General features: G+C 48.7%; 2 protein-coding genes across 3 annotated transcripts in view; one reads left to right on the plus strand and one right to left on the minus strand.

The window, feature by feature from the left end:
• The first annotated feature begins 11,330 nt into the window (after positions 1-11,330).
• On the plus strand, positions 11,331-46,178 carry CASQ2 (calsequestrin 2). The gene is made up of 12 exons (XM_014957213.1): positions 11,331-11,756; positions 24,704-24,788; positions 26,288-26,388; positions 28,569-28,680; positions 30,041-30,114; positions 31,035-31,165; positions 35,799-35,844; positions 38,251-38,305; positions 39,011-39,111; positions 39,460-39,534; positions 42,974-43,153; positions 44,270-46,178. The coding sequence occupies exons 1-12, from the start codon at positions 11,523-11,525 to the stop codon at positions 44,294-44,296; spliced, it is 1,221 nt and encodes a 406-aa protein (XP_014812699.1). The 5' UTR covers positions 11,331-11,522; the 3' UTR covers positions 44,297-46,178.
• Positions 46,179-54,809: 8,631 nt separating this feature from the next.
• VANGL1 (VANGL planar cell polarity protein 1) overlaps positions 54,810-71,144 on the minus strand; it is a 38,166-nt gene continuing 21,831 nt past the window's right edge. The window contains exons 4-8 of one of the 2 annotated variants that reach the window (XM_014957255.1): positions 68,234-68,367; positions 64,723-64,855; positions 62,477-62,711; positions 60,945-61,217; positions 54,810-55,687 (exon numbers count right to left, since the gene is read on the minus strand). In XM_014957255.1, the coding sequence (XP_014812741.1) occupies positions 60,957-61,217; positions 62,477-62,711; positions 64,723-64,855; positions 68,234-68,367 (763 nt within the window). In that variant the 3' untranslated portion in view covers positions 54,810-55,687; positions 60,945-60,956. Of the gene's footprint in view, positions 60,671-60,944; positions 61,218-62,476; positions 62,712-64,722; positions 64,856-68,233; positions 68,368-71,144 lie in introns of both variants that reach the window. The other variant, XM_014957257.1, reaches the window with a different exon arrangement.

Below are 71,144 nucleotides of genomic sequence, written 5' to 3' on the forward strand. Positions count from 1 at the left end.
CCCATTATATATTGCACTGTGTCATTTGACAAGCTCGATCTAGCTAAATCTTGAAGGACCTTCAAGAGTTGGGCTCTGATCCAGGAAAACGGTGACCCACATGCTTAACTTCTAGTGCAAGGGGTGGACCTAATGGGATGCAAAATTAAGCACAGGCCCAAGTGTTTTCCCTGGGTTCAGGGCTGCACAGGCTAACACTTCAGAGAAGGTCAACATCTCGCAGCACGTCAGCATCAGAGGGGAGACGAACAGAGTGCTGCTTCCTAATTTTACGTGTGCTAATAAATTCCCCACCTGTGTCCAGTAATTTACGGGGGGAAAAAAAAAGCCAACCTACTGTCACCGGGTAGCTATAGATAGCAGCTGGTCATCGTGCTTGGTTCACTAGAGTTCAATAAGCAAAGTGTCTCAGGGGCCTGAGGGCTGTGGGCAGGTTGGCACGTTCCTGCACCCTCTCTCTGGGTTCTGGGCTCGCCAGGTTTCCTTCACAATGTTCCCCATGGATGGGGGGAGTTTAGGGCCTGATACCCAAGCAAGCGATCTCCCAGCTCTCATCTGAGACACGGATTAAGTGCAGAAAGGAAATTTTGGATAAAAATAAAAATAATGCAATTTAAAATGTCAAAATAAATATTTCCCCTGTTTTATCTGAACCGTTCTGTAAAACGAAAACGTAATTGCAAAGTCCTTTATGTTACAGGATCTGCGCTTTCTGCCCCTTGAGAATTTTAGCTGGGTATTTTTCAATTAGCATTTCAATTAATGTCATTGAGGGTCTGCCTGAGATGATTCTTAGGTAGTCTTCCTCTTTTTGGCATGTACAGTTATTTGGGTTCACGCTGTCAGTGTAAATGATGCTGTTCAGCCCCATATTTCTGTGTATGTTCACAACATACGGAAGTTTCTCATCTTCACAAGACGAGCCTTAAGTATCTAATTGCCTCTTTAAACCCTGAAAATCTGCTGTTTGCAAATGAAATAGTGATCCAGAAATGACTGCAGCCTGAAATTGGTCTTTAAAAGGGCATTGTGTTCATAAATCTGCAGGCTTTAACTCAGACAAAATAGTAATACAAGTAGTCCATAAAATGTCACTTTATGCCAAGGCGGGTGTTTGTATCTTTGTCAAAACATCCCAGATAGCATAAGGAAAGCTTCATAATCCTCCTGGAAATCTTTGCCTCTGTACTAGATTGAAATGGAAAGAGAGGAAGAGAGGAAGAGAGGAAGAGAGGAAGAGAGGAAGAGAGGAAGAGAGGAAGAGAGGAAGAGAGGAAGAGAGGAAGAGAGGAAGAGAGGAAGAGAGGAAGAGAGGAAGAGAGGAAGAGAGGAAGAGAGGAAGAGAGGAAGAAAGAGAGAAAGAGAGAGAGAGAGAGAAAGAGAGAAAGAAAAGAAGGAAGGAAGGAAGGAAGAAAGGAAGAAATAAAGAGAGAAAGGAAGAAAGGAAGAAAGAAAGAGAGAAAGAAAGAAAGAAAGAAAGAGAGAGAGAAAGAGAGAAAGAAACACAACCCCACATAGGAAAAAAAAAAGACAATAAAAAGGTATGACCAAGGAAGAATGGTTACATTTACTAATTTAAAGCTACCTTTGTGTCCAGCTACTGGCTGGTAAGAACTGAGCACAAACTGCTGTGCTGGATCATTTTGGCTCCTCTTTTCACACATGACATTTGCCTAACTGCACTAACTAACAGTAACTCCAGCTCAAATTACTCTGTCCCTGCCCTGCGTATCCACACCTGCTAATCTGGGGAGCTTTGTAGGAGCTTAGTTGCAGCCTTCAGCGTGCGGGTGCCACACACAGCCCTGATGTGCAGCTCCCAAGAGGCAGAAGAGCTGAATTTGCAGGGCTGGGTCCTGACACTGCGCACGTGCTGTGAGAGAGAAGAGGACGAAGAATCACAGAACGGTCGGAGTTGGACGGGAACTTCAGAGATCATTTAGTCCAAACCCCCTGCCAAAGCAGGTTCACCTAGAGCCAGCAGGACAGGAATGCATCTAGGAGGGTTCTGAATATCTCCAGAGAAGGAGACATCACATAGTAATATAAGTAGTCCATGAAATGTCACTTTATGCCAGAGACATCACAGCCTCTCTGGGCAGCCTGTTCCAGTTCTCTGTCACCCTCTAAGTAAAAAAAGTTTCTCCTCATGTTGAGACGAATGTGAGGGCGATCTGGCTGCAACATCTGTCACCTCACTGATGGCCAGTGTTGATTCACCTGATCTGGCTGGCTTAGAGGCTGTCCCCTTCCTCTCTCACAGCTCCATGTGCGTCCCTCCCGAAGACACGCACTTGGTCGAAGAGGGGACCTTCCCCGATAGAGATGTACCATTCATCGGTCAAGGACACAGGGTAACTGCACTTCCCTGCTTAACAGGAGCCAGCAGTGTGCCCAGGTGGCCAAGAAGGCCAACAGCACACAGGAATAGTGTACCCAGCAGGAGTACATAAGTGATCACGCCTCTATACTCAACACTGGTGAGGCCTCACCTCGAGTACTGCATCCAGCTCTGGGCCCCTCACTACAAGAAGGACATTGAGCTGCTGGAGTGTGTCCAGATGAGATCTACCAAGCTGGTGAGGGGTCTAAAGAGCAAGTCATATGAGGGGAGGCTGAGGGACCGGGCATGTTTAGTTTGGAAGAGTCTGAGGGGGCCCTTCACTAGGGCCACAGCACTCTGTAAGAGACCTGTTGAGAGCAAAGTCACAGGTTGCTCTCCCTGTTAAACCATGAGGACTCTCTGAACATCAGCCACAGGCTGGCATCTGGTGGTCTAATCTTCTCTTTGGTGCAACTCCACTTGGAGTGTACTATGTTGTAGAGCTGGCAGCTGAACAGTTGAGTCCAAAGTCATCTTGAACTTAGAGGAGAAGGGTCCAAGTCAAATCCAGTGCAGGAGCCATGCCCTAGTTTTTGAGATCCTCCTTACCAGCAGTGCCAACTAAAATGCACCTGAAGAAGAAAATTCCGTGCCCCCCACCCAGGGCACCTCCAGGTCCCATCTGCTGGGAGGTGGGAAGCCCCTTGGCACGCCGGGGTGGAAAGAGGAGCACACTCTGTGGAATGACTCCTTGTGCCTGTGGGAGAGCTGACCTCTGCAAGCTGGCACGCTGCAGTGGAGGCAAGCCTTATAAATACGAGCGAAGCTAGCAGCCCTTTATGGAAGCCATGGCCCAGGCTCAGCCCCGGGGTGCTGCCAGGTGGAGCTTAGATAGAAACGTTAGGTTTAGAAAGAAAAGCAAAGCTGGCCCCGAGCTTGCAGAGACATAGCTACTGCCTCTCCTCCAGCAAAGTGCTGGCTGCGGGTTTTCGGGGTGTGTTGGGCTATTTTTTGTGTGTGTGTCCCAGGAAGCTGTTGATGGTGTCTCTTCCTCCTAGCAGGGCTCCTCTGAGCATTCAACCTCACGAGGTGAATCCTCAGCCTCCACTTCCCAACCTCCCACCATGAGACTCAGAAGTGCCTTGTCCCAGGATGAGGAAACTCTTCAGCAGCGCAGGCCAGTGTCTCTTCAAGCACAGGTAACAATTTCTAAGCAGAGGTGCAAAAAGATTAAAAAGGAGCTGTGAGATGTTTCCTCTGGCCAAAAATCTGCTGGCCACCTTTAATAGCTGGTGGCTGCCCATTTTCAGTAAGGCAGAGACATGCTTCTTCCCACCATCAGCAGTTTTTGGCCATCCCTAATGAGTGAGGCGAGGTCTCCCCCTCTATGCTAACTACCACCATATCATCATACAGTTTGTGATTTTCAGGTCCTTCCTTGTCTCTTGTTGGTAGGATTCATGCCATTACTCAAGCGTTGACAGCTCACACTTTCAAACAGAAAAGCTTTAATAGAGAAGTTTTTCCCCCTTGAGGTAAAGGCTTGAGCACCCAGAAATTGCCATGCTGGGGAAAAACATCACAAGCAAGACACTTCTTGGATCTCCTGGTTTCTAGCCTGACTTAACGATCTGAGGGAAGGGGATACCTGAGTCATTACTTCTGAATGCTGTGTAACTGTATCCCAGCTACATAACAATATCTAGGGGGGGTTTGCTGCCAGTAGGGCTTGTTCACGGAGAAGAATTTGAATTAAAAAAAATTGCCTGACATTAAAGAAAAAGCATGCATGAAAGACTGCCTGTAAGACATTGGTAATGCCTAGAAAGCTATTAACTGTAGAAATGCACATGCCTGGCGGGTGCCACCAGACATTCTAAAAAGATTCAAGGCCGTCACAGACTGTACAAAGTCCTGTTAGAGAAGAGGGAGGTCAGAATGGAGCAGAAATTCAAGAGCAGCAAATCCTTTCTGTCCCCACACAAAATGAAGGAGCATGCTAAGCTTGTCCAACTCATCACCCGAAAGGAATGAGGTTCCTGGTGGCACAGTGAGCTCACCCCAGCACATCTCAGCCCTGCCAGCTGCACCCCGGCAGGAGTCACGGTCCGGGCAGGGGAGGGGGAAGGTTTTGAGGGGCAGCGAAGGAGGACGGGAGCGAAGGAGAGCTGAGCTCCAGTGCAACAGGTGTAAATCTGCTGGGCACAGCTCCTTCAGCAGCAGCCGGCGCCATGCCGCTAAATTAAACACCCCTCCAATCATCAAGATGTTATTAAATATGCTGATGCTCTCATGGCTAGGAGAAACCCGAGGTGCAAGTGCCACCCCAGACCCGGCCACCCCAACCCTGCCTGGTGCAGGATCCTCGGTTTAGAACCTGGCTCCAGAGGTCCGGGTGGTTAATGCGTGCACCAGCAGAGACGTGGACATTTGCTTGGACATACCGATCATGGCCAAAGCTAGGTAGGAGTCTAGTGATCCCACTTCCTCCAAGGAAAAGGCAGGGGACTGATGGAAATGGCCAGACTGGGCTGTATGTGCCCCAAGGGTTTCCAGAAGGGAACGAACCATGTCAGAGCGCATAGTTTATTTCTTTTACTTTACTATTAGTAATTATATAATTACTGTATTATTAGTAATTACTGAGGTCCCTGGGCCAGAGCTCAGCCTGCACCCATTCACACCCCAGCTCTTGGGGGCCCAGCTTTGGGCCATGCTTTCACACAGATCAGGGCTTGGCTCTGGATCCCCGTGTTTTCATGGAGATGTCCCAGAGCTCAGCTCTCAGCATCTCTCATGGGAACATACCTGGCCAGGTCTCTGAACTAGCTCTGCTGAAAACACTGCCAGCAGCAGTTGTGTTCCCTTCTTGAGCTCTCCAACATGCCAAAATCTTCAGCAGCCCAGACCTGTCCCAGGCTCCCTGCTTGCCTAAAGCTCTAACCTCCATCAGTCGAGTGTCTAACCACCCTACAACCCCATACTGTCCCCGGGCACCACTGACACGGAGGGATTTTTCCAAAGCTCCAATGGGAAGCCTGTGGAGTGGAAAACTTGAACGTCCAACTCTTACCCACAGCCACCTCCTGTCCCTCCTGAAGCATCTGTCCACCCTGTCTCGGGGGCAACTGCTCTCACTCATCCCTTGTGACATCACAGCACAGGAAGGTGACACAGAACGGGGCAGGGTCCCAGTGAAATGCCGTGGCATTTGGCCTAGGGGAGAGTTTTCCAGCATGTGGCACTGGAGATTTTCCGAAGAAAGGTGACTTGGAGGTATCTGGGAACAAAAGTACCTCCCATCAGTCAGCTTAAAATTGTTACGCAGGGATCTGGACTGACACCAGAATGATTTTAGGAGTTTGCACACCAAGAAAAAGGACAGACCCCTCCTTGCTCCCAGGTCCTGCTGAAGTGAAGGTGGCCAGGAGGCCATTGCAGGCAGCACATGGTTGGGTCTCTGCTTGGGTTGCATTGAGTGTGTGATCAGCAGAGCTCTGGGGCACCTCTATAGCACGGCTCATTGTGATTACTGGCAAGGCAAAGATTTTACTAACCAGGCTATGATTAAGTTACATCTCCCCATTTTCAGGCTAGGTAGAGTGAGAAGGCCAGGATAATTGCTCAAAAGTCTCTTCCAAACACTAATTATTTGACTAAACAAGGCTGCCTGCCTGTGGCTCCAAAAAGATATTGTCTGTCAGACCCAAACAGAGCTCCCCTGTGCCTGGCCACGCAGAGGCAACATCCTGCCCAAAACTGTGGGCATTGGCTCCTGTCAGAGTCCCAGTGAATAAATCTGAGGTTGGCTTCTTTAGGCAGGGTGCTAGTTACTCCATCCTCAGAAAGAGGAGTTTTTCCAGATGAAAGTGCAGAGGGCGGTGGGACACCTGAATGTAGCCCTGCACGCTTACCAAATACAAGTGGGACTTGCATCTTATGAAATGGTCTTTCTTGGAACATTTTTAGATTAGTTTGTTTTTTTGGTTTGGGGTGGTTTTTTTTTTAACCATCTCTCTGCCCTCTCATTAGTAGGAGTCAGGCCTCTTCTGACATGTCTAACGTGATGCAGGTAGAGCCAGGTGCACAGCTCTCTCCCCCAGCTAGGATTCATAGAATGCCAATTTTAAGCTCTTCTTTCTTTGAAACTGTCTCCTGTATGAGCAACAGGAACAATGGAGAAAATCCCCCCCATCCCAGTGCTACCTGCAGGAATGTCCTCCTGGGGGTCCCCTCCACCCTTTCCAGGGTGGGTTGCATGTGGATAAGTCGTACCCTGCCCCACAGGCTGGTGGAGCTCCCAGCCCAGCTGGAATGGGTAGGGAGGTCACTGTCTCTCTGTCCTGCTGCAGGCTACCTGCGGCCTTTTCCAGTCTGCCTGATGGATCCCCCAGCCACCACAGCAGGTTGCCTTCAGATGTCCCCTGTTAGACATCTGCATGAAGAAGCAGCCTTGTCTGCTTACAGCATTTCTCCTTATGCTTCTTGTTTTCACTTTATTGCTTTCCTTCCCAGTCATTTCCATCCATGCCAATGGGCCCAGTTCCATTTGGCCCCGAGAGAAATTTGAGTTAAATCCTGTCTTGCAGCACAGAGATTATAAACCCATTGGGTCCCAACTCTTCTGGGACAGTTCTGGTTCTGACCTTCTAAACTACTTTCTGACCTGTATAAGACACAGATGCCAGACCAGGTCCCAAAGACAGAGAGGTGCAATGATCCCCATATGGTGGCACAGAAAAACTTCACTCTGGGGGACACGATGTCTTAAAAAAAACAAGACTTTTTTGAAATGTCAATGAGCAGAGACTCTATATGGCTCAGACTGAGTCAGGATTTCTGAGTCTTCTCGTTGTCCTTCCCTTTACAGCTTCTATATAATTTTGTATAAGTGCTTTTTTCTGTTCTGTGTTTTATTTTCCTCATCAAAAATAGCAGAAATGTCAGAAAACAGGAGGTTTTATAACATCTTCTTGTCACACAGCAGGTCTCAGGACACCTCAGTCAAAACACACAAAGATCTCTGGAAGGAAAAAAAGGGAGGTAGTGAAAATGAGATAACTTCTCTGCCTCGTCAGTCACTGACATGACTGCATTAGAGTACAGGCAACGTAAAGCACCATGAAGGACTTGTCACCTTTCAGGGCTGAAGAGAAGGGAGAGAGAACTAGGTTTTCTTGCACTGCAGAGCTTTCCTTGAGATGATAGTGATCCTCTTAGTCTCTTCAGAAAGGTTTAGTGCATCTCTAAGGCTTCCACCCTAACGACAGCGGTGCACTCAAAGTGACCTTGCTTGGCTAGCTGGGGGCAAAAACGTATTTTCTGAATGCTCCTATCTTGCAAAACATACAAGGTTTTAGAAGCTTGAAAGGAGATTAGCTAAAGCAGAACCTTAAATCCTGAAGCTCTGGAAAAAAGGCTCACTGAAGCATTTGGATCAGCAGTGGCTGGGGACCTCTTTTCCTTCATGAGCTAGAAAGGACAATGAAGGTGAGAATGGCAGCATGGAATGCAGCTGCAGGAGCCAGGAGGGAAGAGCAGCAAGTGGATATCCCTAATTTCTAATACAAGTAGGAAAAAAAAATCAACAAGAAGGAGATATTTATTTATCCTACATCCCCACCCTGTGTTTCTGCAGGCCTGACATGAAGGGCTGATACTGTACTGTTTTGAGGACTTTTGTTGTGTTTCTGTCACTGCCTATCCTCACAAAATACAAAGAAACAAAATAAAATCCAACTTTAATGCATGTCAGAGGAGGTTTTGCAACCTAATTCCCTGGAGCCAGGATTTTGCTCAATTAATATACCCCAAAGAGCCTAGAATAGTAGATAAACAGCAAGCTTTTCCTTTAATTCTCTCTTTGCCTGAATTTTTGGGGCCAATGTTGAAGGTTGTTTGAACAATGTGTGGGCACCTGCCCAGGTGAATGGACATTAAGCCCTATCAGCTCATTTCTCAGAGAGCTTTCAGGTGGATGGTAGGGTGGGTCACCAGAGAAGAGCATCGTACTTATTTCTAGAGGCAGGGCGGTTAAGGAGTCAGAGTCAGGAGGTTGAGTCTTGCAGTCATTGCATATCAGAGACTAACAAATGTCAGCTTTTCCAGGTAATGAGCTGAAGGGCAAATGTCCCGGGACACAGGGCTGACCATTTAATTCCCTCGAGTGGCACTGGCCAGAGAAACAGATGTGTGGCAACCACAGGCAGATAAATTGGATCAGGAAAACCTTGGACTATGCAGAAAGATAGCACAAAGTATTTGTAGCAAGCCTGTAAATCCAAGATTTCACAGAAAAGCTCTTTGTATCCCTCATCCTCCCCTCTTATGGGGAATTGTTATTGCTCCTACCCTATAGGGGAGGACCTGGCACACAGAGAAACCTTTTGGCAGTGTCCTGTAGAAAGAGGCCTTCAACAAAACTCAGGTTCCCCAAATCCATGAGATCTACACACTGACTTTTTCTTGGCAGCAAGCCTGCCCCAAAATGTCCACTGTATTTATCACTAACAGTCCCACTGAGATTTTGAGTGGAGAAACAAAGAAGTGGACTCTCCAGGGACTGTGATATCCAGTCAGGGTCTGCTGGAGGAATTCTCTTCAGAGCAGAGGTAAAGCTCAACAGTCACAGTCCTTGCTTCTCGTGCCATGGGCAGATAAAATAGATGTGTCTGGGGCTAACAAGGAAACATTTTGTGAATAAAAAGCCTTTTTGTTCCTTTTTTTTTTGACAGTGAAAAGAGGAGAAAATGAAAATTGGATTGTGTCTATTTTTAGGCAGATTTAAAAGTTATTCAGACTAGAGAGAAAGTGCCTCAAAAATAGCTTGAGCAATATGAAAGTGGGGCAATTGCTGAAGATCTGCAAGACTAAAAAGAGGGCAGGAGCCTGGGAAGCCAATTTTGAAGCAACTGTGAACGTTTCATTTTTACAGCCCTGTCTGATGTGCGGCTGCTTTAAAACACAGTCTGATGCCAGCAGAAGCTTACTCCTGCACCCCATATCCATGGGTGCCCTTCAAAGGCAACCAGCCAGCCTGGTGTATGCCTGGTCATCCCACAAGCTCAGCTGTTATTTGACAGCCTAAACATTCAATGAAAGCCTAGTCAGCCCAGCCATTGCCACCCACCGTGACACAAGTCTTGCATGTCCCACTAAAAGCAATCAGACGTGTTCAGGTTTGTCACATTTCCCTCTAGAAATGACCACCCTCAAAGGGTGCCTCCCTAGGAAGTGTATTTCTGAGGTTGCCTTGCTCTGGCTTCTACCCACATTCCTCAGGCTTCATCTTCAAGTTGCAGGCAAACACTGAACTTTTGAAAAAGCATGAGCAGAAATTAAGAGGAGGCTTTGGAAATAAGACAGTTTTGGAAACTGTTGCCCACGGAGTTTCAGTCAGTATGTCATGGGCTGTTCTGGTTGGAAGTGAAAGCTGAGGGGATGTGCACTCCTAAGTCACCCAAGAGATGGGTGTAATCTGCCCAGGGAAGTGGCTGAGTCACGATCCCTGCAGGTATTTAAAAGACATGTAGATATGGTGCTTAGGGACATGGTTTAGTGGTTGACTTGACAGTGATAAGTTTACAATTGGACCTGATGATCTTAAAAGTCTTTCCCAAACTAAAATATTCTATGATTCTGTAATTTTTAAGTAATGCTCACCTTTCACTCCAAATATTGAAATCCAGCCACACAGTTAAATGGGAACAGCTGTTTGGGGTGAGAGTTGCATGCACCAAGAAGGGACATCATCCCCGGTGTGGATGGAGCAAGGCTGGGATGGAGCAACACGCAAGGAGGAGGGCCTGATAAGGCCACTTGTCTACACGTCACTTTGGCAGGGGGCAGAGACCCGTGCCCCCTGATAAGTTCTTCTCTGCCAGCCCCTCGGTGTGCCTTCCCCAGCAGATCCACGTCAGCCCCAGTGGTGGCACATGGCCAGCTGGCCTGCCTCCACCGGCCTGTCGCTGCCAGTCATGGGGCAGCAGTGACACCCCAGTCAGAGGAGGGGAAGAGGTGGAAGATGGTGCCACCGAGCTGTTCTCCCCCAGCAGCGTGGTGTGGGAGGCACAGCCGGCACTCAGCCCCCGGTCACCATTCCCAGGAAATGAAGAGGAAGGAATATGTGGGACAGCTTGCTGGGAAATGCAACAGGGTTATCTGAAAAACCCCATTGGTCCCATCCACTGGGAGGCCAGCAGCGATGGTGGCATCTGTCCCTCATCTTGGGGAGAACCTTGCCTCCTGCCCCAAGTCACCAGCCTGGACATACGCCTCCTGCCCTTCATCCCTCTTAGTATGACAAGGTTTTAACCACTTGCCTGCAATGTATGGGGCTTGGTAACTGCTGTGGGCATGGGAGGCAGCAATGTAAGCTGCTCTCTGCTTTGGGATTGTGGGTCTAAGGGCCATCAATTTTCCTGGTACCCCATAAGCAGAGAAGGTGCTTCAGGAAAGAGTTCGAATGTCAGCCAGCAGCTCTGGAGTGTGCCCCAGGCAGGAGGAGGAGGGAGTCCCACGAGCCCTCACCTCTTTTGTTGCTGAGGAAATGGGACTTTTCCTCTAGCGATGCAGATGAGGCTCTGAAACCGTTTAATCCAAGATCTGTTATCCAAAGCCTAATCACTGTGATGCCCAAGGGGTTACGAAGGAGATACCCTTATTAAAAAATGCAGTGAATACCTTCTATTTTTGTTAAGCCCTAGTAGGACAGGCCGTGCCTTGGTTCTCTGCACAAGTGAAGTTTGTCCCTTCGCAAACCCTGCCTGCGTATTCCCAGCATCGACATCTTCCACTCCCTCCCTCTTGCTCGCTCCCTCTCTCTCAGATGATGCAGAGTGCCAGCAAGGCCCTCAATGGTGTCATATCTGTCCTTTTTATTCATTGCAGGGTTTATTTTTAGCCTGAAACAACTGCTTCCTAAAAATGGAGTTCCTAATGACACGGGAGCTGGACACAGCTATGTAAGGTATCCAGGGCTTGGCCTGACAGCTTCTCCTGTCTGTCTCTTTGTTGTGAGCCCAGGACAGCAGTTTGCTGCTCCCCACAAGCCTTGCAGAGTTTGGGCTGATCACTAGAAAGGCAGCAGAAAGAGAAACTCAGTTCAAACTTCACCTGGAGCCTTTGGTCTCCCCCTCTTCCTAAATTCAGAAGGAGGGGGACAATTACCCATCCTCCGCTGCACTCCAAGGACTCCCCTATGAAGGCGACTTGCTGGATCCTGGCAGGTTTTTACCTGCTTTTCTGCTGCAAGGCAGAAGAGGGACTGAACTTCCCCACTTACGATGGGAAAGACCGAGTGATTGACCTGAATGAGAAGAACTACAAGCAGGCCCTGAAGAAGTATGATATGCTCTGCCTCCTCTTCCATGAGCCCGTAAGCTCTGACAAGGTCTCCCAGAAGCAGTTCCAGATGACAGAGATGGTCTTGGAGGTAAGCACCACTGCATGTCCTAGCCAGGGTCAATACCACAGCATTGCTTGGAGCCGTGGAGAGAAGCCATGGGACAGGACAGTCAAAGGGTCTTGTGCAGGGGAGGGTTGAGTACCCAAAAGTTTAGGCTTGTTTACTTGGATTTGAGTTAGCCCCTGAATTCTGCAAAGCCCAGGAAAAAAGCCTCTATTGTGCTATTCTGAGTTGTTTTGCTGAGAAATAGTCTTTCTGGATTGCATATCAAAAACCCAGACAATAGTGAGTAACCTTGCAAATATCAGCAACGTGAACTCAGCCCAGCTGAGCGTTCCCAAATCTCAGCACAGACCTGAGTCTGTAGCTTGAAATTTTTAGATCCTTTCTCATTCTGTGCAAGCCAGTATCCCCCTTGCATTCTGGATTTGGTCCAATTTTCTGTCCCACTAGGAGTAATCAGCCAAGAAGCCTTACCAAACTGTGCTGCAAACGGGTGTCCTAGCTCCCCATCTCAAAAGCCCCTCACTGATGCAGCATTAAATCCCTTTTTGCTTTTCTGACTCTCGGTTGCCTGCTTGGAACCAGTCTGTAGCCGCTTGTTAATGCAACCGTTCACTTCTATGCTGGGGAAAAAAAAAAAAAGTGTTGTTAATTCTTTGGTGAAAGAATGATTAATTAATCCTCAGTAAAATAATTTGCGGTAAAAAATTGTAAAGCAGATTCATAGCATTCTTTCTTGTAGTGTAGCTGTGATGTAGGGAATCATACAGCTGCAAGCCTGGACTGTTAGGTGCTTGTTTCCTACCAGGGGCTTAGAAATATTCCCTCTTAAATAAAAGACACATTTGGAAAGAAAGTGAGAATTACAGAAGAAACACATAAGCTTTATTTATCAGATCCAGAGAGAAAATTCACTGCACCCCTAGGAATAAAGCAAATGTGAATTAGAAAATATACTTGCTGAGAGCTAGGACCTGGGAAAGTCCAATGTCAAGTTCAAAATCTACTGACCTCCTCAGCAAGTCTGACCAGAAAGATTCAAAAACTAACCAGATTTTACTCGCTTGCCAGGAAACAGTTACTTGTTCCAGGTGAGCAATAAAATAAAATTTGGCAAAGAAAACAAAAAAAAAATTGAAACTCCAGTCGAAATGTTTATGGTTGGGAGTTTAATTGCATTGTTATTTAATAGGATAGCTATTTCGTGCCCAATAGATGGCAAGAGGTTGCTAAATATGTATTTATAGAAACCTGACAGAAGCAGGTATCTGATGTGTACTATCAGTTTTAGTCCCCATGTCACCTATACCCATGTTAGCAATCAGCTGTATCACGGGTGCAATGGCTACAACACAATCGGGCTGAAAGCTTTTATTTTGCAGGCAGTGAGTACATTAGCTTAGGGCTCTGGTGATTTGGCTTCCGACTGTCTCTCTGCCATGGACTTCTTATGTGACCTTGGGCAAGAGATTGAGGATTATATCACCAGGAGACTTCACATAATTGTAGTGCTCGGGTCCACTAATGCTCGGCTACCAGCTAACCATACCACACAGCGAGCAGCACTTGTGGCTTTGACCTCAGAATTTCCCAAGCACTTGCAATGCTGATTCAGGGCATGTCTCAAAGTTTCACAGTCCTCCTCTGGACTGGGAACTGCAGCAGCAGCAATCTGACAGCCTGAGCATAAGAGCAACCTGCAGAACGAACACTCCTTTGCCTCTGTCACCCAAGGGAATCAGACAGGGAGAGGGTCTCAGAGGGCAGCAGAGAAGATAGGATAGGATGTGTCTTATCCTGCGTAGGGCACAGCCCAGAAAGGTGCTGGCGCTCCCAATCTCTGTGCTAACTCAACCATGGGAGCACTCGTGAAAGGAGTGAGCAAGCCAGGTTGTGATCTGCTCCCTCTTGTGACAGCATTCACCTCCCTCACCTCAAACCATAATGTGCTGCGTCATGGAGGTCACCCAGTCTCCCCTGCCAGAGCTCACCCAGCTGTGGGAATTCACCACATGCTCTCCAGGACAGGGAGAGGGAAAGAAGCACCTTCAGTGGCTCCGTGGGTGAGGTGTGGAGCCATTCAGCTGGGGGTTGAACTGCCTGGGACGAGTCTCCTTGGAGGCAGTCAGCAGCTGAACCCACTTTTCCCATAACTTGAGCAAGTACTCAGAGTAGCGAGCTGCTGGGTAGGCACAGGAGCAGTGACAGGACCTCTCCTTCCAGCCAAATCTGGGAAAAGTTCACTCAGGAAGGCTTTATGTATCTCATTTCTGTAGAAGGTTTGGGGTTCTGTGTGCTGAAGGTCCTTTACGCCTGAAATAAGGTATCTAAGAGGTGAACACTCCAGCCCTTGGTGTTCCCTGCCATCCAGCTTGGGGGGTTCCCAGAATAGGGTGCAGCCTATAATAAGGTGCCTTTTTAGCATCTTATGTTTTTCCATCTTACTGTACTGACAACTTACCTACTGACTTATAACAAGAGGTGTTTCTTCCACAGTCTGAGAAACATCATGTCCTTAGCCTCCCATCCATAAAATGGCACTGGTCTTCATCACTAGGAATACTAGGGAGCCTTCATCCAAAACACAGGCAGGTGTGGAGCTAAGCAAAGATCTGAGCTGGGTGGTTAAGAGTTGTTATGTCCTATTGCCTGATGAACATGAGCGTGCATGCACATAGGAGGGAATGGGTTTAATGGATGTTAAACCCAGAAAAAAATAGTCTACCCTTTCTGTTTCTCCCACATGTACCTTATAAAAAATTTATAACTCCAAAGACCTGAAGAAATATCTTAGACACTAAGAAAAGAACAAGAGAGATCAAATGCCCAGGTTCCTGCAAATTTGCTAGTAGAAACTCTCAGATGTGCCCAGGTAGTAGATGACATGGCATTGTGCTGAAGCAAGCAATAGTGCCAGCAGTGCCAGCCAGTTCCTTCTTGACTCCAGACCCAGCCACCAGTTCAGGCTTCAGCACATGGGAAAAAAACACAGCAACAAAGCACCTAAGAAGGACAAGATGGGTGTAGACAAACACTCCTCCAACATAGAAATATGTTATCACTCCATCATGAGCACGGTTTCCTTGAAATATGAAGCTCATGGTCAGTAACAAGCTCTGACTGGGGCTACATAACTACAAACAGCAAACCAAGGAGAAAGTGACATGATAGGAAAAATTTCCTTCCCAGGACAAAAGCTCAGCATGCAGGGCTGACTGACACTGTCAAAGCACACCAGCTATCACCAGAAAAGGGATGCCATCATTAAGTGATATTACAGTGGGACAGCACACAGGGTCTTCAGCTCCCAGCACCCAGGCATACTGGGGACTGTGACCAGATTGCCATGCAGCCCAGGGTCCCTTTCCAGTTTAAAAAGGGAATGAAGGTGAAGACCACCATGGCAGCCCTGACAGCTCCTGCCATCTACACTGCTGGGTGCTACTTGGTGAGGACAGGGTCTGGAGACAACCAAGCCACTCTGAGAGCAACAGCAGCTTCTTTGGACCATCCTTTCTGCGTGATGACAGCTCCAAGGATGGCAGTGCCAGCCCCTCAGGCCAGGGTGGGAAAGCTGGGAGTTGTTGGGTTAGTCTGTCAGGAAAACAGTCAAAGCAATGATTGGAGATGTGCCTGCCAATTGTTTTCTGGCTAGGGTGGAAAAGGCTTGGGGAAGAACTGTTACAAGACAACCCGGAACAGAGACAGCATGAGCACAGGCTGTTTCACTGCCCAGGTTACAGGACTCTTCTCTTTTGTTTGTCTCTTTGCTGTGACCTTCTCCCCTCTGCCTCTCATTTCTGAATCTCCTAAATATTGGGATAGTTCTGCCTTCCAGTGGGCTAACCCCTCTCTCTAGGAATCATGTAGAAAAATAATGAGTGGTGGAGTTAGGGGCTTTCCTTTTGCACTGGAGATGCTCTCTCCAGCAACTGAGGTTGTCTCAGGACCATAGCAGGTTGCACACAATGCACTCCATTACCCTCTCCTCTGTTGAAACTCCCTCAGTCTTGGCTCCCCTGTCCTTCTCCCCTTGTCATCTGTGTGCATGTGCAATATCCTTAAAATAAAGGGGTTTGTCGAGCCCAGATATTTTAGGCCCTTCAATTCAACAGTGCCCCGGGCTGAAAATTCATGGACACCTGTCCTAATACAAACCAGTCTCATTAGAGATAAGAAAAGAGGGATGTGGTACTCAACTTTCCAGATGAGGTCTAAGATCAGCCCAGTCTCTAGCAATAAATGGCAGAACAAAGTGAAATTTCTTAACTTATTTGGCCAATTCTGTAACACAAGGGAAAATTTCTCCTATGAACCTGAGAATATAAATCCATGAGATTGCATTGCATGAGATCCTCCCAGTGCCCAACCACAGCCAGTAGCCACCTGTGGAGTGAGAGGAAAAGACAGATTTTCAATCCTGTAAAGGGCAAGGGTTAAACTGGGTGTGAGGCCTACCTCCTAGTTCACTTGACAGAGAACAAGGATTTATTTTCAAGTGTTGAAACTACTGCAGCTTCCAGCTCAGGATGGCAGAACTGGTGCAAAATCAGCTGGTTTTGGGGTAGTTCCATCCACATCTTCTTGAAATTTCTTGAGAGCAGATGTTCCCATAAAAGTTCAGAGCCATGTAATATATAGGAAAATGTCCTTCTCTGCTTCTGATGCAGCACAGAAAAAAAGTTTAGAGGTTTAAGTCTGTGTAGTTTATCCCAGAAATTCATAGGAACCAGGAGACAAGATTCTATAGTATCCCCATCTCTAGGTAGAGTATACCTACACCTATACGTATACATCCAAGTCCTTTCTTTAAGCACCCTTCTCTGTTTATTTCATAGACTGATATTTCAGTCTTTTTCTTTGAAAATGGGCATGTTCATGAGATGGTGCCTCAACACAATTTCCTGGGCTGGGTAGACAAGTTATACAAGACATAGTCACTGAGTATCACAGAAACTGTCAGGTCTCTGGGTCCCTACTCAGGTCCCTACTCAGGTCTCCCCCTCAGGGTAAGAGACAAAGCACACCTGGCTGGGTGGGTATGTGCAGAAATCTACAGGGAAAGTGCCTACAGTACAGACCTGTAATAAAAGAGGTATTTTGGTTTCCATGGCTACTAGAGCAGTGGCTTCCACCACAGATAAGTAAATGCAGAAATCAGGAAGGAAGGGAAAGAAAAGGAAAAAGCCTGCACTGATTACTTTGCCCTTTAAGACCATGTAACTAGGTCTCAATTCATCGACAGCCAGCAGAGCACTGATTTTCAGCAGTAGCGCTTAGGAGGACTTCACTCACTGACAGGCCAGTCACAAAAACAAGTTACAGAGACCTCCTGTTTCACATGTGGGTATGTTGACATCCAGGGACAAGTGATTTGGTCTTTCTGTATAACAGTGGCAGAAACAATTTCCAAGGCTGCTTTACCTCATTGCCCCATTTCTTCCTAGAAGTCCCTCCGTCGGTTCCCAGCAGTGAGTTTGGAGTGGCTGCGTGACCAGCATCTAACATAAGACCCTGTTTTCAATGCCATACCACTCTTTGAAAGGCACCTTTCTCAGCTGCTAAAGCATGACTGAAGAGAGGTGTACTGACAGCAGTTTTCAGAGCAGAGACCAGCTGTAATCCCAGGATCCAAAGAAAATCAAGCTGGTCTCATCCAGAGACACATCTTTCATGCAAATATCACCCAGAGACACGGCTGATCCCTATGAGCTTGGGTTCATTTCCTAACACAGTGCAAGGCCAAGTCTGCTTAGGCTTTGCAGGCTTTCTTGGCCCTGAAGTGAGGAGCTCCTCTCATTGTCCAGCTGGAGAGCAGACAACCTCTGTAGGTGCCATGCAAGACCTTAGGTTGCATGGAGACTCCTTCTGTGTCACCCCTTCCTTCAGAAATTTAATTGAGGAAAAATGTTGAAAATCTCATCCTCTTGGGTCTTGACCATCCTGTCACACTAGTCAAGTTCCCAAAAAAGTGCCAGCGAGGGTTTCCCATGTCTTCATGCTGGGCTGGTTCCCAGGAGGCAGGATCTCACTGTTGTGTAATGAGGTGCCTTTGCCCCATCCTGAGTGGGGGGCCTCGAAAGGACTAGCTTGAGCTCACACTCACCTACTCAGTGGACATGTGTGGTGTTTATAGTTATCATTTCCTGCTCTCCACCCCGGACCTTGACATTTCGCAGGAGCCTGCCCACGGGCTGGGACAGCTGTTGCTCTGCAAGGCCCGCTGAGTATGGTGGGCCATGTGGTGTTCGCCCACCGTGACCTTACACCAGAGCTTGGTCTGCCAGTGCCCTTCATCTAAAATGAAACTAATCAAAGCCTATGACTGCCCTTCCTTCATGCCCGAGCTTCATTTGTGGGGAGAGTGGAAAGGGGATATGATAATTCTCTTTAAACACCCAAGAGGGAAAAGAGCTATTTAAGCACCAAGCCTAAGGACAAATAGGCTATGAATAAACCAGGCCTGGAAACTAGGAAGTCCCTAATCACCAGAGGAGGAAGACGTCAAGGGGAGAACAGCCCAACAAGTTTTAAATGGACATTGACCAGGTTGTGGCAGATTGAATGACACTGTCCCTGTTTTGATGACCAAAGAAGTCCTTTTGCAACCTCCATCCCTAAATAACAGGCCAGAGGCAAGGAATCCATCACCTAGGAAAGAAGTGACTTTGCAAGGTCCAAGTTCTCCTTTTTTCCTTTTTTCTTTTTTTTTTTTTTTTCTCCTTTGCACATTGGGATTTACCTACATACATGAGACAAAACCTTGCCCGAGGAAATAGAACGAGGAGCGATGGTGAAGAACTCAATTCCCGGAGGGTACCACAGAGCTGAGGTTTGCTCCCCCCCTCCCCGGCGCCCCGGGACAGGCAGTGCTCCCTCCTCAGCAGTGCTGATGGTGCTCATTCCTGCCCGCTCGCTGGCACAGCCCTGGCCAAGGCCAGCTGCTGTACATGATATGTCCTTTTTCTGGGAACCCTGTCCAGCCCTGGCAGGAGACGGGATGCCGTCAGCTAGCAGACCTCTGACACCTCCGACCCTGCTCAAAGGGGCTGATGTGCTTTTTAAAGCTTTCCTTTAGTTCTTGTTTCTCACCGCCTTCCGTAAAAGGCTTTTCTTGTTCCAAGGACCTCTCCATTCCCCCTTACTGATCATTCCCGTGGATGCAGGGTGGGAGGTCCTGGCTCCCGCCTGCAGCACCCTGGGCTTTCAGAGGCACTGGCTCACACCCACTTGGTCAGAAACTTGAGAAATCTGACTTATTCCTGGGAGCTGGAGATGTAGGAATGACATCAGCAGTGGTCTGCGTAGGTGAAGAGGCTGAATATCAAGCATGCTTCCCTCCTCCACCAGCTACTGAAAGGACCCAGCTCGTGCCCTGCAGGGGCTTCACGGTCTTTGCTTTCAAAGCAGCCTCTCTGAGGCTGGAAGGATGACAACAAGGCAGCGACAGCTTCACTTTTGTCAAGGACAGCCCCCAGATTATGCCTCGGGTCTCTGTTTTGTCTAAGGGGAGCTTAGCAAGGTGGCCCCCGGGCACCGTCCCAGGGCCCACAGCCTGGGACAGCACATGGACTCAGGCACGCACGCGTGGCCCGGGCTGTCCCCGGCCTGCCAGCTGCCCAGCTGAGTCGGCAAAACATCTGTGATGCCATGCCAGCAAGGACTGGCCAGGAGCAGCAGCAGGTGGCCCTTGCACCCATGGGTGCTGGGTGGGCACGGGCACCAGCCCCGGTGAGCTCCCGGCCAGGGAGGCTGCGCTTTGGCCTACCGCTCGCTAAAATTAGGGATGCCCGGTGCGGATAAAAATACTAACTATGTGAAACCTTTAGGGAGGCAGCCAAAGAGCAGATGGCATGTCTGACCAGGCTGAGGGGCTGCGTGGCAATTAAAGGGCTGGGGAGGCATTCTTGGAGCATTACCTGTGAAAGCCACCTCCGCAGGAGTGACCTTTGGGTGTTCCATATTTGGGGACTTGCCTTTTAGTCTGAGGAGCAGCAATTCCCTGGGAAGGCAGGTTCAGCAATAAACAGCCTGTCCAGGCAGCTCAGGTGGTGGAAAAGGGCAGGAAGGAGGGACCAACGTGCCCTCCCCCAGTACTGCTGCCAAAAGAGTGGCACCTCTAGTGGCAGCTGCTCAGCAGGCTTCTGCCCCTTCCCTTTGACCACTATGATGGGCCAGGACCTGTTCACCAGTTTGAATTATGCAAAACTTCACTGGTGGGATATTCAAGGGGATGTTAGAACAGACCACACAGCATTATGATGGAGAGATAGCCCACTCTCCTCTCCAACAAACAGCACACCAGCTTGACCAACAGAGAAGCCAACCTCAGCATGAAGGCATGCAGATTCAAAGCTTTTGGGGAACTACGCTAGACTTTGCCATCTCCTGCTGCTGTTTCTGAAAAAAAACCCCTAACATTTGGGGATCATCATTACATCAACCAGGTTCTGACCATCAACATAAACTGCAACTTCCAAGAGAGTAGGAGAGAAACAGTGTAGACTGTTTAGGGGACATTCTCATCATCTCCTGTTGTTCTCCTTGCATTGCTTGAGTTTTGTTCTTCCACCACTGCCAGCTAGGGAAACAGAAAGTTCCCCATGCTTAAGAGCAGTTTGCTCATGAAGGCTTTCACAGAGACCCAAATGTCCCCAGCACCCTGCTTTTCAACCTGAGCGCCTGGGAAAGATGAACTTTACTGCTCCAGGCAGGTGCTAGAGAAGTGGGAAGAAAATTCAGGCCACAAAGCCCTAATGCCACTCCACAATGAAAAACTGACTGTGCTGAGACATCCGCCCCTCCCACCCCCGTTTGTAACCCTCTCTTCTGGATTTTGTCTGCCATTTAGCAGCAAAACTGACACCAAATTGAGGGTTGACACAATTAGTATTGTCTGCAGCTGTAATATGAGCGTGGACAGGCAGCTGGTGACAATTCTGCTGCTCTGTAACCTTGGATTTCAGAATGACCCTATGGGTCTTCTTAAATCTCCCAAAACTTCCCAACATCACACTCAGGTTCAGACAGGTATCGTAGGTGTGAAGTTCAGATGTTCTGGCAGGCAGTTGCTTTTTTCCATCCCCATTATTCAGATTGCCTGTAACTGTTGACACTGTCCAAGATGAAGTGGTGCTTGCTTACTTGGTGGTACTCGAGCTTCACTTTGGGCTGGCACCTCTCACACATCCCAGAGGGCCATGCACTCCCTCATGCTTACCCAAACCCAAGTGTGGCTGTTACCTGAGGGAAGTAGGAGAAGCGAGGAGTGCTCTCAGACTCACCTCCTTTTCCCAAGGGCTACACAGGACACAGCTTGTGATCCTGTGGCCAGAAAATGTGCATTGCAAAGGTTTCATGCACAGGAGAGAAAGGCTGCAAACTGTGCGTGGGGTATGAATTTACAAGCAACAGTGGTCTTTACTCATGGCCTAAGCCAGCTTTGCCTGCCCAAAGCTCCTGCTGTACCTCAGAGACCAGTTTGGTCTGCTTCATCCAAGGCAGTTTCTCCCCTCCGTCTCCCCAGGCTAAATTACTCCCTGTAGAGACACAAAGACAGGGGCTCTGGCTGGCCAAGACTTCAAGCAATATGAATTTAATGGGAGGAGGAGGAGCGGGTGTGTTCTTACATTACAGCTGCCTCTGTCCCAAGGTCCTGAGCCAAGAGGATTGTCAAGATTAGAAACATTATCTGCATTCAAATCCCACTAGCATTAAGGAATCAGAAAATACTGTAAGGGGATATATAAATGCTTGATACTGTAATGAGCAGGGGGCAACTGGCCAAGCTGCTGTGCCCCTGGCATACTCTATATTTCGTTGCCTTATGGGGTTCAAATATAGGTGTGGGAATATGTCCTCACCTAAGCACTGGCCAGACTCACCTGCTGCAGTGGAAAGGAGGGAAAGCAAGGTCAGGAGCAATGTCTAGCCCCTGCATATCTGGCACTAGAAAAAGCCATAATAGGTACTGACACCCTGCAAAGGTCTTCTACCTCCAAGCGCTGCGACAGTGGAAAGAGCTCCTGAGAGTCTCATGCTGACTAAAGATTTCCCTGGTTCAGGACTCCAGTGCTCTGCAGATGGGCACAGGCTGTACTGCTCACCTCATTATCTCATTAGCATGAAAGTCACACACTGTTGCATGCCTTCTCTTGACACAGGCTCTTCAGAGGAACATCTCAAACACTCGTAGCCACGGTATATACACCTCCTAGAGACGGTGTCTCTAGACACAGTCGTACAAACCCTGCCACACCAACAGGCACAACTCCAGCATCACTGTGACCTTTCTTGCCTCCCAAGCCCTGATGAAGTGCACACTCCTACAGTCTCACACAAGGAGGCTTTCATCCTGTCACCCACATTTTCTAGACGTGTTTGCTCTTTCCCAGCAAGCTCCCATGCTCACAACTATGTGGCTGCACACACACTCCTCCGAAAAGCAGCCCTGTGTGCGCTGCATGCTTGCTTATATTACTCCCCATCAACACCGCCTCTTTCATTAATGTCCCTGCTCACACCCAACTACTTGTCCATAGCAGGCATTGCAGCCTCACACAACGAAGGCACATTTCTGGGCTGATTCAAACACCCCCAAGAAACCCTAACCACCACCTCTCTGCAGGAGTCAAGAACTATTGGTCTTAAACTGCCTTGACTTTGCCTGGCACGTGGCTAATATAGCTGTAAGTAAGAAGCCAGATCAAATATGGACTGGACCAGTGAGTCTTCTTCCCTTGGGCTTTCTGTGTTTTACCTCTGGTCACAGTGCAGCCAGAGCCTCAAGGGTTGGCTCTGAGGAAATTCTTGCTGCTCTACACAAGTAGGGACTTGTTGACAGTGTCCCCTAAAGCTGATGATGGTACAGGCTCCACCCCTTTGTCCAGCAAGGGCAGATTCCTGTAATGGGGAACAGAAAACAGCTTTTCCTATTGCAACCTGCTTGCAGATGTCTAGGGAGCTCACAAGGGGTGTTCACCTCTCCCTACGTTGTCGGGTACCAGCTACTCTCAGGTGCTATAACATGGCTGGCCGTGGCCTGAGCCAGAAGATGGGATGCCAGACTGGTCAGATCAGTGCTCAGATGCCTTATCAATGGATGTGCAAATAAGGACCACTGCTCTGCCCCACTCTGCTCTGTTCAGACAGTATCCCCTGTAAGGTTGAGTCATGAACATGCAACCTCACCTTTATTTCAAAGCACTGGCAGAGAGTAAGGAAAACACAGTGAGACAACGTGTTTCCTGCACAACATGGAGCATCTTTTTTGCCTCACAAGGTGGCATTTCCCCCTAAAGACAACAGGCCAGGTAGCCACAGAGGAAACAATACTGCAATGATGCTGTGATGGTTGGTGGAGAATATGTCCTTCTGGAGGACTTCAGGACAGGCTTGGGGCTGTGGAAGGGAGGAAACAACAACCATGTTCTCCATTGCTCCCCTTTGCCCAAACAAGGTCCCTGAGACCTGATCATCAGGGTGTCCGCCATCTCCACCAGGATTTTGGGGAAGGGCTGGATGCTGTCAGTGTGGGGAACTGGTTGGCCCCATGATGCCAAGGGTGCAGGCAAGGAGGTTGCTCCACCACTTTTGCTCCCTGATGCCTTTAATTGTTGCTTGCTCTTGCAGCAGCCACGCACAGGCAGAGGCTATTTATAGCGGGGGAGTCAAGGGGCTGCGTGGGAGCAGTGCCTCTGGGTGACATTCAAACCAGCTTTGAGGCTGGGGGGATGTGCCAAAATGGGTCCTGGGGGAGGGTGTTCCTCATAAATCAGCTTGCCATCCCTCTGGCCACTTTTCTTCTGCCCCCCTCCAGCCTCCCACCACTGAGCGCAGGCAGCTGTGCCCTAATAGGGACATTCCTGTCCCAGAGGCCTCCAGCCCCTCATCCCCATTGCCCCTGTTGTTGTCAGGGTTGGGAGGCTGGGGGGGACAGGAAAAAGATCAGCAGCAGCAGTAGCATTCGTGGAGCAGGGAGGGACAGGGAAGATATGTGGGCTCTTACAGCTGCTTGGTGGTCTCAGAGCATCATTACTGCCTTGTAGGGTCCCTGGTGTGCTTGTAGTGGGGCTAAGTCAGTCATCTGGGGAGTAAGAGGACTCATTTCCCAACTGCAACCCTACGGAGCCTGTCTGGAATTCACAGGGTCTCACCCGGGGCCGCTCCCACCACAGGGCACTTGCAGAGCGTCTCCCCTTTCCTCACATATCTATTTTCACAAAACAGGCAGGAACTTGATATCTTCAAGAGGCCCCTCAGTCAAAAGTGGTGGGAATGGGAGGCAGTGGTTTCCGAAGCTGCGAGGAGTCAAATGCAGGCATGGCTGGGGTTAGATTAATTTCTTTAGGAAAAAGAGGGGACCAGGAACTGGGGAGTGACAGAAGCCTGGAGAAGGGACCACTTTTGCAAAGCCAGGAGTCTCTCTGCTTTATTTTACTGGGAGCCTGCTTTGGCCGCCCCATCACACATATGAAGGAAACATAATGCTGCAGTGCCCTGCATCCCCTCCAATTTACAGCCACTGCTGCCTCGCACCAAGCACTTTCAGAGTTATAATGTTCATGGTGTCCGCATTTCACACTGCCCTCAGGAGGCCACTGAGGCACAATGGAGGACACAGCTTTTGCTTTGTGTTGGTGGCCCAGGACTTTCTCCCAGCCATGCCCACTGTGGTGTCCCCAATTCAGCCAGGAGCCCTCTGCTTATGCCCAAGCATCAAACAGCAGCATCTGGTGTCACCAGCAAACTTGGTGCTGTGACACAGAGGGAAGAAACCCAACCTTTGTGACCTCTGGGCAGCTTTATCTTAGCGGGGAGGCAGCATGTGCTGTATCCCACCCATTGGTGCTGCCTGAAAGCAGAATATGGGTCACTTATATCTGTCGTGCCATGCTAGCAGGACATCATGCCCTTTAGCTACCCTGTGCTGTTAGCGTCACTAATGTTGGGCTTTCTGGTTCCTCCCACAGCTGGCAGCTCAGGTCCTAGAGCCCAGGAGCATTGGCTTCGGAATGGTAGACTCCAAGAAGGATGCCAAACTTGCTAAAAAGCTAGGTAAGTCCCATATCTGACATTCCTGGAGTAGCTTGGGGAGGGTGTTGGAGTGATGCCCAACAGCTAGCCTCATAGAGGACAGCCAAATCCTTGTCACCAGGATGGAGAACATGATGGTGGCCATTGCACACTGAGCACCTGCCTACCCCAACATGTGCAGGGCCAAGGATGAGAGGAGTGAGCCAGCACCCCTCCAGCGAAAAGCTTCCTGGCTGAGAGTGCCAAAACAAACCCAAACCAAGTGAAAAAGAAAGCCAATTCATGCCATAGTGATGACAGGATGGAAGATCACAACTTGCTGAGCAGAAACTCTAGATAGGTGTCTCCTGTGGAGTGACTCCATGCTCTTCTTGTACAGAGACAGGTCTGACACAGCGGCGTGGAGCCAAAACCTACAGGGACAGCACATAGGCCTCCAAATGTCCCCAGGCCCATGGCAGAGTGACCCTCAGCCATTAACAGGGAAGGCCACAGCCTTGCAATGGTTTGGCAGCCAGGTGCCAACCCTTCCTGACTTGCTCCCCAGAACAGAAGAGAAAACCTCCTGCAGAGGTGAAAAGCTGCTGCATTGCCTATCCTGGAAATAGCTGCCTTCCAGGGGCTGGCAATTCCTTCATATTTTAGCCCACAAAGTGATATGGAAATACTATGGCACATAAATATAACAGCACATAAATACACCACTAGACTTAAGGTCAGGGACTGTTCAAGCATACTGGACTGTATTTTCTTTCCTAAATTAGAGTCTAAGTGTGCTGGTGAAAGCTAAACTAAAGCTGACAGCTTCTGAAGGAACAAACTACCAACTGCCTTTACCCGTGGTACCCTGCCATCAATGCATTGCAGGCGCTTGGTGCTGGTGATTTTGGAGCCTCCACCAAGATGTTGTAGCAACCAGTCCTCCCATCCAGTGAGACACCATTTAAATCTGCCAGCCTGCCATCTGTGGCATCTCTACCATAGGTTTCTAATCCTTTTGCCACAGCTATCTAAGCTGCAGAGAGTTTGAAGCTCGCTTTGTCTTCCAGTTCACTGTTTATGTTCACATAGTTCAGCATTCTCCGGGCAGAGCACAGAGCCCGCATCAAAAACCATTTTCCATCTACTGTCAGGTTATTCAAATTTGGGGTGTCAGTTAGGGCCCAGTAGTATTTACTGCAATAAACAAGTTCCTGCTACAGAATTTTTCCAACTGAGGCCAAACTGTGACCTGAATGAAAAAGATCAACACTTGGGAAGAAGCTAACAGAAGTTCTGGCTGAGATCTGTCCCTGTGCCATGAAACATCAGCCAGGAAATTGCTTGAGTGGTTTCTAGTTGAACCAACACAGAGGACTGGCAATTGCGTTTTCCCAGGAGGTGTTGCTAGAATGATAAGCAAGAAACTGTAGTAAAAATGCTTTTAGTGACATGTTGACCACATATATATCCTGGTTTCAGCTGGAAATGAGTTCATTTTCTTTCTAGTAATTCCTGTGCTCCCTGTCTCCTTCTTTCAGGCTTGGTTGAAGAAGGAAGTCTCTATGTCTTTAAGGAAGAGCGGTTGATTGAATTTGATGGGGAACTGGCCACAGATGTCTTGGTGGAATTTCTCTTGGATGTAAGCACAGATAACCACAGAGCTAGATAAAGCCTCTTAGAGAAGATCTTGCAAATACTCACTTTGCTAAAACACACGGGTTTATCTTTACTTGAAATTCCATTCCTATTTGCTGCACATGGGTAGTGATGACATTTGCCAGCTTCCCAAATACTTGTCTGACCATGAGTTCCCAGGAAAGCTGGTACATTTCTGTGCTGCCAGCCACTTACATCTTAAAGATGTTTTGCTCTCTTTCCTGTTTATGGAAAATCTGATTGGAAGCAAGCAACAACCCCACATAACTGACTGCTTGTCACCCACCTCAGTTAGCAAGCTGGTGTGCAAGCACTTTGCCATTTGCAAAATCTTTCACTGTTTTTTTTTTTTTTAAAAAAAAGAAGAGTTATTTTCAAAAAAGATCCAAGAAGTAGCATTCTCATAGATTGACCAAAAAGAGCTCAGTTCATTGAAAAAGGTATATGCTGCTAACTATTTGCCCATTTTTATAAACAACCACACAAACAACATAGTGTACTACTGCCTCAGCAGTGAACTTACCGAATTGCACAGCCATGGCCTGGAGAAGATCAAGGCCCTTGGACTCAGTGCTCTCAGGTCATTTTGTGCACGGGCACAACTATGTACTCACCCTTGTGCCTAAGTGCAAAAGAGATGCTGGCTCCCTCATCATAGTGTTACACTTCTCTTCACATTTTATTCCAACAGCCCAGAAACATGGTCTTTGCTGTGTAGTGAAAATATTTTGCAGTGGCTCGTCTCTCCTTTGAACTGAGGCTCCCTTTATGGGCAGCCTTGCAATAAGGCAGGTAAGGGAGGCAAGTCAAGCAGTAGAGCCAGCAGGGTTTGGTTCCCAGGGTGGCAGGTTGCCTAAAGAGTGACCTGCAGTGCAGGAGCACCAGTGGTGAAAGACACATCCAGGGAAGAGAAACAGCTCTCTAGGACCTCAGCTCTCCTTCAGCAGTGAATCTGTGACTATGCACCAGGTACTGTGGCCAAAATGCATACAAGTGGTTTCAGGGACAGAAGTGAGCATCTTGCCCCACCCAGGAGGGCCATTGCCAAGGCAGGGCTTTGCTGCGACCCCATCAGTGGTGGGATCCCTTGTCCCTGTGGCTCAGGCCACTATGGCAGCCCACGCCCGAGCATCACTGGCCAGGGGTGCAGCACGAAGCACTTGGTGAGGTTTTGTTCTCTGTGCTCTGCGGTATGCCACTGAAAAATCACGTTCTGTGAACAAAGGAAGAGAGGAAGGATTTCTGTTTGTGTGCTTTCCACTCAAGAGGGAAAATACCCAGCAAAGCAGGGAATAAAAACAAACACGTCTGTGGTGCCTGGGCAGCCTGCTCTCAAAGGAAAACAAACCCAGAGGTCCTCTACTCCTCAGTCGGCTGTAAGGTGGCCTGTCTGCATTTTTTTTTTTTTTTTTTTTTTTTTTTTTTTCTAGTGAAGCCACACCTAATTTACACCAGTGTGGCTGGGCAAAGTAATCAGACCAAATCTTTTCACCAGCAGTGACCAGTTAAGAAAACAAAAACAAAGTTTAGATTAAGGACAGGCTGAAGTGGCAGATAGGTCTTCCAACTTCCTCATCAACACTGTTACATGTGTGGGGCCAAACTATGGGTTTAACCCATTCTGCATAGGAGGATCAGCCAGGTAAATTCACATCCAGACTTTCCACTGCTCCAAAACATTGTTTGGCCACACTGTAACATGCTAGTTTTAACGTTTTCCAAAAGCAAGTTCTTTGCAGTAACCTCTTCCGGCAAATCACACTTAAGAAGAAATACATCCATCATTCACAGAAGTTCACAGTCTCCATACCGGCCCCTTTCAACTGCTCTCCCTTTTTCTCAGCTGCTCTAAAGCCAGTTGCAATTGCTACCCCTTATCTCACATCACAGCAGGTCCCTCAGGATCCATTTGGGTTACCCAGACCTCTCTCAGCTTCCCTCTTGTTGCTTCAACCTGTGCAGTGAACCTACTAATGACTCCCTCTGAAGGTGACCTGCATCTGTCAGTTCCTCACATTAAGGCAGAGAGCACTAAATAGGGTTCCCAGCAGCAGAGAAATTGGGTGACCTCTTTCTCCCCGCTTAGGCTGCTAGTGGCACACCCTGCCAGGCGTAGGTTGGTGCTGCAAATCGTTGCTTTATCAAATGCATTTGTCATGGCAGCTGCTAGAAGATCCCGTGGAGATCATAAACAGCAAGCTGGAGCTTCAGGCCTTTGACCAAATCGATGAGGAAATCAAACTCATTGGCTACTTCAAAGGAGAAGACTCCGAACGTAAGATGTTCCTCATGGGGCATGGAGCCTGGCTGGGTGTGCTGGGGACTGGGTGTTGCTTCTTCTGCATGGACGTTAAGAGTGTGGGGTATATGGCAGGCTGTGACAGTGCCAAAGTTGCTGGAGGATGAGGTGGGGTTGCAGGCAAGTTTCTGCTGTTGCCACGCATGAGCCCATTCTTACACCAACAGTGGTGACCCTTCTGCAAGGTGTCTGCTGGCAAGAGAAGGGGGCGATTATCCAGGGTCTCCTGAAGAACTTACTTGTCTACCTCACCCCAAATCAGCTGAGGTTACAGTTACACTGAGTGAGCACCTAAAGGGAGCAAAGCTCCCCCTCTTTTGAGCGGTGAGCCCAAAAGGTCAAAGAAAGAGGGAGGGGGACAAAGGGAAAGAGGGGGACACACATTAAATGCTAACTTGGCAAACGTACAACAGCAGCAAGCAGGATGCCTTAGGGCAGCCTGGCAGAGGCACTGACCTGCTTCTCCTCGGTGAACCCCAAGACTGAAAAGAGGCTGGTCCCATACCCTGAGAGATGTGCCATTCAGGGACCATTCCAGGCAGAACCATCAGCTTTCACATCACCTTGAGAAACCCTCACTCAAGTCTCTCCCCAGCAAGCTCCAGCAGTCTCCTGTGCCACCCCCGAGTGCTCTCCCATCTCTCTGGGTGATGCTGACAGCGTGCACCCCCACACGTGCTAAAGGCTTACCTTCAGCAAAAAGACAGGGGTATTCTTACCTGGATGAGCAACGTATCACCGGGTCTGCTGCATCGCAACAGCCCATCCACTTCTCCCTTCAGCTTTCTTACCCACCCAACATGGGCTGCAGAGCAGCTCAGGCAGGGCCCCTTATACTGCTCAGTAGCAAGTACTTTGAAGAACGGTGGGAAATACCTGCTGTAAAGAGCTTTCATCAGGCTGAGAGCATCCTTCCTGACCCTAATTAAGGACCTGATACTGGTGACAGTAAAAACATACCTTGTTCCTGCTCCCTCCTCCTGCAGCAGGAGTGTGCCTAATCATGCTTGGTGACTGTTGAGGGAATGGCAGCAATCTTTAATGCTGGAGTGACTCCATACTTTTCCCAGGATGCTGATTTCAGCCCCAGTTGAGCATGGCATGCTGGGATCTGTAGTATTCCTGAGCACTGTGGAGCTGCACAACATGTGTCCTGTTCGCTCCACATGAAATGGTCCTTGTTTGTAAATTCTAGAAGGTTGGAAGAAACATAGTGCTGTTATCTGATGTATTTTGCCGTAATTTATATCTGTTCTTCCTTAGTGCCTTCTGTGCTGATCAGAGCATGGCCAGCTGCCTTTGAAATCTTTTCTTCATTCCCCTTTTCTCCTTCCAGATTACAAAGCATTTGAAGAAGCTGCTGAACACTTCCAGCCCTACATCAAGTTCTTTGCCACCTTCGACAAAGGGGTAAGCATCCACAGACCTCACTGTGGGAGCTCATAGTCATAACACCACCTGTTTTTCAGAAGCTCAGGATGCTCCCAAATTTAATATATGCCTCCAGCTTCATGGAATCACAGAATTGTCAGAGTTGGAAGGGATCTCTAGAGATCATCTAGTCCAACCCAGACTGTTTGTCCAGAGAAGGGCAACAAAGCTGGTGAGGGATGTCTAGCAAAAGTCTTACAAGGGGTGGCTGAGGGAACTGGGGTTGTTCAACCTGGAAAAAAAGAAGGCTCAAGGGAGACATTATTGCTCTCTACAACTACCTGAAAGGAGGCTGTAGCAAGGTGGGGGTTGGTCTTTTCTCCCAAGTAACAAGTGATAGGACAAGAGGAAGCAGCTTCAAGTTGTGCCGCAGGAGGTTTAGATTGGATATTAGGAAAAATTTCTTCATGGAAAGGATTGTCAAGCATCGGAACAGGCTACCCAGGGAAGTGGTGGAGTCACCATCCCTGGAGATATTTAAAAGATGTGTAGAAGTGGTGCTTAGGGACATGGTTTAGAGGTGGACTTGGCTGTGCTAGGTAAATGGTTGGACTTGATGATCTTAAAGTTCTTTTCCAACCTAGATGTTTCTATGATTCTATAAAAGGCCATTGCTACAGAGTGGAGGCACGTCCTGAGTTTGGAAGCCAGCCCCATTAAGTTTGCAGGATCTTGACTCTGGCTTTGCTCTGTCCCAGTGCTTCAGACCAATAGTGTAGAGACCATCAGTCTTTTTTTTTTAACCAAGAAAAGACCCATTCATGTTTTGTTGGCCATCCCTAAGAGTGCATGCTCTGGAAGAGAGCGAGCACCCTGACCCTCAGCTCTGCCACTGGGAGACTCTGGATAGGCAGAGGCACGTCAGGCTCCCTCACCTCTGGCCATCTGCACTGCAACAGGTTGCCAAGAAGCTAGGTCTGAAGATGAACGAGGTGGACTTCTATGAACCGTTTATGGATGAGCCTGTTCACATCCCCGATAAGCCTTACACAGAAGAGGAGCTGGTTGAATTTGTGAAGGAACACAAAAGGTATGTAGCTTACAGGATGCTCCTGGCCATGGGGAGCGGGTAAAGGTATCTCTTATCACAGGCTTGCCCCTCTGGGGCATCCCTCCCAGTAAAAGTTGGGATGATGACCACCTTTTGGCTGGTCTTTTCCTACACCCAGAGGTGCAAGTTTCTGTGCCACAATCAGAGCCCATCACCACGGGGCTGTGACAGCACAGCTTCCCTCCTCCTCCTTTATTAGCACTCCCTCAAAAAGCAGGGAGGCTTGCAGGCAGTGGAGAGTGGAAACCTTGTCCTACTTGCCCATGCTTTTAATTTTGGTCTGTACAGAAGTTGATCTTCTCCGAGGCCCCTCAAGCCAAGCCTCCCCTCCTTGCCCAAAACAGCTTCACTAATGGGTACATCCTTCTCCTGATGTCAAATGTTTGTTAGGCAGCTCCTGAGCTCAGACCAAGCTTGAAGGAACTGTGATGGACTAAGAGGCTCCTGCTGACCACAGGTGCAGAGAGGAAGCCACTGCTGTTACGGCTGTCTTACTCCTCCTCTGCAAAGGTGCTGAGCACCTACAGTGGTTGATCAAGTCAGCAGAAGCTGTGGATGCTCTGTGCTTTTTGCAATCAGGTTTATTGTACAGCTGTTTAGGGACTTGGCCACCAACAGTCTGGAAGCAACTGGAAAGGTTGATCCCATCTAATAGCACAGGGTTGAATATAAGGGAATAACTACCTTTGAGGTGCTGTATTTTTACACCCTCAAGAATACAGCGGTCACGCAGGCTGTCTGCTGCTCCTGCAGCTGCATTTCCCAGCAGACATTCAAGGGACCTGAAAAGAGTTCAGGAAAAGCAGGGCTGTCGATACTGTCAGAGGAGCCCAAATCTGGCTGAGCTGGAGGTTTGTGTTCACACACAGAGGGTTCAGAGACAGGAGATCATCTTTGGAATCTGCGAGTCACCAGACTTGGAAACAGACGTCTGTTTTTTCTGAAATATGAAGGGGTCCTGTATCTCCCATGTATTCACAGGTCACTTTGCTGACCTCCTGGGCTTCCTGGCCTCAGTCCTTCCCATCTTCCCAAGCTCTTTCTGTCAGGCAGCAGTGTCAGGAGGCTGATTAAACACAGTCTACTAAGGGCTAGCCTAATAAGGCAAGCTCTCCACCAGCAGAAAATTGCAGTGGAAGCCCCCCAAGTCTGACATATTTCAAGATGCTATGTTGCCCTTGGTAGGAGCTAGGGTGTGGGCCATATATTTTGCCAGTGCCAAGTCTCAGAAGGGAATTAAAAGGAATCTCATGAAATTGGATGCCCAAAATCCCAAACTTTCCAAGATGCTGCCATGGCAGGGGAAAAACCCTGGAGCGACAGTGAAATGTTTCCAGCAGTTAATACTGAGTCTCTCAGAGCAGAAGTGTTTCTTCTTGCCTTGCCACCAGTATAGGACCTAAAGCCAAAGGCTGGAAGTGGAAATAGTCACACACAGAGAGGATCTGGCCTGTAGAGAAAAACAAAGTGACCCCAGCAGTTGCCATGTACTGGTTCCTTGTAGACAACTCAGCAGGTTTTTCTGCTCTGCAGGAAGGTGTAGAGGACTGCTTGCCTCTTTGCCCTCACACAGGAGATGTTCTCACTTTCACCCCACCTGGCAGGCATGGGCTATCCCTCTGCTGAGCTACAAAGCCCCACTGCCACCTCTCCACCATCCTGCAGAAAGAGCCCTGTCGTACCACTGGGGAAAGCTCCTGGTGCTCAGTGGTATCCAGGCTCTTTGGCAGGCTTTAAACAGCCTTTCTAAAAAGGGCTCCTTGCTGTTGTGCCCACATGGGCTTCACCACCTCTTTCTCCAGCCCTACGTGGAAATTGGGGGTTTCAAGGCAGGAGCTGAAGCGGGTGGCTAGGAGGAACCCTAAGGCAGCCTCCTGGCTGATGCTTCCCTGGGCAGCTGCAGGCAGTGGTGGGAAAGTTCATCCTCTCCCGAGCAGGTCAGGAAGCCAGTATTCAGCACAGTGGGGTGGTTTGTCCAAGGTCAATAGCTGGCCGGCTGGGGATGGTGGTTGGACACTGTGACTCCAAGGTCTCAGCCCAGATTTTGCTGAGACTTGCACAAACACAGATTAGGTGGTAGTTCCTCTGCCTGCAGCAAGAGGCCTCTGGGTTTATGCCTGTTTCACATGCAAAATGCTAGCGGTGGACATCCCCTACATCCCAGGCCTCATTCTCTGTGACTGTTGGGGCTGAATTCTGCCCCCTCTTAATCATCTCAACCCCACTTACCTTGCTCCCTCCGGCGCTGGGGAGTAACCAGTGTAAATCTTGAGTAACTCCGCAACTACCGGTACACGTGGGCCTGATCAAATCCTTCCCACTAAGTTTCTTTTCTCTAAGCTGCCCCCAGGAAATGGCTAGGGAAAGGATCTTGAAAGCCAGTTACAAGCACATAATACTCCTGTGAATAATATTCACCTGATACAGACTCCAGTTTCTGTCAATCAGCAATAAGGAGAGTTGCTGGGTCAAAAATTGTATCCCTGATCTTGTGCTTACTGACTTTTTTATATATATATATTTTTTTAATTTCTATAGTCATATTTTAACTCATTTCCATCTTGATGCTGAAGGTATCTAATTGTAATGAGTTCAGCAGCTGAATTATTGCATCAAAAGAACATTCCTATGTGTTCAGTTTATACTTTCTATATAATTAATCACTGTGTGCATACTAGCTCTTGTGTTATGAAGAACAATGACCAGCCATTCCTGGTTTCACTTTTTTTTTTCACTGCTCCTGATCTTTTAGACCCCCTCTAATATCCATTTCCTTCATCTGTTTTACAGGATAAAGAGTTCTCATCTACTTAATCTTCCCCAAACATTCCATACCTTTGTTTACCACAGCCATGTTTCCATGTCCCTTTTTCAGTTGTCCCATATCATTTCTGTGATGGAATGTCCATTTACTGTGGAGGTGCATAGCATAGCTGTCCATTGCTATAATGGTATGATGTGTTTTCCCAACTGTTTATAACCTTCTTTTTGCCTTTGGAGCTGATGCTTTCTCAGTTTGTGACACCTGGGCCCCTTTCCTGGGAGGCAATAATTAATTATAATTAATTTAGAACCCATTGTTGCACCTGTATAATCAGGGTTGTTTTTCTGCAAGTGCATTACTTCCTGTGCTTACCATGTAGACTCTCAAGTCTCAGAAGATCCCTCTGTATCTCCTCATAGTTGGGCCTGTGTTGGTCATCTGAAGGAGTGGATATGGTAAGGAAATGCTGCCCTATTCCTATTTCACATCTTTTCAGATTATGTGAGAATATATTATGCATATCATCAGGCTAAAGTATATGCTATGAATCTTAATTGGTTCATTCCCTCTGTCATGAAAACTTACCATTCATCTCCACCCTTCATCTTCCAATGTCATTAATCCACAGGAGGACGTCTCCTCTGATCTAATCTTAGTTTCTCTGAGACCCTTCAGTAAGGGACCTTGCCCAATGATCCTCTGAAGGCAACTCACTGCATTGACCAGCATATGTTTGCCCACTCCCTGACTTGCTCTGGAAACTCCAGCAGATCCATTGCCATGATTTTCCTCTTAAAGGCCATGCATCTCTTGTCCTATCATGTCATATTCTTTCAAATGTCTCTTAACTCTGCTTTTTCTGGTAGTATTGTATCCTTAAGGAAGTCACTCTTCCAGATGTGTGGTTCCTCAGGTCCTTTAGGAACCTCTAAAAAATGTTTCTTGGTTCCACTGCTCTGGTAGCAAGGCAAACCAAAGTGACTTGGTTACACATCTCATTGATGCCACCTGTTCCTGGCAATGTGCTGCTGCTCCCTTTACCACTTTGTTCTAGGACCCAATTAACCAACACTTCTCTTTGCAACAGCTCCTGGGGTTGGTCTGCCAGGGAGCCCCACTCTGCTGGGGGAACCTCCATGAACCAGAGGGAGTAGCAATGCAAAGGATTACTTCTGCTTGTGTGCTATGACCTTGTGTTCCTTGGGTGCCCCCTTGACACCTCAGTCACCTCTCATCCTGCCGGGCTCTCTAACAGGCTTCCTGCTACGGATGTGTCTGAAAACATTCATTAATAGTTGGGGGTTTTTTGTCCTTTATGAGCTACATCTCAAAAATATTTGCTTTGGCCAGTCTTAGGGTTTGAATTTTCTTGCCAGTGGTTATGATGATCTACATTTTGCCAGAGGTTATTCTGTCTTATTTGCTTCATGAGAGTTTGGGAGGATTTTTATGGTAAAACCAGGAGAAAAAGAGGAACAAAGCCCAGGAGGAACGTCCTAGGGACGTGAAGTGAATAGGCCAACTTGTGCTCTCAGTACAGACAGAACAATCTGCCATGTGTGGGACTAATTCACCAGCGTATCCCAGCACAGAGAGGCTTCTCATCTTCCCAAGCACAAATAGCGTCTGCAGTGATTCCAGTAGGGGCGAGGGCAAGGTCTTATCACCATAAATAAAGCATAAGTTGACCTACTGTGCCCTCATGCTTGCATTCAAAACATGGTGGCCGACAGCACTGACTCCAGCCACCAACCAAATGAGCTACAGTGACCTTTTCCAGGATGCTGGCAGCATCATGCGTGACGATGCTGGATGTGTCCTCAAAGAGTGTTTCTGTCTCCCTTCCAGGGCCACCTTGAGGAAACTGCGCCCAGAGGACATGTTTGAGACGTGGGTAAGCACATGTGGTGGGAAGCCTTGCGTCCCCTGCCAGCTTCCAGCAAGAAACCACTGCTCAAAAGCTTGAGCCTCTGCCTGGGCAAAACATCTTTCCTTCCTTGCAAAGCCACTTTCTCTCTTCTGGGAAGAAGGGAAAGCCTTGGATGCGATGCCCAGTGCCTGAGTTCTAACAGTGTGCTCAAATGCTTTGCTCAACAGCAGTGGACAGCTGAGCTGGGTCCCCTTTGCTACCCAGAGGGAACAGGAAAAGCTAATCAAATGTGCCAGGCGGGTGTTGAGCCTCTGTAACAGCTATGAAATAGCTCTGAAGAGCATCCTTCCCAAGGATGGTCTATCCATCTCCATGCTGCTGGTGGAGTGTCTTCAGTGGCCTGCTCACTGGGCGAGCTTTGGAGATTGTAGCAATAGATGACTCATGGAAATTGTAGTGGGGCAGTCATACAAATCAGAATGCGAGTGAGGGCAGGCAGTTCAGATAATTATATAGATTACGGAGCAAATTGTGCATTGATTGCACTTCTCATGGTGTGAGCAAGCTGCAAGTCAGTGATTGTGAAGAACTAACCCGCGGTTTGGAGCTGATCACCCACAGAGGACCCTCCTGGTCTGCAGGTGTGGGGGAAAAGGGGAAGAGTGAAAATGAAAGAAAAATCACATATAACGAATTATCCCTTCGCTGTGAATGAGTACGATGTTAATAGCCAGTCAGGGACCTTCAAGTGCCAGCTAAATGCTGAAAAACAAAGCTGAACAGGTGCTTTACAGATGCTAAGGAAGATGGAGTCATTCCTTCAAAAAGCTCGGCACATTTATAACAGCCTTCAGTTGCCTCCTTGCTTGGCTGTGTAACATGAAACGCTGCGGGACTCTGAAACACCAAAAACCTTGGGAGTCTTTAAGACAACAAGGCAAGAGGTAATAAAACTGAAGCAGGAGTTATGAGTCACTTAGGCACGATAGCTTTTCATTTTCTTTAGAAATATAGATTCTGTACCGAGGATAGCTTCCTAGATCTGCCGAAGTACCTCAAAGTTTTTTCATGGAGCTTCAGTGGGATGCAAATTTCACATGCAGTGGTTTTGCTTTCATACTGAACATACTCTAAAATAACCTCAGGAAAAGTGTGAATTGTCAGCAGTAGGATGTTGACTCTAGCAGCTGCCTGGGAATACAGAGCTATCCTCTGCTATGAACAGGGAACTCGTACCTACAGGTGATAACAGGCTGGATTCTGATCTTGCCACAAGTTCAGAACATCCCCAATGCCTTCACTGGAGTTACTCCCATTTTGTTTGCTGCCTTGGAGGTCAGAATATAGCTATAGTATACAACTATATATATTTATATATCGCATATGTATTTTTTTTTTTTTTCTGTTTGACAATACTGCAGGCAAATATGGAGAAACAGCAACAGTGTAGATTTTGCCAGCTGTAAATGGTCTGAATCCCAAGTAAATCTGCCTAGAATACCCTGGTGAAAACGTATTCCCTGAAGACGCCAGCAAAGGCCCAGCATCCACTATTGTTTTTAAAGATAATGTTTTCCACTTAATCTTTCAGGGTTTTTTTTCCTTTCAGTTTTTGATGGTGGCTTTATCACCTCCGGGCTCAGAAGGGAAAAGAAATTAGCATTTAGATGGGAATTTTTGCTCGCATTAAAACCAATTGAAATGGAAACCAGGACTGGCAGCGGGTGAGGAAGGCGAAGCCGATCCATGGGATAATTCAGAGATGACATTCATAGCAGCGGATGATGAACCGGCCGGCAGATCTATTGGCCTTTGCCAGTATCATTATCCATTACTCACATGTCTCATGGAGAAAAGCAGCCCACCAGGCTTATCATTTCTGTCCTCCACTCGTTGGAGCCCTGAAATGAGCTTCCCCCTCGATTCCCCTCGCTGCTCACAGAGACCCTCAGCTAGAGCAAGAGACCCTTCACCTCCTGAAAGGTGCCCAAGTGATGCACCTCACCTCCCACTTTGTGAGCAAAACTCCTTTGCTGGCTCCAAATGAGCATGTTTGGAGTCTCAGCATGGTGGCAGATAATTGTTTCCCCACAAACTATTCCCTGGCACCTGCAAATTATGAAGGTAGGTGCCCTCAGGCAGCGAGCCCCTATTCCCATGCTAAAGAGCCTTTGCCATCATGGTGCCCACCTCATTTTCAGCTGAAAGGTTTCAGCAACACTGCTCAAATTACCCACCTCAGTGCCTAGTACCTGCACTCCTCGGCCTCACCTCAGGTCCCATTTCTGGTGTCTCAGTGGGACTCTGGTCAACCCTTTCTTTGCAATCGCCCTGTTTGCTTGAAGGCATCCCACCACTCCTCATCTCCAGCAACTGCCCGGACTCTGTCCTCCCTCCCTGGCCCATCAGTAATAGTTTTGTTGTTTCCAGGAGGATGACATGGAGGGAATCCACATTGTAGCCTTCGCTGAAGAAGATGACCCAGGTAGGAGGCCGTTTTCCTTGTGTGACTCTCCATCACTCATGATGGTGTAGTTTCATGTGCTTTGTTGGCATTGCAGAGCCCCACGCCCCAGCGGGGATGGGGAGCCTCAGCCTGCTGGGATGGGGAGCAAGGGTTCTTCTGGATGTTTAGGCTAGCAGGTGTGCTAGCCAGGATTCAAATGCATGGGCTCTAGGTATAAAAGGATGGGTGACTAAGAAAAAAAATAAATAAAAGTCATTCCCCCAACCCTAGTGCCAGGATTTGCTCCCTAGCTCTGCAGCCGTCTTCCTGTATGGCTCCAGGAAAGGGCTGAGGGCTGGGTGTATGATGTGCATGTGGGAGACCTGTGGGCAATGGCCCCTGAAAAACCATGGTGTTGATGCTTCTCAGTGCCATCAGCGTGCCGAAAAGCTTCAGCCGCTCGGGGGCTCGGTTCCTCCCTCACCACAAGAAAATACTGATATTGTTCCACTCCACGGAAGGATTATGAGATTTAATTCATGTGTAACTAATTTCAATACCCGGGGAGGATGCTTGAAATTAAAAGCCTTATTATCAGAAGAAAGAGCTGGGAGACAGCATTTTAATGAGAACTATAAACAACCCCTGTGTGCACAGGGAGCTGAGGGAAGTTGAAAACCCCGCAAGCGAGAAGTGCCTGCCTGTTTGCAGGAGAGGGCTGCAGTGGTTCATATATCATTTCAGATGGTTTTGAGTTCCTGGAAATCCTGAAGCAGGTTGCCAGGGACAACACCGATAATCCTGACCTGAGCATTGTCTGGATTGACCCTGATGACTTTCCTCTGGTGAGTAGCAGGGGCTCCTTGCCTTTCTTGGTTTAATTCATGGCCAGAGTGTGTGGGTATGTGTGTACAAGCACAGGAACTGCCCCAGGGAATTTGGGACAGGGAAAGAGAGGAAACAGGACCACGGGTGATGGCTGAGAGCTGCCCCTGGGGTAGGTGGTGTCTGGGGAACATTCCCAGAGCTGGGCACTTTTTTTTGCTGTGCATGGTGGCCCAAGCTCATGTTCAGCCTCTCCTCTCCTGTGCACTCATGGATGCGTGGTCCCTGCACCACAGCCCAGCTGGATGAATTAATGCAAGGGGGTACAGCAAACATCCTTGTCTGAGCTTTGTTTCTCTCTCCTGCAGCTGATCACTTACTGGGAGAAGACCTTCAAGATTGACCTGTTCAGACCACAGATCGGGGTGGTGAACGTCACAGACGTGAGTAGCATGTGCCAAAAAAATCCAGCAATCCCAAGATTAGGGTGATAGAAAGGATGGGATCTGAGGTCCTCCGGAATCAGTGGGATTTCTGCTGTTGAGTGCAGGTAGATCAGGCTTTTTCTCCAAGGAAAAAGTGTAAAGACTTCACCATTCCCATATGCAGCTGGGTTCATAACTTCTCCAACACTGCGCTTCAGGACTTTGGTCTGAGAGTGTTTCTGCTGCTGAGTCGCACACAAACCAGATCTGCTGAGGACAGGACCAAGTCCTGTGGTCTGAGCTTCCAGGCTTTACCCAGTTTTGGTTTCAAGGTCTTACATTTCCACCCTGACCAGCAGCATACACTACTGTCCGTGCACTTCTCTGACTGAACCTGGATGGGCTTTTAGGGGAAAACCTGTGCTGGGGGGGGGAATGAAAACCATGCTTAGTGGAGGAGAAGAGAAGAAAAAGCAGGGTGTTTTTGCAGCAGAAGCAGAATGGCCCAGCTTGAGCGTAGGAGGGAAAGATGCTTCCCCAACAGATGACATGGAGCAACTGCACAGATTGGAAAAAAACAACAAATAAATACACAGCCTTAATAAAAATACGACATAAACTGGTAGTGGAGGAATCCTGCTGCGATGCAGAGGGAATACTGGGGTTCATTTAGGCCCTTGTCCCCCTCAGCCACTGCCATGTCGGGGGTATTAGAGGGATTCATGTGGGAAGAGGAGACCTGACGACCCCATGCCTGATGTTATTGAAGGGTTTCAACACTGTCTCACAGCTGGCATCGGGGCAGGGGGAGCATTGCACAGGCAGGTGTTGATTTGGCATGGCTGTGGTGATGGTGGTGCCCACAGCACCCACAGCTGTGCTATCAGGCCAGCTTTCTAGCAGCTACTGGTTTTACCGTGGTTGCCTTCAAGCCAGCAAGGTATGGCATTGATGTCAGGTTGCCTACATGCTGTGAGCTTTTAAGGCAGGTGGGAGGGGGGCCCATCTGACCTCCACCAGCAGGGATGTGGGAAGAGTTGCTGAGTTCAATGAACATCATGGCCCTGACACGACTGCAGAGAGAAACCATTTTTTCTCTTGCTGACAATAATAGCCCAGGTGATCAGAAAACAGGTAACATGGCATGGTCCAGCGTGGCTCACTTATTACCTTGGTTTATTTTTGATGGTTAGGTACTAGTTGTTTTAATCTCCTTAAAATGAACCTGTGTGGGTATGTAAGGGCCTCTGAAAGCAGAGATCTCTCCACTGCAGAAGTGTTGACATTTTGGTGCTTGACTTCTTTGTGTTTGAAATTTAAACCATATGGGAACCTGATGTTTCATTAGAAGAGAGCAGAGAGGGACAGAGAGTTGGGACAACTGACTGGGGCTGGGTGCTGGTCCTGGCACTGCCACTAACCTTGATCCCAGCCCCCATGTCCTCTCTCCTGTACCTCCCCAGAAAATGAGGGACAGGGAGGGACTACTAGACGATTGTTCCTTCCATTGTAACAAATGCTGCAGGACATTATGAGTCCACAGTATTTCCCTTCATTGTATTTCCTGCAGTTGGCCATGTTTAAGTGATGTCAAAGATACATTAAACATCTATCAATGGAAATTCATGGAAGTAGGCTTGCCAGTGGCAAGAGAATAATATAGAAACCAGTATTAGGCAGTAACATATGTCTTATTATCCAGCAGTCACTCAGAGACATGTAAAAACTCATGCATTATCTAGTTTTGATATAGTAAATGTTTCAGGTTGTTGATTATAGTATTTGCAGTTTTTATTTCATTCCTCTTAAGTCTGTTTTCTATTCCTCAAGAGAGAGATTTAAGAAACTTCTAGGTTGGTGGGTGATATCTAAAACAAACACTGAGCTCATTTCGTTATTTCAATGTTACATCACTGCATTCAGCCAAGTTACACAGGTACAAAGTGGGGCTTACACAACAGAGTGAAAATAAACAGTGCAGTTGGCTTCGGTGGACATAACCCCTGTGACCCCATCGCTTCTCTAAAAACCTGCCAATACAAACAGCAGAGCCCCCAGCAGCCCCCCCCAAGCCCATCACACCATAGTGGCCCAGGACTAGGGCCATGACGTGCTGCAAAATATTGCAGATTTATTTGCACAGCATCTTCTCTAGGTGCAGTGGGCACACTCCTGTTCCTGTTATTTAAAGGTATCACTTTTTGTGCATGAACAGTCCTGAGTTTGGGGACAAGATCGTTTGCATGAAGCAAGAGATTCATGCCTCCCGTGGCTCTTTTTTGTTACAGCTTTGGAGTTGTAGGAAGAAAAGATTGTAAAAGCCAGAAACAGTTTTCCCTGAGCAAAAATTGGTCTGGCTTTTTAGCAAGCCATACAACAAAGAGAATTAGGTACCACAGGCGGGGAAAGAAGTAGGGCACATTTGCCAGAGCTGGTAGTTATCCTCTGACGTGCGAAAAGCACTTGTTCTGCAACATCAAATGCTGAACAAAATAACCTCACAGTACCTCTTCAAAATAGGAGGCTGATCCTATTTTATGGAGGGGAGACAGTGAAGGGAAAGGGGCTTACCCAGGCATTTACCCAAGGAATCTATAGCAAAGCAGGGAGAAAACCTTTCCTTTCCAGGTCTCAGAGACCATCTAAAATATGCTTCCTCTCCCTGGGTAACAGCCACAATTTAGACAGCATCTTCTCACTGAGTCCCTCCATACCCTACAGTTTATGGAATTAATGAGAGAGAAAGAGCAGGGGGCAGCTGTAGGCCAGGGCATCAATGTTTTTCACCATTCTTGAGCTGGAGAATGGTTGAGATGACCTGAGGAAATGCTCTTCTGAGAGGAGATGCTACTATCACATGTGGAGAGTCCAGAGCAATGTCCTGAGGCAAAGGTGATGGTAAAAAAGGCTGGGAAGAAGGATGCTGACAGCAGGGTGTAAATGCTCAAAGGAAGAGGTCCCAGAGAGGCTCTGGAAGGAAGGAGAGAAATGCTGTGATGTCCCATGAACTTGGGTGATGCATGAGGAGCTGGCATAGGTCTCCTCATGCTCTCTTTATGTTGACTTGAAGTCTTACAAAACTGGCCAGACAGGGTGAGAACAATGCAGCAGGTGGATGATATCCTTGCTCACAGGTGTAAGCAGTGCAGGAGAGGTAAGGGCAGTGGACACACATCTAACCTGGGGCAAACAGTACCACACACTCATGTAAACCCATTAACCCGCCTCAGTGCCCCTAGACAGAGGCAACAGCACTTCAGGGAAGTGATAATGCCAACGTGTGGGCAGAGAGAGACCCTGTGCCTGAGCCTGCCCACAGGCTGTGGCAGAGAGGGAGCTAATGCCACCACCACCCCTGCATCCCTGTGGTCCAACCTTTACCCCCACAACAGCAGTGAACCTCATCTCTTCCCTGTGTCTCTGGGGGTGGCTAATCCCCCATCACCTGTCCCCTCAGGCTGACAGCATCTGGATGGAGATCAGAGACGATGATGACCTGCCCACGGCTGAGGAGCTGGAGGACTGGATAGAGGATGTGCTTTCTGGGAAGATAAACACCGAAGATGACGACGATGATGACGACGATGATGATGACGATGATGATGACGATGACGACGACGATGACGACGACGACGATGATGACGATGACGACGACGATGACGACGACGACGATGATGACGATGACGACGACGATGACGACGACGACGATGATGACGATGACGACGACGATGACGACGACGACGATGATGACGATGACGACGACGATGACGACGACGACGATGATGACGATGACGACGACGATGACGACGACGACGATGATGACGATGACGACGACGATGACGACGACGACGATGATGACGATGACGACGACGATGACGACGACGACGATGATGACGATGACGACGACGATGACGACGACGACGATGATGACGATGACGACGACGATGACGACGACGACGATGATGACGATGACGACGACGATGACGACGACGACGATGATGACGATGACGACGACGATGACGACGACGACGATGATGACGATGACGACGACGATGACGACGACGACGATGATGACGATGACGACGACGATGACGACGACGACGATGATGACGATGACGACGACGATGACGACGACGACGATGATGACGATGACGACGACGATGACGACGACGACGATGATGACGATGACGACGACGATGACGACGACGACGATGATGACGATGACGACGACGATGACGACGACGACGATGATGACGATGACGACGACGATGACGACGACGACGATGATGACGATGACGACGACGATGACGACGACGACGATGATGACGATGACGACGACGATGACGACGACGACGATGATGACGATGACGACGACGATGACGACGACGACGATGATGACGATGACGACGACGATGACGACGACGACGATGATGACGATGACGACGACGATGACGACGACGACGATGATGACGATGACGACGACGATGACGACGACGACGATGATGACGATGACGACGACGATGACGACGACGACGATGATGACGATGACGACGACGATGACGACGACGACGATGATGACGATGACGACGACGATGACGACGACGACGATGATGACGATGACGACGACGATGACGACGACGACGATGATGACGATGACGACGACGATGACGACGACGACGATGATGACGATGACGACGACGATGACGACGACGACGATGATGACGATGACGACGACGATGACGACGACGACGATGATGACGATGACGACGACGACGACTAACCGTGACTCTGTGCAGTTTGACTTGTGGAGGCTGAGAGGCCTCCCCCCGCGGCAGGTCCCTCCATCGGAAGACCTGTGTTTGAGCGTCAGCAAGCACCGCTGCTCCTCTCCCCTCCCCTGCCCCGCTCCCCCTGCCCCTGCCCTTGCCGGGACCCCCCAGCCTGATTCTCAGTGGTGCTGAGCCACCGGGACTGCCCTTGCAGTGGGCGGGTGGCACCTGCAGGCACCCAGCACCGCTGTAAATCATGCCTCCTTAGTCAGGACAATAGGAATCTGCAGGGAATCTGCCCCCAGTGCCCCAGGGCAGGAGGAAAGTGCCTGCCTGCTTGCTGCCAGAGGGACACAGGGAGTCAATTTGTATTTTCCATGCCCATCGGCCCAGCACGTACATTCAAAGACCAAATCTCACTTCAAGACATAGGGAAAGCCACTGTAAAGTTTAGTCCTTTTATTAAAAAAAAATGCCCTTTGCAGCTACTCTGCCAAGAGCACCCAATCCTGCAAGTTCTGCTGCAAGAGTCTATAGCTACTCATTAACATGCTGGGAGCAGCAAACAGCTTTGGGAGGGGAGGAAGGTTTTAGGGGTGCTATTTAAGTTTTCAGTGATTCCATGTAACGACAGGATACTCTTGTCTGGCAGAGCAATGCAAGACCAAACATCATGATCCCCATCTCAACCTCTTTCTTCCTGAAAGCTCAGGCAAAAGATAGTGTAAGTGCAGATGGTCTGATGTGGGACATCACAGCTTGCAAGTTCCTGAACTGCTGGAAAGGCTGATCCAGGTCTGAGCTCAGACTCTTGAGGCTGAAGGTCACAGCAGTGACCCAAACCATCAGTTGTAACCCCAAAGAAACACCAGAGCAGACCCTAGGCCAGTTCCGAACATCGGCAGCCAGGTCTGGGCTGGGCCTACCTTCCCTTTCAGGTGAACCTCAGCTGGATTGACGGTGGTGCACATGAGATAGACAGCATACTCCTGCCAATGGAAACATTCATAGGCACCCACCACGAAGCTCTCCTATTCCCCACGACCTTCCAGCTTTAGCTGGCTTTTAACCCAAAGCTTACATAGCATTTTTTCCCATGACCAAGATGTTGGGCAGGAACACATCCGTCCAACCATATTAGATGCTGGGTAACGTGTGTTGGGCAATGAGCAGTGAAAGGATTCAAGCCATTTGGCTTTTAAGTACTTGGTTGCACAGTTACTCCCTGATTAGAGAATCGGATGTCCCGTGGTAGCCTGTGAGAAGCCCCTTTTGCCTGCAGACTGGGAGGGAGCTCAGGGCACCAGCGAGCAGTCAAGGAGGTCACTCACAAAGCAAAGGGTCAGCAACTCAGTCCTGGCAAGTGCAGCACCATCCATGTGCAGGTCACTGTGACAGTGTTAGGTCTCCCTGCTTTCCCATGCTGGCAGATTTCAATTGTCTTAGCTTATTAGGTTTGACAATAGTGCAATGAATGGAGAGTTTGGAGGCAGTTTTACCTTTATAAATACATTTATAAATATGTTCTCCAGCCGTTCAGACTCGTTAGTATAGGTAGGGTACACATGTCCTCTCTTGCTACAGATGAAATACATCGTTCTGACCTTTCTTATAGTGGTTTACGTCAGAGGTAAGTGATGTTAGTGGAAATAACGGTGTGAGGGACAGGAGAATCAGATTCGTTATACGAATGTGAATCAGCCTGATGAGAAACAAGGTTTACTCACTATATATTTCCTTTATCAGATGAACTGCAAAGCAAGATTTTATAGGTGTTTTGTTTTTTTTTTTCCTGCCTGTTGATCAGTCTCTTTGACTCTCTCTCTCTCTACGTTAGCTGAAATAGAAACTTGAAACTACTGGTATAAAAAAGCTGAAATACTGATCTTTTCCTATGTGTGCCATATCCCCTTGGTGGAAAGTGCCAGCACGAACACCACACAGTTGGATATCTAAGTATCTCTATGTATATGAATGAATACTGTGCTTATATGGTGTATGATCGTAGCCCATCTTAGCTCCTCATTGAACTTCAAACACTCAACGCATCCTTTCCAGACACAGCTGGTTAGAAGAACAGACAGGACAGCAAAGCCCCCATGTCAACTATTTGCCCTTTCTTGCTTCTTTACAATGCAGAAGGACTGTCTGAAAGGCTTGAGCCAAGTGTGTTTGGGGTGACTGTCTACCTAGTCACGCTGGTGGTTGTGAACAACTCGGACCCATCCCAGAGGACCTGGTGGAGACTTTCAGAAGGTTCAAAATGCAGAGTGCTTTCAGCCTGGAGGCCCACTTCTCTCCTTCACACACCTCTCTCTCCTGGACAGCGGGGTGCCCAGCACCCTTCTTCTGCTCTTTCCTTTCAGATGCTTCCTCCAGAGGTTTCCTAGAGCAAGCTGGACTCAAGGTCTTATTGATGCACGTTGGTAAGGAGCAAGAACAGGCAAAACTAGCCATTTAGTAGTCTCCTGCTCTGTGATTAAGGGACAAATATTCACCTAAGCAAAGTGCTTGTTTATCTTTACCCTGGGGCTATTCCCAGGAGTAAAACACACACAGCTTCACCCTGCATAAGGTAAGCCCTGCAGCTCCAGATCAGTGGCCATGAAGTGCTGTGAATTTCTTTGAGCAGGAAGAATAAACGAAGGAGTTGCTCTGCTGCCTTTCCCAACTGCCGCTGTCTCCAGGAGTACTTCCCATCTACCTCCCCTCCTACTGCTGGATGCCCACCCATTCTGATGCTCCAAGGGGCAGAGCTGACACAGGCAGAGCCCGCAGCCCCCACAAACACCGCTATGGACGGTGTGGTGTTTCACGGGTACACACACATTTCAACGCATCAGGCAACAGAGCCCTGGCGTGAAAAATTAATTAAAGTAGTGGCTCTTAGGCTTGTACAGAGGGCAGTGAGTTTGAGCTCATACTAGGGCTGGTGTCAGTAGTTTATGGAAAGTTTCCCTTGAGGTCTGAGAGAAAGGGCTAATCCTATGGCTGCTACTCCTTCACGGTGCCAGCATGATCCTTGACAGGGCCACCCTTTCTCTCTTCCCTCATCCCCCATTACGGTGTTCATCGCTCTCTTTGCCCGTGAAGGGGAACATATTGTCATCAGCTTTTGGGAAAAACACATAGAAAGTTAAGAAAATGATGCAGCAGAGAAAGGGTTGCAGCGATGAAGATGAGAAGGCAGCGAAACCTCTCCCATTAACCTGTAACACCTTGTCTGCCCTGAGTTCATAGCAATGGAACCACCAAACCAGATAATGCCCCTTGTGAAGGAGAAGGCAGCTTGAATTTGAATGTCTTCCTTGCAGGGACAGGTAAGATAGTGGTCTGGGGTGGTATCACACGCAGGACCCCAGGCACAGGAGCCCTTGTGAACGTCTGGCAGAAGCAGGCACAACTGGCACTTGGAAAGCACTGGCAACCCTGAGGAGCAAAATCAGCCTAACCCTGCCCACTATGCACTCAAAAGCAAAAGGTCAGTATGTTTGGACGTGGAACCAGAAAAAAACCCCTTCTATATTTAAAAAAAATATTGTGCATGTGGGCAGCACTGGGTGTTTCTGCAGACAAGTCTGTTAAGTCTGTCCCTCTTTTAGCAAAGTTCTTTTTTTTCCAAAATGTTGATTAGATATTCATATTAAACGGGTCTTAATACACATAAGACAAGGAATGCTATCTTGCCCTCATCTAACTGCGAGTGCTTCAAGCTGACCAGTCACTTCAAAGTTCCCAAAAATCTAGTCTTACCAGCCCCCAATGACAGTGAGGCCCCCCCTCACAAGTGACATGTGGCAAGAAAATGAAGTCATCATACACCACCTCCTCCCAGTCCCCAGACACGGGGCAGGAGGCCACAGAAGAGGGCTTTGTTTGGTGTGGTGTACCACAGGCCACCCTGTGTTGCTCATGGGCAATGATCAAGGGAGAGGGAATCCCATCAAGACCCACATACTGCAGCCGTTGTACAGAAGCATGAAGGAGAAAGCATCTGCCTTTGCAGTGGACCCAAGGACAATGACAGAGAGGCTCTGTGAACCCAAAACTGCTCTGAGATACCGTCAACCATTTGGGAAACAGCTCCAGAAGGAGCGGACAAGGGTTGCACTCTGGCAATCACGGGTTACCGCATATTTTCAGGGTCGGCGGTTTTTGTGATGTTTCTGAGGAGTGGTGAGAGTCTCCTGTGCTGCCCTTGGGAAAGGAACGGCCCCGTAGTGAAACCAGAGAGCTTGGCTGCTTCCCGTCCCAGAACGAAGCTGCTCAGCCAGACACCACCATGCACTCACAGCCGAGGACACCGGCTGCTTCTCCGCGTCTGTCTGCACATCATACCTCGGGAATGATTGATTCATCACCGACACCAAACAAAAAAATGCTGCCTTTTATTCCCAGGGAAATAATTAATTAGGCAGGAAGGTATCACTTCCCAGCTGCCACTGACTTGCAGTCCTGTGAAAATAGGCCAGGATTGCATCTGGATTCCACTCTGCCCCAGCAGATCTTTGGCTTTGGGGAAGCCCCACACACCGGTGGGGAAAGCCAGCTGCACACCAATGCTCGGACTTGGGGGGCTGAATAGAGGGGGAACGAGCACCAAGGCCCTCCAGGGCAAAACAAGGTGCCTCCTGGCTACTTTCACACCCCAGGTACATCTACACTGTGCAGCGCAACACCATCTGCTAGAAACTGGAAGTAACAGAGGACAGCAGGAAGGGCAATTAACCTCGCTAATGAGGCTGTGCCATCAGGACTGTGTCCTACCAGAGACCCAAGACTCTTGTGTTGTCAACCCTCCGTGCTGCAGCATCCTCTGCCTTTTCTCCGCTCCCTTATACATCTGGGGCCAGCCGTGGGATGGCTCTCACACCTGTTTGGCAGAAGAAGATGCCTGATGACGACACAAACCATGGGACAGGGTCCAGGGCAGAGCCAGCCCTCTTGGCCCACCTCCCACAACTCTCCCTGCCAGGTTTAAAAGGTGCTAAACTCTTTAAAGGGGGGTGGGGGGCGGAAGCTAAGGAGCTTCCTCGCAGCTTGAAGACCCATTTCTGGAGTCAGATTACAGGCAGCTTTTGGGATGGAAGCAAAGATCCTTCCGGTGCTTTGCTCTCCCTTCTGCTCCCCCTTCACACCTTCTCTTGCCAAGCCCCTGTGATGAAAGAGATCAGCAAAACACTCAAAGGGCTTCTGATATTGTCCCTAATGCTGTGGAAAACAACAAGAAAACATGGCTTTTTCACCTATTTTTTTCATTTGTCTTGACTTATTACTCTTCTGGTCTTCACTGGCTTCCCTAACTTTTTTCTCTCTCCATTTCTACCCAATCGATCTTCTTCTCAACCCACCCCCACCACATATGGTATTGAGGGTCACTTAAGGACAAGGCCCTCCCTTTCCCCTACTGCTTGAACTCATCCCCAGCCTGGGGAAACAGCAGACTCCCTCACACCACTGCCAGGAACCGGCCGTGGTGGAACCCATGCCATGAGCCGTGGCTGTGAACACGGGGAAGGACAACATTTCCTTCCCAAGGAGAAAGACAACTAAACAAGACTGAGACTGTCTTTCCTTCTGGGGGTGACAGGTGGCACACGCTCAAGGCGAAGCTGTTTCACCGGTCTGGGCACTGCAGAAATACCAGGTGGGTTTTTTTGAGGTGGATGCTTTTTTCTGATAGTCCCAAAATCCAGATGAGGGACCATCACCCTTCACCCAAGCCTCAACTGCACAGGGAGAGGTTGGGCCATCTTGTCTACCACTGTGGGAAGACATTAGTAACCCCCACTGCCACCGGCAATCACACCGCTCCACTGGCTGAGCAGATGACAAGTGGCATGACTTCACACATGAAAAATAAGTCTCAAGGGTTAAACAAACTAAGTTTGCTGGAGGGGTTATTCCATATTTCAACAACAGCCAGAAAGCCAACTACCTGCACAAGAAGACCGTCAACCGTCCTGACTGAATTCTCCTTTGGTCATGGGTGGCAAATGACTTAAATAGCCATGGGCAACCTCATCCTCCCCTTTTGGATTTGGAGGAAGCCTAGCTTGAGTCAGGTCCCTCCTTCAGTAATCCAGGTAAAAATAAAATCATGTTAGACCAGAGAGAAGCCCTGAAACTTGCCTGGTGTTAGAGCTTTGCTTTAAAATTCAATCCAACATGTCAAAGCCCTGCTCCTGCTAGCAACAAAGAAAGAGGCTGTTGAACGACAAAAGTACCTAAATGTTTGAAGAACATTTTAGTCCTCACAAAATGAAATCGCTGAAGGAATTTGCACAGCTTCCCACAGTCTAGTTACTGAATTACTAAACCAGTTTCTCCCAACCACTTATAAAGCAAAATTATAATCAACTGTAGGATCTGGTATTATGAGTACTCAAGAATGAGCTTTTACAAAATAGAAGCTAAAAGGTTTGCAGATCTGTTTCACATCTGTGGCCCAGATATAATCAGCTTCTTCTCATTCCCTCTTTTAAAGCATGCCCACAGCATCAGACTCGTGCTGAAGAGAGGTCCAAAGAGCTAAAAAGTTCTGAGTGTCACTTAAAACTTCCAGAGAAGCCGAATCAAACACATTTTATCAAGAACTCCCTTCTCTCCATGCATCCAATTTTCATTCATGCTACCTTTTCAAGTAGAGAAAAATTAAAAAAAAGAAAAGATGACCAAGACTGTAGGTATCTGAGTATTTGGAAGCCTGACTTTTGCCTTTGGAAGAGACTTAAAATGTTTCAATTTACAGAATAGCTTCATGCCTAAAGCAATTTGTGGTGTGTTTTGTTTTTAAAATCTGAGTACCTTCATGTTTCTAAGGGTGCTGGAGGGAAAAACCACACCCTGTTCTCCAAGGTCTTTTCCACTGACTTCATATTGCCTCCTCCTTGTCTCACTGTCTCTCTCTCAAGGTTTTGCTCTTTCCTCCGTATTTTGATACACCTGAGAGATGGATGCACTGAGCTATCTCCAACAAACATCCACAAGTCAAAATTTATCTCCCTTCTTCCTCTTCTAAATCATATTTACTGCTGCCCACATAGAGCCCAAAGACTGTTTGTTGCCTTCATCTTGGCTGCGTCCCCACCAGCAAACAACCGTTCTCCTCCTCCCGCGGGCAGGTTTTTGGGAGGCCAGCAAGCAGCAGTACAGCTGCTGCAGGGCTCTCGGCGTCCCCAGGTTATTTGCAGGAGCTGAGCTGGAAGCAGAGCAAGCCCCAAGTCATGTCAGCCCCATGACTGTCTTCACCCCAGGCAGCTCCCCAGATTTTGGAGGAAGGGAAGATCGGCTCAAGGCTTTGGAGTTCACTGGTTGGCTGGCAGCCCCCAATCTGATCACAGCCCGCTGTGATAAAATACCTCAAACCCTTTCCAAGTTCATTATGGAGGGGAATAAGTAGATGGGGAGAAGCTGGAAAACAGCTTGCTGCCCGATTGAGGTACTCTCCATTTTGCTAGCAAAGTGTCAGCATAAAGCCACACGCACACTCACAGCAGGGCCGTAAAACTTGCTACAGCATTTCAGAGCAATCCGGGTAACCTTGTTCGTACGCAGTGATTTATGCACACACAATCACCCCACTACACCATCCCTACCCACCTCTGCAGGAGTGTTATGCTCAGTGCTCCCTCTCTCTTCTCTCAGCGCCTCCTGACCCAGCAGTGCACGGATGCACACATGGAAAGGGAACAGAGACACCCCTGCTCCAGTGGATGATCTGTCAGTACCGGAAAGGACTGTAACCTAAACCCATCGCCTTCCCAGTCCAACATAAACTCAGGAGTGGTGTTGAAAGACAAATCAAAGCGGCCTGCTTGGCCAACTCCCAGGGGCGCCTTCCCTTCCCGCAATGCTGTTGTGAGACGCCACGTCCTGCTGAGACATCCCCTTCCCCTCGCACCCACCCCACCTGCCCCGAGCTCCAGCCCCCCCCTCCCTGGTTTGCTGCCCACGCTTTCCCTGGAAGCCCTCAAATTCAACTCTTCCCTCCACCTCCAAGGAGTTCAGGTCTGGGTCTGGGACAACAGAGGCAATACAAAGCACCAGGAGAAGCTATTCTGGGGCTTGAAGCCCTTGCCCACCTCCACAGCCAGATGTTTCATTGAGCTATTAATTTACCTAACAATATTGTACGGTGAGGTGTTGCTACTGCTTCACACAAGGCTCTGGGACCCACTGCCCAAGGTGACAAATTCCTTTCTTAACCTATTCGTTACAGCCTGGCTGCATGCAGCCCCTTTACCCTGTATCTCCCCACTGAATTCTCCAACGCTGATGTCCTCTGACATCTTCACATCCGTAACTGGGAATCACAGAATCACAGAATCTTCTAGGTTGGAAGGGACCTTAAAGATCATCTTGTCCAACCGTCAACCTAACTGACAAAAACAGACACCTGCACAACCAACAAGAAGCATCACCATCACTAAACCATACCTCCCAGCACTACATCAACCTGTTTTTTGAACACCTCCAGGGATGGTGCCTCAACCACCTCTCTGGGCAGCCCATTCCAATGTCTGATAACCCTTTCAGTGAAAGAATTTTTCCTAATATCCAGCCTGAACCTCCCCTGGCGCAACTTGAGGCCATTTCCTCTTGTCCTATTGCCTGTGACTTGAGAAAAGAGACCGACCCCCATCTCTCTACACCCTCGAAGCCTGGTCCTATCACTTTACTGGGGTCAATCGATCTTACGTATTAAGCCACACTTCAGCCATAAGCCCTGCTCAGCATCAAATACTCCTTACCTGGCCTACTGGCTGTTGCTGTGCTTTCTCAGGGTAGCACAGCCTTATGCCCTCATGTCTGGGAAGGGCACTGCAGGACAGTCCTCTCCTTCCTAAGTGACCCCAATCTGGTATGTCCCTCAGACAGAAGGTTTGGCATGCCAGGTCCCTCCAAGTGCTGCTCCATCCCCTTTTCTATCAGAGGTTTGGGTTGGTTAATACTTAACCCAGCGTTGCACCCGAGGCTCCCTTGCACCTCAAAGACCCCTACAATCTCAGCGAAAGACTTGGCCAAAGCAGAAGAGCACCCTCAGCTCTCATTTCTGCTGAGCTGCGCGCCACAGCCCCTAATGATTCAGATAACTGAGCTCTGGGTGAAGGCCAGGGGAACTGGTCCCTCTAGCAAAGCCTGTTCCTTCCATCAGCTTCTACAGCCCACAGCAGGAGAGAAAAGTGCCACGAACGGCAGCGATGGGGTGTTGGTTTGGTATCGGCATCAAGCCACAAATGAAACAGAGCGTGCTGAACTCGCATGTAAAGACGCAACTCTCAGGGATAAGAGCCTGGGACGAGGTTGACGAGCCCATTATCTTGTCCGTGCCAAATTCCTGCTTCTTACACACACCTGGGGCCGGCTCCCACAGTGTTTGTACCCACACAGCTCCAGTCTGGTAAGTCAGATCTTCCTCCGAGGGGCAGGAGGGGACCGGCAAAGGTACAGGCTCTGCAGGGTGGTATTTCCTCTCCCTGCCCATCTCCAGGAGCAGCACCATAAACAGCCCAGGGCTGGGCACTGCCAAAAGCACCCGCAGGATGAAGGGGGACAGATCAAAAGCAGGGATCAGAGGAGGGCAGGAGGCAGGACTGAGCACATGGCCATCCCACCCTTCCTGCTTCCTCCCGGGCTTTAGTTCAGCACTCTGTAGCCTAAAAACATCCACCTCCTCCCTCCCCCAAGCAGAATTACCTATTCGGATGTTTCTCTCCACCAGCATTTATACTCATGCCGCTTATCTCCACAACTGCTGCATTGTATTATTATATTTTTTTCCTCATTGCATCCTGTGGATTTTTCCAGCAAAGCCAGGGAGGAGCTCCGGGGGGCAGGGCACGGCTGCGAGGCCAGGTACTCCCCATTCAAAAGGGGTTTTCCTGAAAATCGGGTACCAGAGATGCTCTAGAGAAGGCTGCTTCCAAATTTCCTCGGGCACAGCTGCTCGGTCTTTCCCAGCTCCTGGCACACCGGTGATGGAAACTGGAGGTGGGGGGAGCGCTGTACCCACAGGGGCTGTTGGGGCGAGACCCCCAGGCAGTGTTTGAGCAGAGCACGGGCTCCTGTCCACGCAAACAAGGAGCACTGGCTTTTCCTCCTCCCTGCCAGGTCCAAATAAGGAACCTCGCCACGAACCCAGCACTTCATAATTCATGTGCGAACTACAAGAGGAGACAGGAGGCAGAAAAACCTGTTCCTGCTCCAGTCGTGCACACACCCCCCCCCAACACACACATTTGCTCCTCATCATTTGAGATTTCAGGTGTTCAAAGCCAGTCTTTCTTCAGGAGTGATAAATGAGTTTGCATTTTACTGTGGCAGGGAAGATGAGAAAGGTCTAGAACGAGGGTAACAAAAAGCCTTCAAAAAAAGGTGAAACCACATGTTTGCAGGGCCCCTCCCCGCCACAGCTAAGGAATGCTTGAAGGCCAGAAAAAAAAAAAAAAAAAGAAAAAAAAAGAAAAGAGAAAGCTTTTTTTCTTGTCTGAAAGGATAAGAGGAAGGAGTGGGACAATCGAATCTGGTTTCAGTTTATTTCCAGAATTTTTACTGTACAAAATATGCAAAGTGTAAAACGGTTTTATGTTTCAGTTTAAAAACAACAAAACCCCATCCAGCTATAACTTAAGAGAACCCAGCTTGGAACAGAACAACTTACTAGGCTAGACCCACAGTGCATTAATGTCACAGACACCAGGAATTCGCTTACTTAAGTCCACAATTAGAAAAGAACAGAAAGACCATGTACCATTGCAGTTAAAGTCACATGTGCAAAGAGGAGGGGGGGGGGGAAATAGGAAAGAAATGCTGGTTAGTGTCTATTAATTAGAAAACCTTGGCAAAACCCATCTTACTATACACAGTTTGTGTAGAAAAAGAGTATTACACAGTGATCAAAAGGGGGTGAGGGAAGGGCGTTCGCTCCCACCCCCTTTCCCCAAGACACGATAATGCTGAATCAAAGAAACAGGCACAGAAGAGTGTAAGATTCCTTCACAGTTAACACCTGTGCAGGCAGCGAGCCACAGCATCCCCTCAGCCCCCTGCACGCAGGAGATGGGTACCCCCAAGCTTCGTTAGCGCTGGTGAGAGGTGCTGGGGAAGCGGCCAGAGGGAAGGATTCATTCCCTCTCTCTCTCTCTCGGCAGAGCAGGGCTGGCTGCCCGCAGGGCTTGGGTACGTTACAAGGGATAAAAGCAGAGTCTCTCGGAGGGATGTGGATGATGCCGGCCGTGCTGCTGGTGCTGAGGAGCATCCCAAAGCCATCCATCCACACCCAGCACAGAGCAGCCTGGCGGGGAACGGCAACTTTTGGTCATCGTCATCTGTTGGAGGCAGCAGCCTGAACGCAGGAGGATGCATATTCCTGTAGGAGACTTCATGGCCCAAAGCCATCTCTTTTAGGAGAACAGAAATTTGGGGGGAGGGGGGGAAGGGAGTGTTAATTCATTATTTTTTTAAAAAAAAAACCAAACAAAACCCCAACAGCTCAATCCCAAGAGCACTTCTTTCTTAACAGGGTTTAAAACACCGAACCACCAAGCCTGGCTTGAGGCTTTTAGCCATGTATAACGCACACATTTATAAGGAAAAAAAAGCACACACAGACACACAAGCTGAATGAGAAAACAGACATCTGTGCACAGACCTCAGGAACAGCTCTCATACGGCAGGGCAGAACGGAGCACAGCTAAACAGTGGAGCGTGGGACCAGGCTACAGCATTTTTGCAAAAGACTGCAAGGCTTTTTTTCTTTTTTTTTTTTTGTTTTACCTCTGAAAAGGGCAGATTTACAAGTTTTGGTAAGCAAGATGAAATTGGCTCGAATAGGTTTCCACGTTTAGCACAGCATGAATCTTTCTAGTTCCTTCAGCAGCAAGTGTTGGAAACGAGCACCTCTCAAACGAGACTTTTAAAAGCTACTTATGCAGGGCCAGGTTCATAAACTGCTTCCTCGCAGCTTTTGGCACACTTGGCAACAGCCAGTTCCCGAGGCTTTGCGTGGAGATTCCCATCCCAAAGGAAAAGGTTAAGAGGCTCCGTTGGGGCTGGGATTTGTTCAGACCTCCCCCAGATTTGTGCCTTATCATGAGCTGCCCCCAAGCTCCAAGCTGTAGCCCCAGCACCTCCCATCCCAGAGGGTACTTGTTCTACCTCACTAGGGAACTTCAGGGAAAGACGCAGGGAGGGGAGGATGGGAGCTGCAGTGACTGAAGTTGCTGGAAGGAAAGTTTTTAGAGGCAGAAGTCAAGAAGAATAGCTGGCAGAGGCTGAAATCAGATCTGCCTTTCTCTCCAATATCCCCCTTCAGGAGGTGAATCGCTCTTGAAGGCACCCAAAACAACCCCAGAAGCAGGAGCTGAGCTTGCACTGTGAGCAAGCTGCATCACACCACTATTTCCATGCAGGGTTCATCCCACCCCAGCTACCCTGCTGCCCACAGGGGTGTGTGGGTGGCAGCATCTCCCCTTCCCAGGGTGAAAACTGGTAGTGGCAAGCAGCATCCCCTCCACACCTCCCCAAGGTGACTTGGGGCTTGGGTCAGGGACCACCACTACACTATGGAAGGGGAGAGCTAAAATACTTCTGAGAGTGCTGCAGCCACGTGACAATGAGGGGCTCAGAGATGTGTTAACAACCTTCACCCAGACCCCAGTTAGAAGACTGGCAAGGTATTAAGGGATTAATATCTGCCCCATCACTCCTAGAAGCTGCAAGAAATTTGAATCCTCCACTCTTTAGCCATGAAAGAGAAAGCCTGCCTTTGTGGGAACCCACAGCCATTTCCATCTGCTCCGTAACAGTTGAAAGTCTTAGCTGCATCTGGTTTTGGAAGAGCTCAGCATGGCTTTGGATTTAGGCTGTAACAAATCTGAGAGCAAAAAACACCAAAGCCTTTAAAGTATCCAAGTGGCGTCCTTGAAAGCCATAGGAAAAATGCCAACGTGGAAGACAAGAGTGGGGCAACACCACTCCTGGGTACATAGCATGGCACCCTACCCAGTGGGTCAGCCTTTAGTGAAAGATATCCACCTCCTGAGGTGGACGTTGTCCACTTCACCACAAACAAGGTTGTCTTATGAACCAGTTGAATTCTAAAAAAAACGACAAACATCTCCCAGCCAGGTACAAGCATCCAGGCTGGGAGAGAGGAGGGAGAATATGTGCAAGGAGACATTGCAGGATAGGAGAGGCATTTGGAGGAAAACAGCCTGCTCTTGGCTGGCAAATCCTACAAGCCTTATTTATGCTCAGCTCTTGGCAAGCTCTGCAGAAGAAGGACTGCAGGATTTTGGATCAGAGCTTCGTTCCCTGTGACTCCATTCTTACTCATTAGCTGGCTATAAACAGAGTTAAACAAACCAGTCTGCTCTCACTGCTCAGTATTTTCATGAAGAGTCTCAATTCCTATAGATGCCACAGATCCATCTGTGGATCTCGAAGCACTTGACAACAAGTTGGAGTTTACCCTCACAACACCCCAGAGAGGTAGGTATGACAGTGGTCCCCTGATTTTGCACGGAGTGGGGAAACAAGAAAAACCCTGAAAGGAATAAAATGACAAAAAAAAACCCAACACAACAACAAAACCAGGGAATACTCAGGAGTCCCAATTCCGCCTTTAGTCTCTCCTCACCCACAGGCAGGTTGCAACTCTGAAGGAACGCTCTGAGAGGCCAAGTCCTCTCCTTCAGATTTCATCAAGCAAAGTATTCACGCTGCTGAGACAGGGAAGAGTGTTTAACACAGGAGTTGTCCCCCCCTGGACAGTGTCCTTTTGGGCAGGAGGCAGAGAAGGCAGCGCTGACCCACAGCACGCAGACGGGGGAGCAGACCCAGAGCGAGCCTGTGTTGTTTCCCCCCTGGCTGTCCATGTGTTTAAGGATTTAACACCATTAAAGACGTGAGTTTCCTGAGCAGATACTGTCAGACAACCGCCCTCGTGGGGGGAGGGAAAAGGAAAGGGGAAGGAAATCCTGGGAAAGTAAGGAAGTTCTGCAGAGATGTCTGAGACAAGGTGCTCTCTCACGCACATGGCACACCCAAGCCCCTGGCAAGGTGGTTCTTGTTCTGGCTTCAGAGAAACGAGCAAATTCAGCCACAGGCAGAAGCCTCCACACAGGTATAAGTGCTCCATAGTCTCCCAAGCTACTCCCAGTCTCTCCCACCTTGCTGGTTATGCACATCATAAAAGTCAGATACATGCATCTTTAGGAGAGCCAAGAGTGAGATACTTCCTTTTTTTTTTTTTTCCCCAGGAGGGAATAAAATAATGTACTTCTACAAAACAGAATACTGCAAAGGCCACAGTCAATAAAGGAGTCCCTGTACAGACTACCAGAAAGTCTGACCTAGAAAGAAACGCAAACACTAAGTTTAGGGAAGGGAAAACTCTACCTAATTCCCACCCTTTAAGGGATGTGGGCCTGATCCCATCATGTACCGCGCCATCTAGTTTCTTCACAACCATGTCTGGCACATTACATGGAAAACACAGGATCCAGGTGGCTACCATGCACTTGTGGGAGAGATGCAGGAGACTGCAGGTGTCCCTTGGATAAGGAATCACCGCTTTGGACCCTCGCTCACCAGAGCGTTCCCTTGATCCCAAGTGGACTATTCGTGGGTGCTGTTGGACATGGCAGCTCCATTGCTGCTGAAGCTCAAAGAGGCTGGACCCCCCTGCCATGTCCCTTGCACCTCAGCTTAAGGCAGCTGCTCCCTCCCACCGGCTCATGGTGGGCACCAGTCAGCCCATACCAGCCATGCCATGAAGGACTGGCAGAGCCCTGCTCTTGGCCAAGGCCACCTCGCGCTGGTAGGAGCGAGGGGCAGCCCCATGAGCTGGTGAAGGAACCCAGGAAAGGCCAGAGGGGGTGGGAAAGGCTGTCACAGCTCCCCATGGAAGACAATGCACCCTGGCAGCAAAAGGCACTGGCTTATGCACCTTGCTGAACTGGGGACCTCTGTGTTAAGACATCTGTATGGAAGGCAGGTCAGATCCTGCCTGATAGAGATATTTGCAAGGCAAAAGACTGAGGGGGGTGTGCGTGCAAAATGAATCAAGCGTTTGCATTCGCACACGCAAATCTACCACCACAGAGCTGGGTTCTTAGAGAGACCTGACTAAAGGCAGGTCCCTGCCAGCCTCGGAGCTGGCTCCAGAGTCAGACAATGCCCTGTGCTGGCAATCAGACTTCAGACATCGCTTTAGAGGCCCATCGTTAAAAGCAAACTTTTCAAAACTCCGCAGATCTGAGAGGACAGAAGTCACACACCAAAGCTGCACTGATGGGCAAAGGCAGCCTTGCAAACCAAACTGCAATTTAAGAGCTAGGCATCTCTGACAGGAGCAGGTCCCGGCACCGAGCAGAACCTCCTGCAGTACAGGAAGGCCAAGAAAGGCAGGCAGATTTTACAACATTCAGACATAGTTTGGTATTTCTTAGCTATAGCTGAAGGCGTATGGCAGGGAAGGACACACTGCAGCGTTTCCAGAGCACAGCAGTTCTCCCAAGCCAAGTGCACGTGGCGAAGATCAGCCCTTCCCTGGCTCCTCTCCTCAAGGAGGGAAATGCTTTTGCCCTTCTTTCCTCCAGACGCACTTGAAGCCAGCTGGAGAGGGAGAGGCACATTCCTGCCTGCACCCCTCTTCCCCTTCAAGAGGCTGTCAGACGTAGGGAGGGTCTGTGATTTATGGGAGGAGAAGCCAGGTACTTACTCTGCCCCGTCCCAGTGCAAACAGGCAGCCCTTGCAGGTGCGAAAGGAACGGGCGGTAAGGCAGACCCCGAGGGGACCGTGGCGAGAGAAACACATTCAGAAAGCCACAGGGAAGGGGACAGAAAGAGGGAGCCTTGGGAGACGCAGGCAAACAGGAGAGAGGGAAGCAAGTGAGAGATAACAGGGAGCTGCACCACGCAGAACAGTTTCACTAACAAGCACTGGTTAAAAAAAAAAAAAAATAAAATTGAAGGGCTGCAAGATGGGCTGATCCACTTCAAGACAAGCAGCTTCAGAGACACAGAAAGCAAAAACCACCCCACTATGCTCTTACAGGTCCAGCACTGACAGAAGAGGGCACATGGAGAGGAGGAAAAGAATGAAAGTCTTCAGTCTCCAGGTTAGGTGGCTCACAGAAGCTCTCACACCCATCCTTTGAAGGGTTCCCCCCCACTAGATCCTCCCCGAGGGAAGAGGGACTGCAAATCCCTGCTGTCCCAGGGGGTTTCTGCAGCGGAGGGGCGAGCAGAGCGCTCCCGGAGACAGCGACAGGTCACAAAAGCAGAGACACAAAGGCGCAGGGCGTAAGGCAGAGCTCCAACAAAAACACCCACGTCGCAATCATGTGGAGAGGGGGAGCGTGAGATTTACAGTATGCCTGGAAAGGAGCGGAGGAAAGGGAAAAAAAAAAACAATATATATAAATCTGTTCTGTCTCCAAGGCTGAGCTAACCGAGCCAAGTCACCCTGTCGCCTCTTAAGATATTTCTTTCTAGATAAGATAACCCAACTCCCCCCCCTCCCCTTTCCAAATAAAGTGCAGATGGTCAAATATTACTGGTCCATCATCTGCCAGTTTCAGTCAGCATTGGGGAAATTAAACCCAAAAGCACAATATTGAAAAAAAAAAAAAAAATCCCCAAACAACCCACCCTCAAAATCCCTTAGACTGAAGTCTCAGACTGTAAGCGGAGGACAAATTTATGAGATTTAGGGTCTATGAACTCTTCCGAGAGTTTGATGAAGGGGATTTTCTTCACATTAACAACAAGGCTGAAGTCCAAGCACTTGAGGACAAACACAATGCCGTCTTGTAACCCGCTTGTGACTGCTTCCTCGCTGACAAGTGTCCACTGCTTGGAGAACCAGCGATCCCTGTCGTACTGGAGGGTTGGGCCTGGGTTGAGGTAACGCTCCAGGAATGCCTGCCGAGAGAGGGACACGCATTAGTGCTGACCCTGCAACTTGCTCTGCATTGATGCTCTCTTCCCAGCTACACAGCCACGAGCATGGGCTTGCCATGCTGCAAATGGTTTCAGCTTCCGTGCCTGAAGAGACATCCTCTCCCTGGTCTGCCCCAGCTTTTCAGGGCCCAGGAGCAGATACAACCACTGGGAGTTCCTCTTTCAGTCCATTCCAGCAAGCTTGCAAGGTTATAGCCCTGACTCCTGCTGCCAGCACTGCCATCCAGAAGCATTTCAGTAAAGCAGAGGTCATTTCTCCCCTACCAAGCCCCATAACCCATCCCAAAATTGCAGTCCCAAGTAGGCAGATAGGACAGGTGGCCCTTCCCTTCTTCAAGCCAAGGTGGAAAGCAGAGGTTTCCACGTTTGCAGCCTGACTGAAGCTGCAAACTGAAAGCAGAACAGAGCGCGCCATTTGACTTGCATTTTAAAATGTCCTTTACAATCTTAATGGCAGCAGAACTTCCCTCGTGTGAGGTCCCAGGTGGATCCCAGTGAGATGTCCCATCTCTTGACAGCATTTCTGCTCTTAGAATAGTAAGTCCTGGGTAAATTGCCCGGGAGTAAATTCTCACATTTCTAACCCTTCTCTAGGATTGTGGGGTGTTCTTAGAGGGGAAGGGGGAGAGTGGGTCACACAATTCCCCCCGTGTGACCCATTTCCTTCCCCCATCATTCAGTCCCTCCCTGTGTCCACAAGTCAACAGTCACAGTCAGGGCGCGAAGCAGCAAACTGATGTTTGAGCAAGTGGCCCACGAATTAGAAATGCTTGCAGGGAGAGAGGGATTTTGGCGATAATTAGAAGCAGCCCAAAATGCAGCAGTGTAAAGGAATTAAAGAAAAAAAATAAATAAAAAAAAAGTCCTTTGCAGGTTGCCACCTGCATCATGCTGCTACCATGAGCCAGCTGGGAAAACAGCCAGCCTGTGACTCCAGGCCACCATCTCACACGCTTCTTTGGTACTCCCTTTGCTGAACTGGATATGAGAACAACTATCTCACAAGCACATCCAGATAAAAAAAGACAGATGATGATGTAGAGGAAACATTACTTCCCTTTAAGACCTGATGCAACCTACAAAGCACTGATCTTATCACAGACAGCAACTGTGGAAACCTCCACACACACCTCCCCTGACAATTTTCTGTTCTGCCTGCCCACAGCGACGTGGCATCCCTGGCTCCCTCCTCGCAGCACCAAGATTAGAGAAAGCATTACCTTTGGTGTCATGTTATTGGTGATGCAGAAGGACAAGTGTTGCAAGATGCTCTCCATGCTGTGGTACTGTTGCTGGCGGGTGGTGCGAAGGTACTTCTGCAGAGCTCTTGCCATGGAGGGAAAGATTGCCTGGGCTGCTTCTCGAGGGTCCATCATCTCTCCTGGAGCTTTCTGCTGTTCCTCTGCCTGGAGCCGTTTGATGTGAGTGAAAGCCTCCTCTACTGCAACCACAAGCCTGCAGAAGGAAAATCAAGAGAGGTAGGATGGGTCTGTGGTTAAGGCAGAGCCTGGGAGTCAGGATTTACAAGCTCCTACTCCCGTCTCTGCCACTGACTCACTGCCTGCCATCACGCAATTTACATAAAATCTTCTCTATTGACAGTCTGAGGGGTAGACAGCAACTTTTTTTTCCCTTGCCCAAGCCATCCAGCAACTGAGGGTCATAAACCAGGATGGAGACTTTAAAAGCTGTCGTACTTGTCGTACTTGGCTCTGCCAACACAGCATAAACATCAGCTACACGACTCAAATGAGACACAGCTGCCCTTGCGTTTAATGCCTGTCTTTGAAAACAACAGTTCCAGCACACACTACTGTCAGCGTGAAGCGTAAGGACAGGCAAGCAGTGGGGAAAGGGCTGGCTATACACTCATAGGACTCATGGGTGATGGGACACAGACCGCTCTGTGACTCTGCGGCGCTCACAAGCTGCCGTCTGCTCTGATTTACACCAACTGGGTCCAGAACTTCTGCTGCTGAATGATTGTTCTGCTCCTGAGTGATTGCTCTGCTCCCCTCCTCTCCTGCCTTCACTCCTAACACTGTGGCTACAGACAGCCTCTGCTAACCATTCCCGTGTTGGCACAGGTGAGCAAACACTAAGACCACGCCATAAGAAGGCAAACAGATGCCAAACGACACTTGCAAGCTAGCCCAGGACTAAATAACAAGTGAGGGGCTACGCTACGGTCAGCGAGGAAAAAGCAATGATAATGGAAGAGCCGCCCAGCAAAACCCCTTTACGTCTCCAGACAGGACTTGTTTTACACTAAATTTCCACTCAAGTCACCAACTACTGTCCACACTGCATCTTAAGGCCAGGGGAAGCTGCCCCATGACAAGCAGAAGTTTAGCACACTCCATGCAGACTATGTATGAGGAACAGCACGAGAAGCCCTGACCCCTGCCCGTTTTGTTTAATTTGACTTGAGGGAGGTGGGGGGTGGAAATCAGTTTCTAATCTCCTTGTGTCTTTTTGTCGCTGCTCTGACCTTTCTCCCTTGAAACATCTGGCCTGGTCTTCTAGTGACTGATGGCTTTCCTCTGACTAAGCAGCTGTTCTAACCAAACTCGGCAAGCGAGGGAGATGTGCCCGAGTTAGGATGCTACACAGCATGGAAAGAAAAGTTTAGTTTCCTATTGCTCCAAGGCTGGAAGAGAGCCCAAAAGACAGCAGCTATGGAGCACAGGTCAGACCGAAGCAGGCTTTGGAGGGGAGGACACTGTGTCAGCACTTTCTCAATGAAATATAAACTGCCAAAACAAAACAAGCCAGCTCCTTCCAGTCACGGCACATTCCTTCCAAACACGGCTCAGTTAAGGGGTGCCCGTCCTCAAAATGTTAGGTAAGTTAACTACAAATTGCATTTAGGCTCCAGAGCAAACAGAGACACTCTCTCAGGTCACCTCAACAAAGCATCAACTCTGCAGCCCAAGTGTGACTGGCAGGAAACATACCTGTGTTCCAAAATAAACCCCAACCAGTTCTGGCCAGGTCTTTCTTTCCTCCACAACTCACTGAAAAGGGCAAATTGCCCCTTCTAGTAGTAGTCTGCAAACACAAATATTCTCCTCACCCGTGAGCAGGCAACACGAAACGCTCCACCGATCCTGTCCCTGGACTACTTGAGCCAAGACGACAAGCCTGGGCATGGGGGAAATAATGGGATTTCCTACAGCAAGTAACTACAGATTCGTCAAGCACCGCACTGTTCCCTAAATCCGTGACATCGCATTAGCTTATCTGGCACATAATGAACACGAGCTCTGCTTTATGCATGTTCCTCAGATAATCCCACTTGCAAGCTGTCACCATCCCTCATGCGTCTGGGTGTCACAGGCTGCTTCTCTGTGACAGATTTACAGCCGACCCCCAGCCCTTAACCATGGGTCCCCCCCTGGCTCTCGCCGGGCTCCACAAGCCTGGTGGACACCAAGGAGCTGCACGCGGGGAGGAACATCTTTACCTCGCGCGGCGTTTCCTCACTCGGCGCTCGTGGTCGGCCTCTTCATAGTAGAGCTCGTTGTGACTGGAGTCCCGGCGACGGGCCGCGGCTGCAATCATGGCACGGGACTGCCCCGAAGCGTTGTTACCTGGGCCTTCAGGGGGTGAGGAAGGAGCAAGAAAGCGGCATTAACACCACAGGGCCGGAGCTGGGGCAGACCAGCACCCCGCAGCATCTGTCACAAGTGCTTCGAGGCTCCAGCCTTCCCAGCCAAGGCTACAAACCCTTCCCTGGTCCTCAGGAGCTGTGACAGAAACCCCGCCAGGCAGCACAGGCTTGCAGAGGGGACTTTGGCTTGCGGACGAGGGAAGTTAGTTGGGATGAAGGATCTCACACAACGTACACGAAGGCAGAGGTGAGGTGCACATGCCAAGGATGCAACTTACCACCCATTATATATGTTTTCAGTTTGAAGGCAAGGGCAGCTGGAACACACCACATTTCAGCAACGAGACAGTGCGAGAGCACAAGAAGTGAGGAGTTGGAAAGAGGAGAAAGACAAACACAAGAACATCAAGAGCCATGAAGATGAACGAATGAAAGCCAAGCTCCAGACAGTTACACGCAGAGAGGAAAAACAGGATGCAAAGGCAGCAGGGTCACCTTTAGACAAAGCACAGGGTTTTCCAGAAGGGCAGATGCTGTCAGAGCAGCAGTCCTGCAACAGGGTAGGCTGGGGTCTATATGCATAGTAGCTCCTCAAGGCTCTCAGAGCAGCACCTGCCATTAGTGCTTCTGTTGCTGTGAACAGATCCTACACAGCTACAGGAACGGGGAAGCTGCGATCTGTTCTCTAACACCTGGACAAGTGACAGAGCTGTCTACTACAGGACTTTGACCAGTGACCCTAAAATGCAGAACCCGGCAGGTTCTGCAGTTCCCTCATGAAGCTCACAGCTCTGGCTGGTTGGGCAAAGAGGGGAGAAAATAAAATTTTGCCCCGAAAGAGCCTACCAATCTATTTATCTAGATAGAGGTGGGTCTAACCAGAGGGAAAAAAATGGAGAAATCTAGGACAGTCTCCAAACCACCAAGAGCTGCTTTTCTAACCAACTGCTCTGAAAGCCCACACTCTCACAACTGGCAGTGGTTAAAACCAATCAATTACACAGACACGCTTATAATTGTTCTGCTTATGCAAGGGCAACTTTTAAATGTTTTCCTAAAAAGCACAAACCAGATTCCAAGACACAAGCCTGAAGCTCAGCAGTGGGAAGGACGAGCATCCACACAGCTTCTTAAGAGTCTAAACACTTCAGACATTGTTTGACAGCCCTGAAATGGAGGATACGACTCAAGGGAGACACCAGCTCCCAAATTTGGGTTAGAACTGTAATTTGCCTCGTTGACTACGCCTGGCGATGAAAATCCTGGTTTTGAAGGTGAGCCTCGCCACTCCGTATAAGAGAGATTACAGCAAGATGTTTTCCCTTCCTGGCTGCTCCACTATCAAATACAAAAGCTGCCAACAAATTAGGCTGCCTTAATAGCATTACTGTCTTTTCACATGGAGGGCGTAAGAGACGTTGTCAGGATGCCAACGTAAAGCTGCAGCCAGAATTACACTCTACTTTGTAAAATGGATGGGAATCTTCTTCTTAAGGACGTGCCTCTAAGCCTGAGATTTCCACATCCACGAAGGCAGCGGCATTGCACAAGGAACCAGTACTGCTCCAGAGGGAAAGGCATGAGTTTTCAGGCCCCGGCAGGCTCATGAGCTTGACACTTGGAAAGGCCTGCCAGCCACATCTGGAGCTTGCTTCTGGTTCCTTCTCTTCCAACAAAGACTCGTGAGCTAACAGCTCCTAAACCACTAATGCTACCAGACCGGTGGTTTCTCCTCCAAGCTTGGGAGTCCCAGCAGGTGCTGCAGGAGCAAGGACCCTGCCACCTCCTGAAGAGATGCTGTAGCATCTTTTGAGAATGAGAGAGAGCAGCTGGAATGAAAGATTTCACCTCTAGGAAAGCACAGAGCAAGTCTGTTTGCTTCCCCTCTCCAACCCAACTTGTTCTTTCCCACCTGACAGCTTCTTCATGCCAGGCAGCAGGGGACACAGGATGAGCAAGCCTGTCCCTCTCCCTGCCCCCTGCTTCCCTTCACCCTTCCCCTGTCAGAATGGGGGCATTTCATTGTAAGGATCTAAAAGTCCAACTAGTTTTATGGGCTCAGAAGTGCTACAGCAGGTTTGGGGAAACATTTAGAATAAGGTTTTTAAAACTTCTGAAGTCACTAAAAACGCAAAAAATTTTTCTAAAAAAATCCCAATCCACAAAACACTGAAGTTTTGTTGAAAGTAAACCAATCATGTCTCATATCTTCCTATGTGACACAATCGTATTTCAGAGCACTGGAACAGGCTGCCCAGGGAGGTCGTGGAGTCCCCTTCTCTGGAGGTTTTCAAGACCCGCCTGGATGCAGTCCTGAGTGATGTGCTCTGGGCAATGCTGCTTTGGCAGGGGAGTTGGACTAGATGATCTCTAGAGGTCCCTTCCAACTCTGACAATTCTGTGATTCAGTCTCCACAACCTACACACAGAACCCTCTTGCCCAGCTAAGTCCCTTCAGCCCCTTCTCCCTTCCAGCTCTCAAAGCTCTTCAATACTAACTTATTCACTGTCAGGACATGCCTTGCCACATATTGTGACAGGACCTCAGCTGTCCTTCACTGTAAGAAGCTTCCCTAAGCAACTTCAGTTCTTTCATCAAAGGAATGCACTGTCTATAAAGGCTGTGATGGCTGGGCACACCCTGCTTATCACTCCCAGCTTTCACTGATAGGGTTTAAGAGTGTCAAATGATTAAGTCCAGTTTTCACCGCTTTGAGTGTCCACAGGGATCCAACCCAGCCACCCTCCCACAGGCCTCTATAGAACCCCAAAATTTAGAACAGGTTTGTAGAATGGCAAAGCTCGAGGGGGATAGTTATCTGTCTCTGAACTTCCACAAACTGCTTAGTGTTACGATGACTTGGGAGCACGGCTGGTCCTAAGCCAGGCACGGCTAATTTACTGCTAAGGCTGCTGCTTCTTCCCACATTGGTATCAACCTCCTTCACTTTCCCGAAGGCTACCTGTGGAAGAGGCATAGCAAATGACTGAGGAACTCATTTAGGTTAGAAGTTGTGTTTATTGTACTAGCACAACCAAGGAGATGACCCCAAGGGTGACAAAACAGCAGAGGCTGCCTAAAACAAGCAGTGGTGCCGAAAAGTGCTTGTCAAGCCACGTAATAATTAAGCCTGACCAAAAACTTGGCTGTTTCACCTGGCAGAGACAAAAGCCTTATTGTGGGCTAAACACATCTGTAAAGTCATCTGGAACCGGCAAACTCAGCACTGTTAGGAAGATTTCCAGCAAGAGACAAGGATTTGGCAAAGCAAAAAGGTGAGAATGTGTGCATAACAAAGCATAAAGCCAACCCAGCCCTTCCCCATCCCACCCAGTCTCAGAGCCTACATTTCACCTCACCTACCATCAACATTGTAGACTTTCAGTCCAGCCATGTGCTTGGCTGCACGGGATTTGGAGGCTGTTAACAAGGCTGGGTTGTAGACTGTGAAATCTCTGTAGTAATTTTCCAGAACCACCAGTGCAGCTCGCTGGATGCTAGGGAGAAAAGGAAAAAAAAAAACCAACATAAGACAAAACCCCCCAGAACGCAACAAGTTGTTTTGTTTCTTTAAATAAAAAAATATAAAAGAAGGAGGAATAGTCACATTATTTGGAACGGGTTGTCACGCCTACGGCATTATGCAATAAACAGAATATTAATTACTCTCTCTGGGACCTAACATTTCATCTGAGATGCAAGATAAATGTGTCTGCCCTCACCTCAGTGCAAGGATGATAGGAAATCCCTAAACAAGGGCAGCAAAAAAACCGAAGCACTAGGCTGCCTGCAGCATGGGAAACTGCAGAAGAAGAGCTGAGCCCACCTGGAGCTGTGAAGCAGAGACCTTGCCCAGGCTGAAGGATCAGAGCACCACGCTGGTTTTGCTGTAGCCCATCCTCCTGGATGGAGGGACCAGCTCAGGATGGATGCTTTTCCCTTTGAGTCATTTCCAGCCCCACCTCGCAGCTCCTCAGACCTCCTCCACGGGAGCACCCACAGGAGCCCGATCTCTTCAGCTTTCACAGCAAGATAAGATCACTGCCTGAGGAGTAGGGCTGCTTGTTAAATCCCAGGCATCCCAGGCAAGAGACAGAAGAAGGAGCAGCGACACTCCCTCCCTCTCTCCCTCCCTTTGAAGGGATACCGCTACATAAAATGACAACACACCAGAGCAAAACATCACACACACCAGCAGCAGGAAAGGCTCAACCCAGAGGTATCTTCCTTTGCAATCATTTTGACAACAGCGAGACAGATGTCTGTAGGCCCCCGCTAATAATAAATAGGAGAGTATTACAAAATAAAGCGTTTAAAAACGCCAATATACATGCGGGACCTAGGACATGGCTCCCTCCACGTTGCTCTTGCCCCGTGCCCTGCTGTGGTGTCCGGCTGGCAGCACTGACCCAGTCAGCTGGAGTTTGCCAAGAACCCACACTTAATTTCATTTCGAACCCACAAAAATCATAAAGGGAACTGCCAACACATTTGTTGCCAGTTAATTGTAAAGTCCGCACTTAGCAAACAAAGCCTCTCCCCAAGGAAAGTGACCAAGTATTCTCACACATGTTACAACATAGGAAGAAAACATTACAAGGATGGTAACGTGGGAAAATAAGACACGAACAAATTAAGACCTAAATTCAATTCTCAGCACTACCACCGATTCAACTTGCGCTCCCAGAGGAGCAATTTAAATGTTCCTGTGCCTTGTGCTAATATTAAACTTTTGCATCACACCCCAGTAATTTAAACACACACACACCCTCTGCCATCCTCATTCTCCAGCTGCCCCCCTCCCACTGATCAGTGAATTAAGCGTAGATGCCAGCCCATTCATTAGATTCTGAGAAAGAAGAACAAACCCAGACTTGTTCACTGTGTACCTTCGTCAGTCAGTATTATGGTACAGCGCCATACATTTCATTAGCTGTGTACCTTTAAGATGATTAATTTAGCTTTTGAAGCAAATTCAACCTTTTGGGACTGTTTAGTGGGGTCTTTTGTATCCTGCTAGAGCATCTTAAAGAAGCTTTACTTTTCAAGTGTTGGTCCTTCATATTTCCTCATACTGGGTTTGTTAAAAGCAACTCCATTTAAGCACTCAGCTACTGATATGGAATTAAAGCCACTATTTAATCAAGGAAATAATCTTCCTTTAATTATGTAGTACAGATTGATCCACTGCCACACACATGTAGATGATGACAGAGAAAAAGTGAAAGCTGGTTTATTTCTCCCTGCCAAACTTCCAATTTCTACTGTGAATTTGCTGCAGCTTAAAAAACAAAATTTCATAAACGAAGCCATGCGGCAGTGGCACATATTCTCCCTTCTGACTATATTCAAACATGAACAAGTTTTTCCATGTCCGCTTCCTAGCAAGGTAAAACTCCATACAGTTTCATCTCAAAACGCAACATTTGGAAAACCAGGATCAACTGAAAACAAGAAGATAAAAATGAACAGAGTTATGGTCTGCTAATACACTGCAGTCATTTCAGGCAATGTTAGAACTTCCCTCCCAGCAGTGGGAGATGTTTGGGAGGTGCTCCATTGACCAACTAGCTCTATTCAGACAAAGCACAATGCATCACTAGACAGAATAATTTATTTTAATATATACACATTTTCCCTGGACCTCACAGAGAACATTATCATCAGGATGCCTGCTTTCCCCACCCACTAACTCCTTCCATCCCCTCACTAGATAACCTACCCCACCAATTCATTGGCACACGCACCCAAAATCCAAACACAATAAAGCTTTTACATTGCAATAAGCAACCATTGCTGCCCTGAAAATTAAAGCCCACCTATTTCTTGCTGCTGCAAATCCAGCACAGGCTCAGTCCCACACATGAGGTACCTCAGTCACAGCAAAGATCTGCTCTATGGGAACAGAATTGTAATTAAACATCAGTTTCCTAAATTTCTACCATCCCATTTCTGTGTCCCATGCAGTCCATCCTAAGCATGGCAGGTTAGGAAGACGGCTGGACCGCAACTCTTTAAATGCCCTTTTAAAGAGGAAAAAAACCCAAAAAAATTATAAAGAGAAGATGCTGCGGCCAAGAAAATTAGAAGGGTCACAATAATTAGCAAGAGTGAAGAGAAGGCTGAATCAGAGCCTTCTGGGCTGTGTTGCTCAACCTCGTTGCCCACATCAAGGGGAAGCCTCACCCTGTGCAGTGCAGGACAGCCAGCCCTGCCCCATGCGGGAGCTGCAAAGCAACAAGAACGCCCCCAAAACCAGCAAAGCCATCACAAG

This window comes from Calidris pugnax, unplaced genomic scaffold (genome assembly GCF_001431845.1).
Source record: "Calidris pugnax isolate Ruff unplaced genomic scaffold, ASM143184v1 scaffold225, whole genome shotgun sequence".
NCBI classification, from domain to species: Eukaryota; Metazoa; Chordata; class Aves; order Charadriiformes; family Scolopacidae; genus Calidris; species Calidris pugnax.

Coding starts and splice junctions, on each gene's coding strand:
- CASQ2 (XM_014957213.1), top strand. CDS start 11,523: ATGAAGGCGACTTGCTGGATCCTGGCAGGTTTTTACCTGCTTTTCTGC. Junction 11,757..24,703: donor TGACAGAGATGGTCTTGGAG/GTAAGCACCACT, acceptor TTCCTCCCACAG/CTGGCAGCTCAGGTCCTAGA. Junction 39,112..39,459: donor ACCCTGATGACTTTCCTCTG/GTGAGTAGCAGG, acceptor TCTCTCCTGCAG/CTGATCACTTACTGGGAGAA.